General features: G+C 38.8%; 2 protein-coding genes across 3 annotated transcripts; one reads left to right on the top strand and one right to left on the bottom strand.

The window, feature by feature from the left end:
• Positions 1-18,138: 18,138 nt before the first annotated feature.
• On the top strand, positions 18,139-24,164 carry LOC131220709 (peroxisomal membrane protein 13-like). The gene is made up of 5 exons (XM_058215507.1): positions 18,139-18,259; positions 19,227-19,427; positions 19,542-19,774; positions 23,371-23,463; positions 23,547-24,164. Exons 1-5 carry the CDS (start codon positions 18,229-18,231, stop codon positions 23,757-23,759), a joined length of 771 nt encoding a protein of 256 aa, XP_058071490.1. The 5' UTR covers positions 18,139-18,228; the 3' UTR covers positions 23,760-24,164.
• Positions 24,165-27,846: 3,682 nt separating this feature from the next.
• On the bottom strand, positions 27,847-52,742 carry LOC131220708 (ubiquitin carboxyl-terminal hydrolase 25). 2 transcript variants are annotated; one of them, XM_058215505.1, is made up of 10 exons: positions 52,285-52,737; positions 51,701-52,205; positions 42,605-42,680; positions 42,420-42,512; positions 39,336-39,422; positions 38,337-39,193; positions 38,031-38,159; positions 28,687-28,820; positions 28,480-28,581; positions 27,847-28,380 (listed from the first exon to the last, which is right to left on the bottom strand). In XM_058215505.1, exons 1-8 carry the CDS (start codon positions 52,451-52,453, stop codon positions 28,700-28,702), a joined length of 2,037 nt encoding a protein of 678 aa, XP_058071488.1. In that variant the 5' UTR covers positions 52,454-52,737; the 3' UTR covers positions 27,847-28,380; positions 28,480-28,581; positions 28,687-28,699. The 2 variants fall into 2 exon arrangements, with proteins under 2 accessions (XP_058071488.1, XP_058071489.1); XM_058215506.1 differs by lacking the exons at positions 27,847-28,380; positions 28,480-28,581 and adding an exon at positions 35,236-35,386 and having other exon boundaries at positions 52,285-52,742.
• Between the last annotated feature and the right edge of the window lie 19,347 nt (positions 52,743-72,089).

The raw sequence follows: 72,089 nt of genomic DNA, 5'->3' as shown, positions 1-72,089 counted from the left end.
GGTGAATGAGTCACCATCACTGTGTAGTTGATTGTTAGCTATTGCTGTGATCATGTCCAAGCAAATTAGGACGTGATAAACCATCCATGTCGAACATGATTAGTGTAGTTGATCAATCAAGTGGGCCTTTCAAGTCTAGCCATTAAGAGCTCAAGAAGAAAAGACCTTTTCATATCAGCTTCAAAGGTAGCTTTCACTGAGTACACTTATTTTACAAGTTATCCTTACTGGTCCAGCAATTTGGAATTGAGCTAATAACCATGAAAGAACTTTAAAATAAATTTTTAAAAAAAAATGGAATTGAGCTAGCCGGCGACCACGGGATGGTTGTAAGCACCACCCTCGTTGTAGTTGTTGGTCAGGTCGGATGGTGCATGGTAAGTCGTGTTGATGTCCTAGTTATAGGTGGGACACACATGCCCGATCAAAAACCTTAATTTCTCAAATATCTTACCTCACCCATCAGATTTCGACCACTACCAATGTTTATTTATTTATTTACTACCCATTTCGATGGCCATCAATTGAAGGGCCAGGAACACTCATTCAATGTGTTTTTTTGGGCTAAAACTCGTGTTGTGCTCTAACCTTCTCACATAGGCAAGGCAAATTTCTTGCTTAATAAAAATTCATTATCGACGGTGACGGGAACGTTCTTAATTAATGGACCCAAGCTTGGATAGGCTATAGGGTGAAATTTTGGCTGTTGAGCGATTCCCAGAATTTGATGGAGAGTAATTGCTTCTTGGAAAGTCATCCTCAACTAGTTTCTTGTAGGTCCCAATTGGGTTTGGTTCAGATCATCCAATTGGTGCCACTTTTGTTTTGACTTATGACTCATCCATGGTGAGGCCCATTTATTGCGGGTTTCCATTCAATGACCACATGACAAACATAGGGTAGAGATTGAGTGGGCCTTTAACTTTGTCTTCTTTTGAATATTTGGTAGAACATGGATGAAAATTAGCTGTAACATGGCTACCCAAATTTTTTCTTTTTTAAATGCATTTCATAGAACAATGAACACATAAAATATACAATTGACCTTGATTCTTTAAATTGTGTGGCTCTTTGTGGATTTGACATATTTTGGAAAATTACAACCACAAGTGGATAGTGGTGGATATCATCACCATCATCAAAGCTTTATTCTAATTAACTGGGGTCAACTACACAAATCCTTTATAAGGTCCATGACTTCAATTAAACCATAGTTAGCGTCTTTTTTACAACTTCAGTCTATATTGTTTTGGACATATGTCTGATGTGAGGCCCACATAAAATACTTTGAAAGTTACTCGGTTGAATGTACTCGATCAAATCTCATCACCTGTCGGTCAATCAAATCCTGCCAGATCGCCTCCCCATTCCTACTTGTAGAAGCCGGTGATACCTAATCCACATCTGCACAGTTTTGAGCCTGTGTTATACATGATTAGACGATCTAAGCCTGCTTTACTTCATCTTAACATACTTATTGGTGTTACACTTAAATTTATTTATTTTTTATTTTTATTTTTTATATTTTATTTTTACACATGCACACGTACCCCCACACACTCACACCTTAGTGGAATTTCACCACCTATGGGTACTCAAACCCTTGACCAGGTGTTGAAAGTACTCCTAAGAATCTACCACCTGAGCAAGAGTATGGACCCGTTTTGCACCTAAATTCTCTTAAATGCATTCAAGGAAAATTTTATATATATATATATATATATATATATATATATATATATATATATATATATATATATATATATGTATCATAATCCTGATTGAACTCCACCCTCCAAATTATAGGCCCACTGCGGACAGATTTAAATCCAATGGCACAACTAATCCGGTTTGATCCAAATCATTGATATAAGAAGGCCCATCTTGTAAAAGTCTTACATCTTTTTTTACGAACGCTTCAAATGAACTGCCATCCATGATCAACAAAGCAGTAGCTTACACAAGCAGACATGACATGAACGTTGTGGCAAGAAATTAGATGTTTGTGAAACCATGCACGCATGTTCCATACTTGAAATCTCTACAACCCTTCCTTTTTGGTCCCTAAAATCTATAAGAACCCTTGTGGGCCTCAATATTTCACATGAAAAGAAGTGAAGACTGTAGTTGAAAGGAGCAGTTGAAGTGAAAAGGATCTCCACCTTACACGTGTCCACCCTGTTTCCTGAATTGCAAAAGACAAAGTTACAGCTTTTTATTTGGTAGATATGTTTGTCAGAACTGAAACAATTTTCTGATTGGGGGTAGAGGAATCAGAGGGAAGAACTGTCGAAGATATCAAAATCGTCTGCCACGTGGCAAGTACCCATTTTCTGTGCACTCACAGCCAGGAAAATCCATTGTCTTGGGAGCTATCGAAAGATGAAAAATACAAGGACTGGCTATTGAGCCACATGTGTACCATGTAGCCCACGTCAATTGTGCATCTGATCCGCCCCGTCCATCGTGTTCCCCCCCTCATCCTCACCATAGGAACTAAAACTCAGGCTGGTGCAAAACTTAGGTGGACCATAGCTCAGAGAAGTGTGGCCCACTTAGATTTTTGAATGGCCTGATTTTTTGTGTGGCCCTCCATCCTAATGGAGCACGTCTGATGAATGGCTTAGATGGTATGTACAATACACGGTAGGCCCTACATAAAGTTGGGAAGGTTTTATTGGGCGGGTGTCACCTCCCAACCGTTCCTTATGGGTGGCCCAACTTTCACGTTCCTGCTGATTCTTGGGTCAATGGCCAAGATCGAAGGTCCCATTTAACGGACTGGACGGATGAAATGCATAGGTGAGGTGGCCCCCACAGTAATTTGTGGTGGTACTGGTACCATATGAAAGTACGTCCTTAACCCAAGGTTGGTTACTTACGAGGACTACATTGAGAACAAAAGATGCCAGTGATGAATCATACATGCTGTGGACTCTAGCCAATGGCTAGTGGTCGGTGCTCTCTGGGCCCCTACATGATGTATGTGTCTAATCCATGCCGTCCATCCATTTTTCCAGGTAATATTAGGGTAGGACCCGAAACTGAGGTCAAATTCTCAAGTGGACCACACAGTGTTGATTGAACTGTCACCATCAAAACCTTCTTGAGGCTAAAAATTTTTTGGATCAAGCTGATATTTGTTTTTTTTAACCTTCATCCAGGTCTGTATGACCTAATCTACTGGTTGGATGTCAAATAAACATTACAGTGGGCCCTAAGAGGTTTTTAACGGTAGATATTCAATCACTACTGTTTTCCCATGGTGTGGTCCGCCTGAGATTTTGACCTTCCTTATTTATGGGATAAAGTATGAAAATGATGTGTAAAAATGGATGGAGGGTGTGGATAAAACACATAGATCATGGTGGGGCCCACAGAGCAGCGACCACTAGCCACCTGGCTAGTGGCAGCGTCCATGATCGTGACCAACACCATCTGTAGATGAATACAAACAAATTTCTCAACGGCTCCCATTCAACTTAAAGAATCAAAGGTCAGGATCTACGCGCGAGAATACAGAGGGTTCAAATCACAGGACCATCTTGACTATTTGGGGCACATGTGTACCAATGTGACACGTAGAGGAGATCTAGTCCATTACCTAATAACAGACGGCACAAGAGGGTCCACTCATCAAGTGGGCCGACATTTCTAATTAACACATGATGGCCCACCTTACAGGTGTATGTACGGACATACTTTGGGCAAGATTTCGTTCAGAGTGCCCCAACTGATGAACGAATCAAACGTCACACACACATGTCCCATATTCTCACGTACGTGTTGCGAATCACATCTTCAATCTCTTCCAACGAGAACCACCCAACCAGTGTAAGACAAACATGCATAGCTTGATCTGATCTGCTAAGCCCACATGCGTGTGCGTGTTAGCTAAGGTGACACGCCACCACTGCCAAGAGCTGAAATATCAGCCACATATTAGGTGGGCCTCACCGCGTGGATGTTACTTTAAAAAGATAAAAGGTGATCCATTCAGTAGGGTGTGTCATGATCATGTTAAAAGGAAGTTGACAGGTTAGAAGAACTATGGCTGATTTTTTCCATATCTCAAGATTTTTTTGCACTGGCTAGTGTATTGACTTGACTCTTGGAAAGGAAATCTAAATTGTGGTATCTTTGTGATGGATGACTTGGATACTGCATGCAGCTGATTTGTATGTGCACATGGAATCACCCAAAATTATATATATATATATATATATATATATATATATATATATATATATATATATATATATATTTGTGTGTGTGTGTGTAAAGTCATTTGATTCTTTAAATTTTAGTCCGGCATTTTGCACTATTGCTTGGTCCTAGTTGAATGAATGAACAAACGGTTTAATAATATGTCATTTACTGTGACTTCTAAAAGGAGTTGGAATGTTGTTAACATTTGATGAATGAACGGAAACATTGGTAAAACCATACTCACAAAAAGCACTTGGGTGCAAGTAAATTTGTGCTTTTATATGTTCTAGGCATGTCTTCACATGATTTTAGATAATATAGCTCACCTAAATTCCTTATATGGCTGATTTTTAAGATATCCCATGACCTAAAAGAACCCATCAAATGCCTGGTGTTGATGTTTTGAGACACATCATGATAGGGGCCTACACAGCTGGACCTCATGAGAATATATATATATACATATTCCTCTTGTGGGATGAATATAAGGTTATTTGATTCTTCCAATTCAATTGGTCATTTCATTTTCCACCATTGCTGGTTATAGTTGTATGAATGAATGAACAGTTTGATAATATATAAGTCAATTCATGTGACTTGTAAAAGGATTGGGAATGTTGTTAACATTTGATAAATGCATGGGAACATTAGTAAAACCATACACACAAAAAGCAGTTGGGTGCAAGCATATTTGTGTTATCCAAGCTACACACAATGCAACAGCTTTTGCACATTTTTTTCCCCTGCAATTAGTTCACATAGAGCGAGCTACACTCTAGAAACAGAAAATATTGCTCCTGTGTACGTACGATGCAGCGCTGCATACATGTCGTGCCCTCTGAAGAAAAATAATCTTTCTTTCTACTTTTACTTAAGGGGAGCTAGTCATCTTTCCTACCAAAGTGTCACAAACATCAGGGCCATCCACTCATTAGGTGGGCCAAACCTATATATACAATCAAAACATTGGTCATCCATTGATTTTGACTGTGTGGTGTAGCCTGAGCAGATCATCACCCTGATTTTTGTACCAGATGATCTTGATGATTACATGGCTTAGCTGTGCTACACAAGTGATGCCGCAGGAAAAGATTGGACTGCATGCTAAGTTAGCATAATACCGGTTGTAGGCGTACAGCTTGTGTTTAAGAACTCTAATTCAAATTAAATAACAAAAATGGTTAGTAAAGGAGAAAAGTCGTCGATAGTTTCATGGCCAAGATGGAACAGAAAAGGCAATGGCAGAAGTGATCCGGACTGTCGGACTGCGTATCTTGCAATCCAGAATGAGTTATCGGACGTAAAAATATATAATTTTGGGTAGAACGAGCTACTTTAGCCACCTAACCTAGCAACGCAAGGCTGCGCAAGCCAGATTTGTGAAATACCACCAGATCAACAGTAATTTCCTTATTTAAAGGGTTGTGAAGTTGTTTATCTCCATGAGGAATACGGTGCTCAACCTTATGCCACATAAAAAGGAAAACAAAAAGATAAAAAGAAAAAGAAAAAAAATTAAAATAATAATAATAATAATAAAAGATAGAAAAAAGATCTGCAAACCAATAATCACATCCACAACTTTTGTTTAATGGATTATTAAAGCTAATCAAATCATTTAAAGATAACAAAGTTTCCTGGAATATCTTAAACTTTTAGGTGCATTGGAGGACAAGCCACATCCCATATCCCCGGATGAGCTCTTGACCTTTCATCTACTCAGTTGCTCACATACGTGTGCACCAGTGCGAGATCCAAGCCGCTCAGTAGGTGGGCTCCACCGTGTAAATTAGGCACCCAGTGGAATGCACATGCATGCACCGTACGTCCGTCTCAGTTGTATGAGTTAGGCCCGCTTGATGAGCTGACCTGGCTGATTTTTGGACCAAGGCACACGTGTCTACCATGTGGGGTCAGACGGATTAGTGACTTGGGTCTCCTACACGTGTACATTCACACGTGCGGGTGGCATGTCTCGAGAGATTGTATGGTCGCATGAAAGTCAGGTGCTAAACTCGACTTATAAAAATAAAAAATAAAAAGGCAAATTCATTCTTTCATTTTTCCTCATGAAAGTTGGTGCTAATCTCGATAAAAGAACATTCCTTTCATTCCCTTGCTATGGGGTCCACCATACGGACGGTGTAGAGCCTTTAGACACTATACATGTTCTACTCTACTTTCTATAGAATACCAAAACAAGGTATTTCATCCAGTCCTAGTTGCACTGGCACACTTCGACAGTTCAATCCATTGATCCAGACTGTTCATTAGGTTCATCACATACTTCATGGGCCACCAACAAACATAACCCTATTCTGACAAATATTAGCCATTTGATCAATGGACTTTAATATGGATGGTCAAGATTCTTTACAAAAACTAGGTCCAATCAACCATTTGATGCATTTATTTTCTAAGGCCCATCATGGATTTTGTATGATTCCAAAGTATCACTCTTGTTAGGTAATCATAACCGTCCATCCATGTCTCGAAAAAGTGACGGCTACACAAAATAAGGCCAAATCTACGATTATTGAACCATCCAATCAGTGAGATTTTTTTAATGGGCCTCATGAAATGTGTTTCAGACTTAATAGACGGTCAAGATCGATCGATTAGACTTTTTGAAGTGGACAATTGCAATTAGGAGGACTAGAGCGTCTTTTTTTCTCTTTCATATTGCATGGTTTTCATTTCTTTCTCTCATCTGTTGAAGCCTAATCTCTCTGTTAACTCTCTTAATAAACTCTTCCACTCTCCTGTTCAGCTCTTCATCCGACATGGCCGAAAGATCTCTTCCGTTCGATCTCGGCTGGCTTCCATCCCCTGTCTTTGACCGACGAAGGGTCTTCTTGTGATATCTGAAAGCTTTCTCCGACTTGTTGCGACGGTACTTCTCTCCGTTCATTTTCTCCTTCTCTTTAAAATCTTCGCTGAGGCAAGACGTAGAGTCTGGCGACTCTGTGTTGCAATACGTATAAGAATACGTATTTCTGGGGGTGTTGTATTTCAAGTACTCGGTATAGATGTCGGGTTTGGAGGGAGAGGAGGAGTTGGAGTCGGCAGCTACAATGAAGAAGATGATGGAATTGGAGAGGAAGAACCAGAAGGTGGGGTCTTTGAAGGAGAGATAGAGGAGAGAGAAGGAAAGGAAAGAAAAGGAGATGAGGAAGAAGAAGAAAGAAGAAGTGGAGATGGAGATTGAGATTGGGTATCTCATTTTCGTAGGTGGTTTGGTGGTGTTGGAGATGGAAGTGGTTTTGTGCTTGTGTTGAGATAGAGCTTCTGCCATTTGGGAGGAGTGAGAGAGGGGGGGTGGTGTTTAGGTCTCTGTTTTATGTTTTAGAGAGAGAGAGAGAGAGAGAGAGAGAGAGAGTGGCTCAGCTTTGGAGGGAACAGGAAAGAGAGAGGAGCTTTATAGGAGGAGGAATCATAAGATCCTCGGCCCGAAGATTTGCACTGTACACTCGAGTTTCCAGTTCTGACAAGTAGGGCCATGTTTAGTTAATCCGATCCATTCATTTGTTTTTATACCTTCCTTTGATGGACTATTTTTCAATATTATCTTACACGCACGGGTTCATCCACCCATTTTATATTTTATTTTAGTTGAATGTGGACGGCTGTTTTTCTCTTTTTCCAATGTCTATTTGTAGGGGCCCAATTCAAAGGTCATGATCATTCCATCAAGGAATTTTTTAGTAAATAGTACAATCATATATGTTCAAGGACACCAATGGTATAGATCAACGAACCATGGGCCCACTTGTTAAAACTAATAAACCGAGTATACTGTGGACCACTCAAATGGACGGAGTTGAGGAGTAGAGAGGCTAATAATTGAAGCATATGTTACAAAATGATCTTGAATTTTAGTGATATTACTATAACAACCATCACAACCTAACTTTTTTTCACCTCTTCATTGTATGATGATGGGCGGTTCGTCGATTAGTGACCGAGGTCGGTGATCTGATGGCCACACTAATCTAATATCTACCATCATTTTGGTTTAATCATAAATGTGGAGTCTTGCTTTGTTCTATTCTGTCATTTTGCATTGTACCATGGAAAGATTAGGACCGTCTTTTGAAACACGTGTGGAACATGGTCCATCCATTACCAGGCGCATAAGATCAACGGTTCAAATCACCAAAATGTGAACCAGTAAAAGCACAAAAATATTGTAAGATCATTAGCACTGGATTATTTATTGTGGGGCTTGAGTCTATTGAACTGGCTATGGTTTGATGATACGTACGGGTTGTTTCTTTGATGGGCCACATCGTGGATTGACCATGCCACAAAAATCTCCAAAATTGAGAAATCCCAGCCTACTTTTTTCCTTCTCCTTAACATAGTCGGTGCCTCGATAAAGGAAGATAATCACCACCTGTTTTACACGATTAACTCTTAGAATCCAAGTAAAGAGAGTATCTCTAAACCATCAATAAAAGTTTATATTTATTAAAATAAAAAAGTGCTCTTTTCTTTTTTTAATCTTTTTTTTTTGTTAGCTTGTTAGTACACCTCACTGATAGTTCACACATCTCTCTTACCTCTGCTTGGTGGCCTTATATAAGCAAAAGAAGTCCTAAGCTCTTAATTCAACTTAAATTTTAAAAAACTTTACCAAAACACTAAAACTTACTAGAAGTATTTACCAAAACAGTAAAAATTACTAAAAGTATTAAAAGTATATATGCCTAGGCTTATTCAACCTTATAAGTAACTTTTATTAATCAAAACAAACACTCTCAACCATAACAAACTTTAGATAAGCTACTTATAGCATAAGTAGCTTATCTTGATTTCTACTTGTTGGAATATTTGGTTGAATTAAATAGACTATTAAAAATCGAGAACAAAAAAAAAGGAAAATAAATTTTGAGAAAAAAGAACTTATTGAATTGAGTCGAGGCGTGACTGAGTCACTCGGCTTGAAATCGAATTTGCTCCCCTTGGACAGCGTCCCAAGTGCAACAGGTTTCCAGAGCAATCGACCTCCAGGATACAACGACTATGACCCGGTCCCAGCGGTGCACTCACAGTACACGGGCTCGAACCACTTGCAGTTTAATCCGAAAGTGCTGAGTTGACTCAGCGATGAACTTAGTAAAATTTTTAAAATTGTATCAGAGAGAGTTTTATAAGAGAGATAATAATTTCGTATATTAAAACTGGAATCGGTAGTCTTTATATAGACTCTGAAGTGGTGCATAAGCACCCTTTACAAAAGGTTAGGTCCGTTGGGTTTAAACCCAACAGGTGCGACCAACCGAAAGGGACGCATCTCTCTGGTTTAAAACGAAAAAGAGCAAGTACGAGTATACTCCCGCACATACAGTCCTGCGAGTACCCATACACACACCCATGCGAGTACACACACACACCGCACCCGCACCCGCACCCACGCCGGCACCCGCGCCCACGCCCACCCCGTCCCATCCCGTGGCGTCGCGCACGCGCACATGGACACGGACACGGACACGGACTCGGACTCAGCTCGGCTCGGCTTGGCACGGCACGGCATGGCTCGGCTCGGCTCGGGGCGAGCGCGCGTGTGTGATCAATGGCATATATTAGAACTATTGGCATAGCCCCTCCCCCCCAAAGGACCAAATTCACATGCCCCCTGAAAGGGGATCAAGCCCTAGGCAAAAAGACTATCTTATATACAAGATAGTTTACTATGTCAAATTCGATGTGAGATAAAACCCATAACTCAAAAGTACTACAACTTTTCAAAATTAGAGGAAAATTACCGAAAATTTAAAAATTCAATTTTTAATACTATTTTAAAACAAAATATAACAATCCCCCACATGTTTTAAAATAAAATCCTTTCAGATTAAAGCGTAAAAGTTGTGCAATGGTGTCGGTGTCACCATAGACTTGAACCGACATTAGAGTAAGCAAGACAGGTCTACAGGAATCAGGTGACACCATAGTCTTGAACCTAAATCCTTTTAATGTAGATCGCAAGTATATGCCACTCACACAACTCTTCCTCTGCAAGTGATTCTGCGGTTCGGTGCGTTTCGGCTATACATCATTACCTCGATTTCATGAGTGCTCTAGAGAATTCGCCTAGATTCTCATAGGAAGCGGCCTCCACCTCCACACCCATATAAGTGAATTCCATCAAGTGTATGCAGCAACTGTATACACCACCAAAAATATGGCTATGGATTCATTAAGAGTTCTAACAACTCATCCTTCTGCGTTGCTACTCGCACTGTACACCATAGAAGGGGCTCATACAACTCAGTGCAATCGTCTACCTCGTGTCGTGTTATTTACCCATTGAACCTATCTCATGGGATCTCCACTTGTATAGGTTGGGTTGCCGACACTGGCAGCTCATATATTAGGCTCAGCCCCATTCCCTTCGATGTATCATTGACTAACCTTTTAGATAGTCCTTTAGTCAGAGGATCTGCTAGATTCTTTTCTGACCTCACAAAGTCAATAGATATGACTCCATCACGCAACATATGTTTCACTATGTTGTGTCTGAGTCTAATATGTCTGCTCTTTCCATTATATATTTTACTCTTTGCTTTCGCTATAGCTGCTTGACAGTCACAATGAATAGATACGGCTGATACAAGCTTTGGCCACAATGGTATATTAGCTAAGAGATTTCTAAGTCACTCGGCTTCTGTTCCAGTCTTTTCTAAGGCAATAAACTCGGATTCCATAGTAGACCAAGCGATACATGTCTGCTTGGTAGACTTCCAAGAGACTGCTCCTCCACCTAAAGTGAAGACATATCCACTCGTGGATTTTGTCTCATCTGAATCACTAATCCAGTTAGCATCATTGTATCCTTCTAATACAGCAGGAAAATCATTATAATGTAAACTATAGGCCATATTGCCTTTTAAGTATCTCAAAATCCTAGACAAGGTATTCCAATGCTCTTTCCAGGGTTATGTGTATATCTACTTAGCCTTCCTACTGCAAAAGCTATGTCTGGTCTAGTGCTGTTTGTTAGATACATGAGATTACCAATTATTCTGGAATACTCCAATTAAGACACACTATTTTCTGTATTCTTCATGAGAGTCACACTATAATCATAAGGAGTACTGACAGGTAAACAGTCAAAATAGTTAAACTTTCTCAATATCTTCTCAATGTAATGAGATTGAGATAATATAATAACACCATTTTTTCTGGTTACTTCAATACCCAAGATTACACTAGCCTCTCCTAAGTCTTTCATGTCAAACTTAGATGACAAGAATTTCTTAGTTGTATTAACTAATTTAATATTAGTTCCAAAAATAAGCATGTCATCAACATAAAGGCATATAATAACATATTCATTTTCATAAATTTTACTATATACACATCTATCTATATCATTTATATGATAACCACTTGATTTTAAAACACCATCAAATTTTTCATGTTATTGTTTAGGAGCCTGTTTTAAACCATATAATAATTTAATTAGTCTACATACTTTATTTTCTTTTCCTGATATCTTATAACTCCCAGGTTGTTCCATATATATTTCTTCTTCTAAGTATCCATTTAAGAAAGTTGTCTTAACGTCAATCTGGTGTACCACCAGTTTATATATGGAAGTTATCGCTATTAAGACCCTGATAGTTGTAATTCTAGTTATAGGAGAGTATGTATCAAAGTAATCTATTCTTTCTTTTTGTTTAAAGTCTTTTGTTACCAACCTAGCCTTAAAATTATCAATAGTCTCATCTGATTTTAGTTTCTTTCTAAACACCCATTTACAACCTATTGATTTATTTTCAGGTGGTAGGTTTATAATTTTCCAAGTGTTATTAGATATAATAGATTCTAACTCATCATTTATTGCTTCCTTCCAAAAGGTTGCATCTTAAGAGTTAATTGCTTCTATATAGGTTGTAGGATCATCTTCTACTAAGAAAGTGAAAAAACCATCTCCTAGATTAGTTTCTCTTCTAACCCTAGTACTTTTTCTTAGTTGTATTTCTTCTACTACTTTCTCGTAAGCATTTTTACTAGTAGACGCAATATCTAATTCCTTGACTTCCTCTATTTCTATAGATTTAGATTTCATAGGGAATACGTTCTCAAAGAACTCTACATCCCTAGCTTCTATAATTGTATTAGGATCTAGAATATTATCCTTAGTTTTTAAAACTAAAACCTATAGGCCGCACTGTTTTGTGCGTAACGTATAAATACACAGTCAGTCGTTTTAAGACCTAACTTTCTTTTCTTAGTTTCAGGTAATCCTACTTTAGCAAAACACCCCCACACTTTAATATATTTGTAACTAGGAATATGATTCTTCCAAAGTTCATATGGTGTTTGTTCAGAAGATTTAGAAGGAATCATATTTAGAATACTATTTTAATACTATTTTAAAACAAAATATAACACTACTTAATTAGTAGAAAAGTATGTTTGGTAAATAATATATTTATTATTCAAAAAGAAAAAAAAAATCATGTTTAATTTCCAACATCATAAGTACTTATCCCTCGAGTCTGTTTGGTCCTTCTCACTTAAAATATATAAAAAGGTAACTTGCTAAAATTATAATTTGACGATATACTTAAATTTAACCTTTAAAACGATTGAAGTTTTTGAATCCATTGTGAGGTGTACCACTCATTAATAACTTTTCAAGGATTGAATTTTGTGAACTTTCAAACATAATTCATAAAAATAGTAATTTTTTACTTAAATTTTAACATTAACTTTTAAAATGATTGAATTTTACAAAATCATTTAAAGGTATAGAGCTGACCAGTGGTGTATGCACAAAATGAATAAATGATCACAAAGTTATCACCATCAGATGTTACAGTGCATGTTTAGCCATTTTTATCCAATCACAACTCCTCCGGCCTGAATTCATACAATCCTATGCTCCATTTAATCATCCTTTAAATATCCTACATCACTTCCATTTAATGTGGACCGTTGTTTGCATTTTTATCTTCTCAACCATCAACTTCGACTTCCAGTTTTTTTATTGGCATCCCCCGTACGGACACATTGTAACAATCAACCCTAGCTTGTAGTTAATCTAGTGATAAAAGAATGGAGCAAATACGTACGTCCTGGTACAGGTAGATCATGGCCCATCAACCAACTGTTAGATGGCCCACTTGTCAGAATTGAAAGTCCGAAGTATACTATTGAAAGGTCGAGGACATTTTAATTCATTACGTTACGTACACAGATTCACGTATCAGAAGGTGGGTCCCATCTGTGGGCCCATTTCAACAGCCCCATTTGTAAACAGCCACTCCTTTTGCTTAATAATTCAAGGGTTGTGATGGACTTCTCGTTCCTTCCAACCTGAGATATATTCACGCATGCTTCCTTAACTTGTCATTGTTCGCTTTTGAGATATCATTTGAAATTTGTAGAGGTTTTCTATGTTCCACGATACACGCCTCCGTGGAGCCATGCCCGTACTTAAGCAGGAACACGTGCCGTGTTCAAGATCTGAGCTTTCTATCTGGTTGGAAATATTGCTAAGATTTTCTACCATGAAAATGATGCAGTTTCACTCCTCAGGTGAGCCACAATGTAGAAAGTAAACTCATGGTTCAAACAATTCTTCATCGACCGTCTATCTGTTTTGATGCTATGGCTAACCTGGGCTGTTTTTTAAGGCAACAAGGTCTAAACAATGTGGCCCACTTGATGGAAAGATCTGATCCCCTGCAAGTGCTCCACAATGGCGCATGCCCCAGCATGAAGATGGGCAGGGCTCTCACACGCGTGTGGTTATAGCAAACCTAGTTGTTTGAATATTTTTAAGGCAAAGCATAGGAAGAATGTAAAACTTATGTGGCATGAGTGCCTTTGCACACATGCATTTGGTGGCCATTTGGCTCACTAAACTATAACTATCATTGTTTTTGGTTTTTATCAATGTAAAGCTCTAATCCGTGAGTAAGCTTTGGGGTTTCGTGATAAGATCACGATTCTATAGAGATATTATTAGAGTGAGTATTTGTTATGTATGTGCTTTGCCCCTACTCGACTTGTATTTTCTAGGGCTTGATTCACTTCCATCTTAAAGATTTTCTTATCTTATAAAAAAAAAGGTGGGGGAGAATCTCTCCACACTTTGTATCTTCTCAAAACAAAATGGTATTAGAGCAGGGCTCTTCAAACCTTAGGTCTCTCTTGTTGGGTTTCAAAATATATATATATATATATATATATATATATATATATATATATATATATATATATATATATATATATATATATATATATATATATATATATGGGCCGGTGAAAATGGACTCACCAAGAGCGATCAACATGAGAGAGAACACATAGCAAGTAACTTGGCGCCAACAACCGAGCATGACCCGTACAAGCAGCACGACGACCTTACCACTTGCGGAGGGCCTAACTATGGTCGACTTCTTGCTATCAAGACCAATGATCTATAGTAATTAAGGATCGACCCGACGTCGAAGGAAGGCTCAACCACATATATATCCTTTTAGATGTATATTGATTGGTGATGAAAAAAGATTGTAGAGTTCCAGTGTGCTGGCTAATGTGCAACAAATCTAGGTTCATAAGCATTGGGTCCAGTGTAAATCAAAACCGTAGCTTTGATACTATATTAGGATTATAGCCTACATTTGAGAGAAATTATAGTTGTATATCATTGATGATAAGAATCACAAAAATACACGGAAGATGTGTTAGATTTGTAGGCAATCTCAACAATAACGTACAGATTTCGTCAATTCCACATAATGTTGGTGTCACGGATAGATGAAATATGTGTTAAGAATACAGGATATCCTCATGATGTCTGCATCTTATACTCTAACATGTACTTCAAAGTTTAAAAAGGTATACGTGCCAACCTTGCAAGTGTGTGGGATATCTAAACCGTGGATTAGATTAGATTGCCCCACTATACGAATGACTCAGCACACAATAACAGGCACCATGATGATTAGGCAGGCCAGACTTGCATGAAAAGCAATGAACGGGTTAAATGAGACTTGTGTTGGGACCGCCGCTACCACACTCTTATTTTCTTTTCCTTTTTAATGTGTGATCTTGCGTGTCATACTATAATGTTGTTGATGTTGTCCGTCCATTTTATGTAAATACAACCATAGGATTTTGTTACTTATTCAGCCGATGTTCAATCCAGACTCTTGGATTTTAATCCAATTGCATGTTTGTTCCTTCGATTTTCATTGGGGCTGTTTAATTTTACTTCTAATACATTAGATCCAACTGTTGAAAGTTAACAAACAGATTTTAAAAAAAAAAAACAGAGAGAGAGAGAAGAAGAAGTTGCTACATCCATATCCAACGTCCAGGTGTGGACCTGATCAAAGGAACCGTCTCTATCCATGACCTTGTCTGTAGCACGTGTGCTGCGTCTCAACCTGACCACACCACTGGAAACAGTGGGACAATGATGTCCACCGTTGAAACCTTCCTAAAGCCCACGATAATATTAATTTGTCATCTAACCTCTTCCTAAGGTCGCACAAATATACACACGGATCCATAGCTTAGGTGGTAGACGGAGTGAAAGATACCTCGTATCAACACTTTTTTTTTTCTGTTGGCTGGTTAGTACACCCACTACCAGATCACACTTCACTGTTAGCCACCCCCACTAGGGAATCAATGTCAAGACATCGGCGTTGAAACGAGGTATCTTTCACTCAGTCTACCACTTGAGCTATGCATTTGGGTGTGTCCTCGTTTCAACACTTGAGGTCTTGGTATGGATCCCCATCAAGGGTGGCTAACGCTGAAAGGAAAACTGACAGTGGGGTGTACTAACAAGCTAACCGAAGAAAAAAATAAATAAATAGATAAAAGATCACACAAATATAGGAGAAGGGAAATTAAAACGATCAACTTATCTAAAACTTTTATGACCCCAGTAAGCTTTATGTTATGAGATCAAAAATGAGGTATATCCCAATCTCAATCTCAAGTGGACCACACTATAGGAAATAGTGTTGAATAAACATTGGCCATTAAAAACTTTTTGGGGGCCATAAAAGTTTTGGATCAAGCTGATCTTTGTTTTTTCCCTTCATCTGGGTCTGTATGACCTAATCAACAGATTGGATGTCAAATAAACATTACAGTGGGCCTTAGGAGGATTTTAATGATGGATATCCAATCACTATTGTTTTCCTGTGGTGTGGTTAGAGATTTATATCCCTTTCATTTTTGGGATAAAGCCCTAAAATGATATGTAAAAATAGATGAACTGAATGGATGAAACACATACATCATGGTGGGGCCCACAGAGAACCGACCATCAGCCATCGGGCTGGTGGCAAGGGGGTAAGCCAATCCGGCTTCGGTGGATCCCCGGATGCACCGAGGTGGGTGAGATCCCTGACCATGGGGCCCACATTGATGAATATACCTTATATCCATGCCGTCCATCTGTTTTTGAAAATTTATTTTGGGCCATGATCCAAAAAATTAAGCAGATAAAAATCTCAAGTAGACCATAATATAGGAAACAGTGGTAATTGGCCATTAGAAACTTCTCGTAGGCCGCAGAAGTCTTGGATCAAACTGATATTTGTGTGATCTTTTCATCCAGGTCTTTGAGAATTATAAAAAGGTTGGATGGAAAAAACACATTCCGGTAGCGCCCATGAAAATTTTAATGGTGGGGATTTAATCCCAACTGTTTCATATGGTATGGTCAACCTAAGATTTGGATCTGTTTCATTTTTTAGATAATGCCATAAAATGAGAATTCAAAATGGATGGACAGTTTGGATGTAATTCACACTCATCAAGGTGGGCTCCACATTTAAGGATCCACCCGAACGGCGCCCTCCAACTGTCTGCGAACATGAACTGCGTCCTACCCCAGCACGTCTCTGCATCGGAACAGGCTCTGAGGGGCCACCGTTAAGTATGAGTTTTATCCACACTGTCCACCCATTTTTCCCTATAGTTTTAGAATATAATCCCAAAAAATGAGGAAGATATAATTTCAGGGGACCACACAACAGGAAGTAGCAGTGATGGTGACACTAACCGTTGAAACTTTCCTAGGGCACACATTATGTTTATTTTCCATCCAACTTGTTCATAAAGTCACATAGACCTGGATAAAGGGAAAACAAAAATATAAGGTTGATCCAAAACTTACGCAGCTTCCGAGAAGTTTTCAACGGTAAGAGTTTAATCCAAACTGTGTGGACCATTTGAGTCTTATATCTGCCTCATTTTTGGCATTACATCCTAAAAAAAATATGGAAAAATGAATGAACGGTGTGGATAAAACTCATAAATCACGGTGACCCCTCAGATCCCCTGGCCGTTCCTATCTAGAGACGCGCGGGGGTAGGACGCAATCCACGTTCTGCATATGGAGGGAGCAAATTCCATCAGATGGAGGAGTTCGGTCAGGCCGTGGTTGTGGGGCCAATATTGATGCATTATATATAAATCCACGCCATCCATCTGTCTTTTCAGCTAATATTAATGATTCAACCCAAAAAATGAAATAAATCCAAATCTCTGATAGACCACACCACAAGAAATTTGTGTGTAAAAAAGGTTTTGGATAAAGATAATATTTGTATTTTTACTTCATCCAGGTCCTTGTAACCATATCAAAAGGTTGGATTTTAAATAAACATTATGGTGGGCCCTAGGAAGTTTTTAACAGTAGGTGTTCTATCAACACTGTTTCCTTTGGTGTGGTCCACCTTAGAATTTTATGTAACAAATATTAGGAATAACATCATAAAATGATCTCGAAAAACGAATGGACGGCGTGAATAAAACACATGCATTATCGTGGGGTTCACAGAGCTTTTCCAGCACCATCGGCTGTACTTAAAGAGGGATCAGTACCGAAACCGCGCCTCCAAGTTTAAACTTCAAACACCGGCTCGTTCGCTCCAAGAACAGACTCTCTCTCTCTCTCTCTCTCTCTCTCTCTCTCTCTCTCTCTCTCATGGCGAGACAATGTTGATGTGATCTGGTCCGTTTATCTGCGTTTCCATGGCACCTAGACGCCGGCAACAACCACCAGGTTCTCTCTCTCTCTCTCTCTCTCTCTCTCTCTCTCTCTCTCTGATCGAATGTTCTTTAATCTCTTGTTCTTCGATGTGCAATTCAAGAAAAGGATTTATTTAATCTCCTGTTCGATTCATATGTCGAGGTTGATTAATCGATTGATCAATTGGACTCTGGAAAATCGATTCGTTGTCTCTGAGTTCTTTTACGATTGTGGTCTTTGGAGGATAGGGTTTCACCGGTTCATGTAAACGGAATTCTTTTACTTAGAAGGATGGGTTGGTCCTTTTTCAAGGATATTGATTTTTATATCGGGAATTCATTAGCGTGTTGGGTTGATAATCTACGGTTTGGATAGTTTAGTTTAGTGTTATTCTTTCTGAAAAGGGCATTGTCGTCTTTTATTTATCATATGTAGAAATTGTTCATGAGGAAATTGTGGATTTGAATTGGTTCTAATGAGGGTTTTGATATGTTCATCTAAGGGAATCTTTCTGAAATAGTTATATTGTTTTGCTTTTTTATCCTTTTCTTTAAAGACTATCTGTTAATGTATTGAGTTTTAGATCAAGAATTCGGATTGGTTTTTGTCAAGAATCCCCCAGGGGTTCAGATGGGATTCATTGATCAGAATTCTTTCGAATGTGGTATCTTGGTCCCTTTGTAGTCTGTCTGCAGAGACTGGTTGTGAGGATATTGAGTTTCAACTTGGGAATTCATTAGCTGTTTTAGCTTTGGATTGGTTGTATATCGAGAATTCAAGGCTCTCATTGTGTCTTTATTTAATGGAATAATTTTGGAAAATAGGGATTAGGTCTCCCTCTTGATTACTTTTTTCCTGTAGAGATCTGCTGTGAGGAAATTTGAGTTTCTTGTTTTGAAATTCGTTACGAGTGATTTAATTTTATTTTTTTTTAGTCTTACCTCATAGGAAAGCTTGCTACATTTTAGTCCACTTATTTATTTGAATTGGGCTACTGCAGGGAATACCCCGTCTGGTCCTAGTCCTTATAAGCCTCCATCTGCTGATGGTAGCACAAGTAATGTTGTTGAGGCATCGGGGGCTGCAAATCATGGAGAGAGTGTTTCTACTACTCCGAGAAATGGTACTGTAAATAGAAATGCACTTGGCAGGCCTCTACCCACAAGGAATTGGGAGCGGAATTATATAAACAACTATGGGGGTAATTTTTAATCTTAAGGTGTAACATATTTCTTTTCATTTGTCAATTTGTTTTTATTATGATTTAATGCTTTTAAATTTTCTATGCATGGTTCTGCTCCAAAATATAACTCAGGTTATGGTGGATTTCGAGGACCTTATGGAGGCCGTCTCTATGGTAATAACATGTATAGAGGCCCGCCATATACAGGTTATGGGATGTATGGAACTGGAATGTATAACAATGGATATGGGGGCCCGGTGGGTGGTTATCATGGGATGAGCATGGGTGGTCAAAATGGTGATCAAGATCCAAATAATCCGTCTGACCCTCCACCACCAGGCTTTTGGATGTCCTTTCTTGGAGTGGTAAGTCATTTAAATTTTCCTTCCTCTTCTTCTAGCTCCTATGTTATCTTTCAAGGATCCTTCATAAACTAGATATATTTCTTCTCTTTTTCAATCTTCTATAGTAAGTGGTCTGACTCTATGGTGTACATTTGGATGCACGAATGAACTGAATTACCCAAACATTTTGTTCAGTTCAGAAAATGACAAAATTTGATGATGCTTTCTAGAATTCATTATGAAGGGGAAATTTTATAGAATAGCTATAAGATCAACCATGCTTTGTGGGACAAAATGTTGGGCATTTAAGGAACATCATGTTCATAGGATTAGTGCAGCTGAAATGACGATGTTGAGATGGATGAGTGCAAAGACAAGAAGGATGGAATTAGAAATGAATCGTTCAAGTGAACTTAGTAGTAACACCGATAGCTAATAAGGCGAGGGAAAGTCGACTTGGATGGTTTGGTCATGTGCAACGGAAACCAAGAACTACGCCGGTTACAAGGATTGAATTGATGCAACTCGAAGGCTCTAAAAGGGCAAGGAGAAGGCCCAAAAGGATTTTAGTGGAGGTGGTAAGAAAAGACTCAATGAACTATGGTCTAACTCAAGTTATGGCCCTTGATAAAGTGGAATGGCAGAACATGATTCATGTATCCGACCCCAATTAGTTGGGATAAGTTAAGATTATGAAGAAGAATGAGGAAGTAGCCTCCAAGTCGCAATAATAGCTTAAAGAAACATGTTTACAAACATTTTCTTGTATAATGTCTGATGCCAAGTCAAATTAGTTCCGATAGAGATCATATCAAGAACTAATCAATTCCAACCTGGGTGTCTTGGTCTCCTTCACTAGGTGACTCAAACAAACAAATGTTTTGGTTCCTTGACTGCAAGGTGCAGCCCAGACCCTCAACATAAATGCCGAGCAAGGAGCTTTATAGTCTCTATTAGATTCATAATTCCTTTTAAATTTGATAATGCAATTTGAGGCAATTTACATGAATCTATTGAAGGAGCAATTTATAGTATATGTAATAAAATATGCTTATACATGCACTCGAGGAAATTTGTAATCCCACACTTGTGTTGGACAAGGATATGGCACATCCTTTCATTAGGCCAAACAGACAATCAACCAACCAGTGGAAGGGCAAATACTCAAATATGTGGGTCCACTTGTGGGTGCGTTAGCTTCCATCTGTACTTCATATATAGCATGTGTTGGTGCAGTATAAAAAATACTTTTCATATATTGCATTGTGTGTGTGTGTATTATCGCTGCAAAGGGCAGCAAAAAACTATCAAAGACAATAGATAAGAATGACTAATGCAAATAGAAATGAAGGGCACCATCCCTAGCTGGGGAATTGGCAACACCATTGGCCACCCTCGGAATTTGATGAAATCGAACGCCATATTGAAAACACACAATCTTAACCCATTATTGTAAATCAAGGCAAGATTATGTGGAGGCGACATTTCATAGCGCCAAATTTATCACATTGTAGGAATAAACTTCCACAATTAACAAGCCTCCGACATGATTTGTAAAGATCTCCACCGTCATTTCTATAGCTAAAAATGTTATTTTAATTTTAGGAGCCATTGCCTACCGGACTTGAGAAAGAACTTTGGACAGAATCATACGTGTATCCTTGGTGCCCCAAGATTACCCAATGAGCTACCGTTTGTGTTCTGCTTACAAATACTAGGAGGGATGGAACTAACTCTTGGTAACATCAAGAACCAATCTGTTATCTCTAAGAAGATTGGAGGTAGAAGACCCTTTTGAGTTCTTCTAAGATCAATCCTCAATTTGCAAAAGATATTTCAATTTTGGCCACCATTTTGGTGATGTGATGCTTAGGGGTGGCAATGGGCCAGACCAGGCTAGGTCGGGGGACTGACCCAAGGCCCAAGCCTGCATCAGCCTAGCATAGCAGGCCCAAGCCTGACCTCAAAAAAGAATTTGTTGGGCTGGGCCCAACCTGATCCGACCAACCCAGGCCGAAAATTGATAAAATCCCTTATTACCTATCAAATTTTCCTAATCTATCCATTTATCAAGTGGGCCACACATGCAAAAAAATAAATAGAGGAATGGATCCAATGGTCAGTATTCAAGGCAGAGAGTTGCCTAACTAAAGCTTAGAATAGCTAGGAGAAAGTAGACTTGGTTTGGTCATGTGCAACTGAGACCAATAACTGTACCAGTTAGGAGTGAGTTGGTACAAGTTGAAGGCTCTAAAAGGGCAAGGAAGGTCCAAAAGGATGTGGATGGAGTTGATAACCTGTGGTCTGATTGAAGGTATGGCCCTTGATAGAGTGTAATAGTCTGACAGGATTCATGTAGCCAACCCCAATTATTGGGATAAAGCTTAGATGATGATGGTGATTATAAATTATGAATGATATATGTAGAGTTTCTGGGTCATGCAGGCTGAGTATTGTGCGGGTGGTTTTGACTCATTTGAACCAGTGACGATTCAGTCTGATGGGGGAATGTTAGCATATGGGAGTGTGTTTCCTATCACCCTTTACTGAAATCAGTACACAATTGGGTATGCATACCAGTTTCAGCTGGTACTTTAAACCTTTTTTTGAAGCCCCAATCCCTACACTGGCACTATATCCAAAATTGATATGAAGAGGATTTCGAAGCGTCTAAATATGGATTTGATAGTAGCAATTTGGACACCAGAGGCTTCACAAGGATAATTGTATTATCCAAAAATTGAAGGATGGGAGATTGGGATAACTGGATTGCCAACAGAAAACATTTATTAATGCCAGGCTAGAAGTTTCTTCCAACAATTTCCCAAAACCTTTGATGACAATAAAGAAAAGGGGCCAGGTCACCATGATGAAGACCTTCAGAACTCCAGAATGTCTTTTAGGGAGCTATTAATCAGAACGGAGGAGTAAGCCATAGAGATGCATGATGCTGTCCATATTACAAGTTTTTATCCAAACTCTATACTTGCCACAAATAAAAAATAAATGGCCAATCAACCTTCTTCTAAGCCTTTTCCATGTCAACTGAATACCTGAATCTTCTCCTCTTTTTTCTAATCGAGGCATTCATCGACAATAAGCCCCCTATCCTTTAATGGAAAAATCCCAATGCGAAGCTGTCTGGCCCTGTAGCATTCTCCGCCCTCCATGCCCATAACCAGGTATTCAACCTCTCTGTCATCAAACTCTCTCCTGCCAGGCCACATTCTTGTAAGGAATATAATCAAAGACAACAACATCTAACAAGCCTCCCTTTAGCATAGAGGCCTTGGAATAACCTGACTACCCCAACTCCAATCTCAACCAGATCTTCAATAAATCAATCTCCCACCCATTACTTTGAAATATAATTCCTCCTCACATTTGCAAATGGGTGCAATATATTTTTGCATCTTCAGATGTTTTAATTGATCAAGTTTTGTCAGATTCACTGAGCCAACTTGTCCATGGGACCAGCTCCATGATATTTGAGCCCGTAGGCCTGCTTCAGTTTCACGTGAGGGTCGCCGTTGCTTTCTGACTATATTGTACAACTTGCATATTTTTCTTTGCCATTGCTCACTTTAAATGAAGGTATTCCTTAATATTAATGGCAGGTGCGAGGTGCTGTCATGTTCCTCGGTCGGATTTCAATCCTCATTGATCAGAACACCCAGGCCTTCCATATGCTCATGTCAGCTCTCCTTCAGGTAGTAATAATAGTGGCTTTTGTACAATCATGCTTATGCCCCTGTTCCAGACTGTTCTCACTCTTGGTTATCATTCACTGCAGGTCTTTGATACTTCTGGAATATTATATGGTGAGCTTGCAAGCTTTGTATTCAGACTGCTAGGGATCATGCCAATGGTCAATAAAGCCCGACAACTGCAACCTGGTGCACCTTCTGGTACCAATTTGCGGAATCAAAACAACATCAAGTGGCCAAAGACTGCCAGCAACCCATGGGACAATATTTGGGGGGACGGTTGCAGTAGAGAGAAGTGATCATTGTCTATAATAGATTTGAAAGGAACATCCAGGGATGCATGTACAGAGGTATGAACATAGCTGATTTCATATGTGTTAGGCCTGCATAGAGTTTGAAACCGTGAGAAGGAAAGATTGGTGCGAAGGAATGATCTAGATTTCTTTCCAGTGATGCCAGCTTCTAGAGGTTACGTGTTTTCTACACCTTTTCAATTGTTTGATTGTTAGACAGGAGATACATGTTTTTTACACTTTTCAATTGTTTGATTGTTAGACAGGAGATTCATTTCTTCCCTATACTTGGAATAAAAGCTGATTCTTTGATTCTTCAGCTGCTTCTATGCTCTGATGCTGCTACCCATATCAGTAATGTCTGAGAAGTGTTATTACAATATTATAATGTCAGGTCGGAATTTAGTACCATCCATCTTCTGATTCTCTATCCATTGTAAATTAGATAAGGGTTTGTTTGGGTGTTTCTGCTTTTGATTTTTGATTTCCAAGCCCCACATGAATGCATAATACTGGGTTGGTCTGTTCCTGAAAGAATGGAATCAATCCTGATATGCAGGTAAGTCCAAACGGACTCTAATATCTGAAGCTGTGGTTTAGTCTGTTAATTCAGGTTTATCCACATTTCTCATGGAAACTTTGCCACGCATCATAGTCCGGCATTGTTAGAATGATACAATTTTTTGTATATTAAATGCATCACATGCCTAGTTTTAACTTTTGCAACATTTTGCATTATCTGTTTGTAGACGCAGTGTAACATATATTTTATTTTATGGAGTCGGTTATGTACTTAACATGATATGGTGTTTTGTGTTTATAGATTTCTTGGGTGAATTTAGGCTTATGGTTTAAGTTGCCATTGTGGATAATTGATTTCTTCCACACAAGATGGTGGTACCATTTTTTTGTCCAAACGTGCTTTGTTTGACAGAAACGCAGTGTCAAGCTCAATGTGAAACATTCTTACTGAGGTTTTACCTTAATCTCTAAATGGAGTCTTCTCCAAAAATATTTCTACCTTAATCTGAGGTCATCATCCACAAGGTTTGATTGATTGATCTTAGATTCTGATTAACAGGAGTTGATTGGTAGATCATTTCTGCTGTCTACTAATCACGATCTACAATACATACTATTTAACTCATACCTTTAGATGTCTACGAAACAGGAGTACCTAAAGGTACACCAAATTGCTGGTTAGAAAATCTAATCAAATGCATATTTCACTTAATTATTCATCTGCATTCCAACCCATGGGTTTGGATGGTTTAATTTTCGTCATGTAAGTTAAGATACAAGGCACCATTCTCGGTGCATAGTTCTCGATGCATGCGGTCCCTACCATTGATGGGCCGGGCCATATACAGGTAACCATTAGCAGATGATCTCAGCTACTGACGGGATGAAATTTGGCGATTGAATGGGGGGAGCATTCCTGCTTGTCCATTTCTTATTGGGGCTGCAAATGGGGCTGAAGAATGTCCGAAATGCAATTCAGCCAAGTAGCTTGGTCTATAGGGTGAGTTTCATTCATAATCATCCATATGCTCAGTAGACAAATATTTTTAATAATCAAGCCCCATGGGTCTCTAAGCTCAAGCCCAATCCAAACTACTGGATTAGAGAGGTTAAGTCCAAACACTGACCAAAAGTGGCCCAGCCCAGGTATGATCCATCCATCATCTGGTGAATATGGAGATGGCGGGGTGCTTATTTAATTAACTTGGATATTATTAGATTTTAGAGAGCTCCATGTAAGCGTGTAAAGTCAGGATTAGTCCGCACCTCATTGTTATATTAAAACGTGGACTGCTGACGAGACTTTACAGGCCGATTTGCTTTGATCTCCTGCAAACTGTTAAGGCCTTTCCCACGATACGAGTGCTGCTTCGGTAGATCCCCGAACCCCACCGAGGTAGGTGGATCCCTGACTGGGGCACATCGTGATGTATGTGCCTGCAACCCATGCCATCCAGCCGTTTTGATAGGTCATTTTAGGGCATGAGCCCAAAAATGAAACATATCCATATCTCAAGTGGACCACATTACAGGAAACAGCGGTGATTGACCATTAAAAACTCAGTGGACAACAAAAGTTTTGGGTCAAGCTGATATTTGTATGGTTCCTTCAGCCAGGTCCTTGTTACCTTATCAACAGGTTGGTTGGCAAATAAGCATTCCCGTGGCCCCCCAAGAAGTTTTTAATGGTTAATATTCAATCACCACTGTTTCCTGTTGTATGGTCCACCTAACATTTGGATTTGCTTCATTTTTTTGGGATTATGCCCTGAAAGGAGCTGTCAAAATGGATGGCCGGTGTGGATGTAAGGTACATACATCACAGTGGGCCCCACAGACAGGGATCCACTGACCCAGGAGGATCCGCCTACGCCACGCCCAAAAGATAAATATAGGAAATGGAGTTGCCCTCCAATCTCCTGTTGTTTGGGAAAATAAATAAATAAAGGGATGTGAAACATGTAGAGGATGGAAATTGAAATCAGAGCATCATCGGAGTGGGTTGTATAGGTAATGGCCAGCTTCACCCTTTTGTTTTGTAGTTGATTTGTGTTCTCAATTTAGCACATTACCAGTGGCAGTACTGTAGATGCCAACCCAAACCTTCCTAACCTGGTTTTGCTTGCAGTTGTCTCACAACAGGTTTAAATGATTAAAAAAAAAACAGAGACAAGAAGATGAGAAATATCCAGTGTTAGTGAACCTCATAAACCATCTGATCTTATACAGCTGAAATGAAGGTGACTGTAACCTCACTTTGTTGTGTGGACTCTCCACGAACAAAGTGGAAAAACATGAAATCACCGCTTTATTAAATGGAATCAAATACTGACAGATAACAACTGAGGCGAGTCTTATTTCTCAGGGTATATGAATAAAATAGAACAGCTTGTTAAAGCACATTCGCAATGTATTTTGCTTGGATTTGCTCAGCTTCATGTCCAACTTTAATGCTGCGACAACATTGTAGAAATGCAAATTCCAGACAAATCATAAAGCAAAACTCACAGCTTCAAAAATAACATATGGAGCTTATGGGACAGAGACAGTTGGAGGGGAGCATGAATATCTTATCCCAGTTTTTTTTTTTAAATGAATACAACAAGCTATATTAAGGGACAATATGGGCAACGGCACCTCGCCATGATGCGTGCATGACTTCTCACATTGAAAGACGCTCATAAGGCAGGGCACACCATGAATGTATCCAGACAAAAAATAGTCATGTCACCTCATCAAGTGGGTCACATGCACGTTGAATGTGGATCATTGATTTCTTTTTTCAGCCATCCATTTTTTCAACACTTGACCCACCCAATGTGCAGGCTTTGCCCCCACTTGTCTTGTGTGCCACATGACATGTGAGGCATGATTAGATTGTGTGAGTACACCCATTTCAGGTTTATAAGCCATTGCTGGAGTACTATATATAAATGAAGATGGCGTATGTCCAGCATTTAGACTAAAGATCCACAGGAAAAAACAAAGATCATTGACAAGTGGGGAAGCATTAATAAGAACACAATCAAACTAGCCGAAAGAATCTGTAGGTGGCAATTGCTTGCCTCTAAGCAAATCAGCCAGAAATATGAGCACTGGTCATTTTCTCATCAGAAGTTTATTGTTGCAATTAGTTACTGCTTTCCCCATACCTCAAGCAACGGAATATTATAATAATAATAATAACAACAACAACAACAACAATAATAACAAGACCATAATGGTTAGGTTGTAGTTCTATGTGAAGAGACTATGTTCATGCACATCTACACCTTTAACATGAGTGCAAAGAAAAACAAGAGCAACAAATTGAAAAATGGTGGGGTATTGTTAAAATTATAAATTTGCAGAATACAGCAGAACTGCTTATAGTGATAATTCGACAGACCCTTGAGATAGGGATACCAGGATTAAGAAAAAAAAAAAAAACAAGTTGGGCGACTTTTCGAAAGATGACAAACAGAGAATGAAGCAACAATTTCATTAGCCAAAAACACAAAAGGTTAGAACTTTTACCTGATGAATAGCTGCAAACCAATGATGAGATGAGCAGAAATTTGCAGCTGTGTGATTCAGCATGATAACTATGAGTGTTAAAATCCGCCCAAGGAAAATAAACTACAATTCAATGTCCCCTACAAATACTGGGTTCGCCTGTATTCAAAACGTCATTTTGACAAATAAAAAAAGATTGCATATCATGAACCTGAAAGCACAAAGTGATCTCACCCCCATTCAAAACCACAACCGTGAAGAACCACAGGTCAACATGAACAACAATTTCTAGAGCAAGTACGACGTATTTCAGGAAAGTAAAACCTCGCCGGTCATCTAATTAAGGAACTCAATAATTGGGTAAGTCCTAATGATACCATATCTTGCCACATTTGATGGAAAATTGAAAGCCCTCAAGAACTGAGGTTCGCACTTTGAAGACATTGTCAAAAAGGATATCATACACAAGAATGTTACTCATTCCCTGCCCAGAGCAGGCTGCAGCATCATGGCTGGGAAAACAACTTTGCCGAGGTGTTGGATCCACTAGAAGAAGTGGTCACAAATACCGCTTAGTCTGTCCTTATGGAACTCGAATTCTCCCATGCACCTATGAATTATGATTTCCAAATAAAAGGGCATAAGAATTTTCTGCTGCCTCCAAAATCCAAATGCAAAGCAGATCAGAAATTGAACTCTTACTACGTACCCATCGTTATCATTTCCTGGAAGAAAAAACGGTCGCTGAAATGTTGCATACATGAGTAATACAGATTATACACCAGCTCGGGTAGCCAAACACGCCAAGAGACTGCAAAACCCAGTACATATATTTGCAGGTCAGCATAATTTATTTTATCCCAATATATTAGTTGAAAGTCTGGACTACAAGCATAAGGTTGTTTGCTTCACAAACCATCATCAGTTGTTTACACATCCAGTAACTGTTTTCTGCCGCTAACTGATCTGAGGCGTCGAATAAGATTCTCCTTTAATGATTCTGGAACTTGGGAGATGAACTGCTGCTTAGCATCCACAATCAGCAGCTTCCTGCATTATAGCAAAAGAGAGGGAACAAATTTATAATAGTGCAATCAAAAGATTCATTTAATCTCCATACCCTATTAAAAAACCAGACTACAGAAACTAGAACCAGAAAAGGATAAGTTACAATAAGTAGACAATCACAGCTCAAGATGATCAACCTCAGCAAAAGGAAAAAGAATCACCTAGGGAGGAGATTCTCTAACAAATCAAGAACCATGAAATCCCTTTGTTAGATGATCAATCATATCAACCCATAAGAGATTCAGTATATTTATGAGCACAGTGAAAGTATGGGAAACATGTTATACTAGATGCTCACTTAGAAAATATATAAGCAAAGCACAATAATGAAAAACAAATCCAAAATAAGAGAATGAGTGGTTTCATCCAATGTTCGAAATATCGGTATCGAGTTACATATCACATCCTTGGGAGATACATATCAGTTATCGCATGGGATATATCATTTGTATCGGGTAATTTATCGCACTTTTTGGGAAACATGGGGAAACATTGGGAAAATGATTGAATTTTCCAATGAAACTTCGGGAATTGTTAAAAAAAAAAAGACCTTAATACACACTTTTAAATCATGACATCTTAAGAAAGGAGTGCACATAATAGGTTTCCTTTGCATAAGGTCCTAGGCTATGCGTTATTTGTCTGAACTAATGCGACTATATTCAAATTGAATGCATGACATTTAGAGTGCATGTGATGATCATTTCATCAAACACTCCTAAATACTTAGAAATTAGTCTCACTTGATAGTTGGTTGAAGGAAATTTTTGAAAAAAGATTAATATTTTAAAAAAAAAAATTATTATTTTTAATTAAATATGTTTTAATTTTTCAAAAATTGATAAGAAATTGACAAATCAGTAGATCAGCCCTCATACATGCTCGAGTTAATGTTTGGAGTGCAACATTGCAAGCAATTTGGGAGAAAATGGGGAATTCTCCATTTTTTTTCCCAAATCAGACCACCAACGCTCAAATTTCAAAATTAGAACGTATGTTATGATCGTTTCATCAACTACTCCTACATACACTTCAAAATTAGTCTCAATTGATACCTGGCTAAATCAAATTAGTCTCAATTGATACCTGGTTGAAGGAAAATTTTTAAAATAAAAAAAAAAAAAAAAAAAAACATAGAGAACATGAAGAACCAATGGATATCAAAATTAAAGCCCCAACTCCATAAATTTTCATGCAAAACATGAAGAACCAATGGATTTATAACCATTTTACGCTTATTTAACATAATTTTAATTTATTTTTATTTTTTTTTTTAAAGGATCAGAAATTGAAAATGCTCACTGGATTGAACACGTGGGATATATTAGCATTACCTGTGCGTTTCGCATTGCACAAGTGGGATACAAGATATATCGTGGGATATGTCGGTTGATATCATCAATATTTAAAACATTGGTTTCATCATTGTCATTGTCACATAGCCTTGTTCAGCTATTTGTGATGATTCTTGTTTCACCATAACTTCCTAAGGCCCTACCTTTGGTAAGTGTAAAAAAATTCATATCCTTTACCTTATCCAAGTCCTTTTAGTCCATCCCATCCTCTTCCTTTCGAGCCCATCGGCCAGTGTTTTAATACCTGAACTAAACCAGCCAATCGGGTGGGTTTGGACCAAAATGAACCAGGTCGCTATAAACCCCGGCCAGCTAAGGGGCTAGCTCTGTTTTGTTTGAGAGAGAGAGAGAGAGAAATTGGCAGGCAAAAAACAAAAAATAAAATAAAATAATAAAAACAACTGCATCTCTCAAAACATGAACTGATGACCACCGATTTGAAAATCAAAAATGCTCCAGCCACTAGGTTAACAGCAGATTAGGGGGTGCTTTCGTGCCACTGAGAATGAGTTTTAATGCTTTTTCCTCCCTGCTAAGCAAAGGAAACAATAACTGGATTTGAACTTAAGATTGTAGCCCACTCATGTGTCCAATGGGCCCAAAATTTCAGCTTTCCACGATGACAAGCTTGATGATTGGTTCAGATTTCTGAATACATCACATACGAACATGTGTGACAGAGGAGGTCAGTCACGGTGACAACTGAGAATGAGTTTTAATGCTTTTTCCTCCCTGGCAAAGGAAACAATAGTCGCATTTGAGCTTAAGATTGGTGCCCACTCATGTGTCCAATGGGCCCGAAATTTCAGTTTTCCATGATACCAAGCTTGATCACATATGAACGTGTGTGACAGAGGAGGTCAGTCCCAGCGACAGGCTGTGTTTCAGCATTTAGGTCTCAGGTTTGAGCCCAGCTCACCTATCAGGGAGGTGTGACAACATCATTCCTATAAAACTGTAGAAGCCTGTGTTTTGATATTGAGGTTTCAGATTCAATCCCAGCTTACCCATCCAAAAAGAAAAAGAAAAAGAAAAAAAAAAAAAAAGACAGCTTTCCTGCAAAAACATTGCTCTCACAGATTTAATGAGAAATGAAAAATGGGTGGCATCCAAACACACCGTACTTGTAAATTCCTAATATTTATATTACTTTAAATCAAGAATACGTCTGGACCAAAACACACCAAAGAGGGTCTGACCAATTGGACCAAATGCGCCATTGGAAAGGGTCAAAGTTGGTCAATGGTCAGGGTTTTAAAATATTGCCTTCAACCCAAATCAAAGTTCCCTCCCTAACAGGGGTCCGTCTCCAGTTTTCTTGGCACATGGAACTCCTAGGTTGTTTCAAGTCACCTCACCCTTGAGTCGATCATTCCTAATCTAACTAAGCCATTTCAACATCCTCACCTCTGGACCGCTCATCCTCTGCCTCATGTTGAATCTTAATAGCCCAGCGCCCAGGCCCATGTAGCATAATCAGTCGAATAGCATCTTACAAAATTTTTCTTCAAGTTTAATTAGCACATGGCTATCATGCGACACGAGGAATCTCTTGGGTATGAATTTTAAATAATCCACCACATCTAGGTTATTCCTGGCTCTGTTGTTAACGAAGTTTGGGGTCATTTCTTGGCATTGTTTTAGTATTAGTTGGAGATGCCTGGAACTATTGTGGACATGTTCTTCGCTTGGCACAGGGAAGGCGCCGATCAGAAAGGGAGGAAACTGTGGAAGCTAACCCTCCTGGCCATCCTTTGGGCAAAAAGGAATGATAGCTTCTTCCTAAAAAAAAAAAAAAAAAAAAAAAAAAAAAAAAAAAGATGAATGATAACTTTCGGAATCGGTGCAAGCCGCCAGAAGTGGTATTTAGGAAGGCTAAGTTGGATGTCATGTATTGGGATGCCTCCACTAGATCACTTTATAGTTGTGCTTTAGCCTCGTCAGTTGGTTGGCTTTGATTGTTTTTGTTTGGTTTTTTTTGTTTGGTTTGTTTGGTTTTTTGTGTTTTTCTACTGTAGATTCCTCATCTATGCCTTATCAATAAATAAAAAATTAAAAAGATGTCACCTTTCAAAGAAAAAATCCAAGGTTATTCCTGCTAAAGTCATGTTTCAAATCCTTTCCTTGGTTCTGTTGGTATTAATTTTCCTAGGCCTTCCTCAATTTGTGTTCTTCATTTCCCAAATTATTTTCAAATAGAAAGTTGTCTTCCTTTTCATACTTTCAAACTATAGGCCAAAGATCAACAAAGGATATTTTGTGCTCAGTTCAAAGGGCACCTATTTGATAACCAAAAATCTAAGTCCTCTGCCTCTAGACCAAGCTACAGCTGTACGCTATTAAAAGATGCCATACATTATTTACTCAAATTATTTCAAGATTTCCCCGAGGAAAATAAAAATAAAAAATAATTTTATTTAAAAAAAAAAAAAAAAAAAAAAAAAAAAAAAGACACTGAAAAGGAAAAGATGTAGAAACAAACAATGGAAGACCATTACTTCATAAGGACGTGTCAAGAAGTAGAAAACAAAATGACAGACTGCTTGTGCACATAGTAGACAGAGTGGTGGCCCTTTCAAGTGCAAAGGTAGAGTATAGGGCAATGGCCCATGCTTTGTGTGAGCTTGTTTAGCTAAAGACACTGATGAGTGAGTTGGGGTCTGTAGCTGATGGTCCTATGAAGATGTATTGTGATAATCAAGCTGCCTTTCATATTGCCAATAATTTGGTTTCTCATAAGAGAACCAAGAAAATCAAAGTTATTCAATCCATCAAAGAAAAAGTTGCAAGGAAATTTGCATGTTCTTCGCGAGTCTCAGGATCAATTGTCAAATATTGTTCACTGAGGCTCTTGTTCGCTCTCATTTAGATACTCACTTCGTCAAGCTGGGTATTCATGATGTATATGCTCCAACTTGAGGAGTGTTGATGGACCCTGATGGATGGTGATGATCACACGTGTTGCCCACTTCATCCGGATATTATGGTTTCTACTATTTCATCTTACTATTCCTTTTCTTTCGTCCATAAGCTGATGTGTTTAGAATTTAAGCATATGGCCTTTGGTTATGGAATAACATGAGGATAGGGGGTATTTTTGTACTTTCACATAGCCCTATTGTTAATAAGAAGAGAGGCTAGGGGCACCACCACCTTCTAAGCCTTCTCTTTCTTTTCTCTTGCTTCTCATATTCTCTCCCTTTCTCCTTCTCAATCAAACTCAAGGAACAAGGGATATGCATTGGTGGGATGAATCCCATGGTTCCACGGATTGCACGAATTTCTAGACATTCAAGTACACCCAAATCAATCTGACACTATTTGTAAGTTTTTTTTTTCTTGTTTTTGAGGGAAATGGTGTATAACGATTAAGGATATGCATAAATGGAATGAATCCCATCAATTGCATGAATTTCAAGTGTACCTCGAATGAAACAGACACTATTCATCCAATTTTATTTTTAATTTATTTCCTCAAACTTCTTGAGGGAAATGGTGTATAATGATTAGGGATATGCATAAGTGGAATGAATTGCACTTATTTAAAAATATTAAATATAGGAGTTTTAGAGTCAGTCAAACAAATAGAACTCCGGCAACCCGAGACAACATTCTTACCAAAGAATGGCCCGTTAAGCCATTATACACATGTTCAAAACTAGAAACAATACGCATTTGGGATCCTCCCATTATTCTGAAATTTTCCTTTTTTATGTTTTTCTTTAAAAATTTGACCGTGACAAGGCCGTAACAGCCGTTACAGCCTGTACCATTATGGCCATAAGGTTGACCATTATAGTAACTTTTCGTTATCAAATATCTTGGCAAAGAGTGCCCCTTTATGAGCATCAAATAATAAATTCTGCCTTTCCAGGCAGAGCCGTTCTCTTTCAACCCTTTTTGGTCACTGGCTACCAGAAGCTCTTCATTCTTGCCACACTCAATGGAAGGGATACATCAGATGGATTGAAACCTACTTTGCGCCCCAAATCCATTCCAGATCCACCGCTCTTTTGTCGACCCCAACATTTCGCTTTTTCGGAGGCCCAATATTGATGGGGTCTATTCCCCAAATCAGAGTGTTACGCAGAGCACCAATAGCTAATAAGATGAAGAAAAGTAGACTTGGATAGTTTCCTCATGTGCACAGAGACCAAGAACCTCGCTGATTATGAGTGAGTTGATACAAGTTGAAGGCTCTAAAAAGATAAGGAGAAGGCCAAAAGGATGTCGACGGAGGTATTAAGAAAAGACTTGATGACCTATGGTCTAATTGAGCGAATGGCCCTTGATAGAGTGAAATGGCAGAACAAGATTCATGTAGCCAACCCCAATTAATTGGGATAAGGCCTACACAATGATGACGAAGATGATGATAAATTGCAGAATTCCAGCAGCTTCTCAGTCTCCAAGCAGTGCTTTTGACGCCAAATGAGGGAGATGCTAGAAAGATGCTAGAAAATGCAGACTTAGATGAAGGAAAGAAGACTTAAGAGGGTTTGTTCATGTGCAATGGAGACCAAGAACCCCGCCGATTATGAGTTTATGAGTGAGTTGGTACAAGTTGAAGGCTCTAACAAGGCAAGGGGAAGGACCAAAAGGATGTGGATGGAGGTAGAAAAAACTTGATGGCCTATGGTCTAATTGAAGGTATGGGCCTTGATACAGTGGAATGGCGGAACAGGATTCATGGAGCCGACCCCAATTAATTGGTATAAGGCTTAGACAATGACAAGATGATGATAAATTGCAGAGTTCCAGCAGCTTCCATCTCCAAACAGTGCTTCTGATGCCAAACAAGGGAGATACTAGAAAATGCAGATGGTTTTGTTTGGGAAGTATTCAGCTGTCTTTTTCGATCCGAATAAGAAGCTTCATTCCCATCCTTTATGTGGCAAAGAGAATATCCTCCTACGGTGGCGTTGTTTGTTTGGGAAGCAGTTCAAGACAAGATTCTAACAGTAGATCATTTTTGGCATGGAGGCTCCCAAGGGCTGAACAGATTTGTCATGTGCAAATGCAACGAGGAATCTGTCCATTACCTATTTCTTCATTGTCCAGCAGCCCAGCTCTCTTTAGAGCCACTTTTCTCGTTATTTGCTGTCGAATGGGTGCCAAGGGACAGCTTGCAGTAGTTTTCAAGCTGGAAGCTGGAGCAGTGGTCCCTTGCCGAAGAATAAGGTGCTGTGACTGCTGCTTCATGGTTTGAATATCAGTATCAGGGGGCCTATTGGCCCAGCCGAAAAACAATACAGTATGGGCATCGCATATCGGCATCAGCCCATAGGGACCATATTGGCTCACATTGGTTTAACTTTTTTCAGAGCAAAAGAATCAAGGGGGAAAATGAGATATTCAAGAATCTATCACTTTTGCATTTTGAACAAATATAATGGTATATCAGACCATTGTTTGATAAGAATGTTGTCTATTGGTTTGACATATTGCAAGTCAACCAAATGGGCCCAAATTGAACACAAATCAATCATGATTTGGTGAATTAGAGCCCATTACATTGAAACACAACAAAATGAAGATTAACAACGAAAAAGAAAGTGAAGTTTTACCCTTCTTTCCTACTTTTCTCATAAAGATCCATTCGCTTCGATTCGTCGAATCGCACTCAAATCTTTTATTTTGATCATAAAATGGTCTAAATCTAATCTAAAATGATTTTCTAAGTTTCCTCCATGGTCTAAATGGAAGACAAGTAAATGAGTAAAAAAAAAAATTTTTTAAAAATAAAAAATAAAATTCAAAGTTGGGTCTCATGGGTGTATCGTCCCGTATCAGCCGTATTGGTGCCGATATGCCCTGTATTGGTTGATAGAACTGATACGGGCTACCTTTTTAAGGGTGTGTCACATATTTTAGCATGCCAATATGGATACAATATGGGCATATCGGCCAATACGATACCAATATTCAAAACCATGGGCTAATTCTTCTCACTATGTGGTGGGAACTATGGAAAGAGAAGGAACAAGCATACTTTTTTTAGGGTATGAAAAGTTCAATTAACAGCCTGTTTGATCGTATCAATATATAGAGTGATTGAGTGGGCCCTTCTTTCCCCAGTATGCTCCAATAATTCAGCAGATGAACTGCATTCTGATTGAAGTTTTGAGGAGGGGGGCTCAGTTATTGTTTTGTCGTGGATGAAGTTCTAGAGACCTTGGTTGTTTTGTTTTCGCGCCAGATTTTGGCTCTTGCTTCTTGATTATACATTTAGTTAAATTTGTTGCAGAAGGTTGAGCGCCGTGGCCAGCATCTTGTAGTGTCATTGTTGGTTTTTTGTTTTTGCTGTTGTATTATTGCTCATTTGTTCCTCCAGACTCTTTCCCTTGTTGTTCTTGATAAATTTGTTGTTGCTTGCTAAAAAACAACAACATAAAAAGAAAAAGAAAGAAAGAAAAAAGCATGTATGCGAATGTATGACTTTTTAGTTGAACAGAGTTCTGCTTCACAATTTCACAGTTCCCTGAATAAAAATGAAAAAAACAACATTAGTGGAGTATACAAACTCCTTGTAAAGAAGCTCCATTCCAATGTTGTCAAAATCCTATGATTTAGGATTTTACAATTTACAATTTGAGTCGAATCTTAAGCAAAATGATTTGAATCCCACCTTGAATCCCTTTTAAGATGAATCCTATGATTCTATTATCTGAATCCAAAGATTTACAATTCAAATTATACTCGCTCTCTTCTATTTTAAGCTATAGTTGGCTTTCGTTTTATGTTTTTAAATTGGTGGGGGTAGAATCTTATACAAGAGGTCAATTACTTTATTCTATTCTTTATAAGAGATTACATGATGGATATTCTCTTCAGCTTTAAAACATTTTTGCATTTTTGTGTGATTTCTTACTTAATCAATCAAAACACCAAACTGATACAAGTATTCAATAACGGTAATGGTGGTCATAACGGCGGCCAGCCTTATGGCCATTATGATACAAGCCATAACTGTCGTTATGGCCTTGTAATGATCATATTTTTTTTAAAGGGAAAAAATGTATTGGCCCCATATCGGTCCGTTGTGGACCTATATTGGCCCTTTACAGGCCCCTTTTTTTTTGAATCGGGCATTATGATCCCACATTGTGTAACGGTCACCACCATTACCATTACATAACATCTGCTACAGTCATAACGTAACTGTCGTAATGTAACTGTTTTTTAACACCATTTACATGACTTGTCTGGAATGTGTTTTTTATAGATGGCTACGATCATGCTGACCTCTGCATTGTGGTAATGATGGTTAGAAATCAAAATGTCTTTTTTTGCCAGTCTACAGAATCAAATGCCACTTTCCCAACATGATTCTACACTTAAGAAAGGTAAACAAAACACTAATTATTAAAGGATTTTTGGATGGTTTTTAGGGTAAATTTCTTGAACGACAAAAAATAACGGAAAGATGAGAATCCTCTAACACTATCATGGTATGGTGGTATTATTTGGTGCATATTGATGGGAAATGGATGATTGATGAGTTTCTATTTTTTTTCTGATTTATTTATAATTAGCAAGTTATTTTCAATTTTTAGGAAAATCATTAAAAAATAATAATAATAAATAAAATTTATAATTAAAATTATATATATATATATATATATATATATATATAAAACCTTATGATTTGTCTTGTTCCGATTTGCAATGCAATAACGATTTTGACCACATTGCTCCCATCACAGGTTTCATTGTAAGATCTCACTCTATGTTGGCAGGTGAGTTGCTAAACAAAGTATTGCCTCAATAGATTTATATTAAGAAACCCTAAAAGATGTGTATGCAGCTGAAAAGAAAGTAAAAGGACTTGACTCACTTTAACTCAGTGTTACTGGGAGTGCCTCCTGCTGATTGTGCACACAACCTCTTCTTTCCACGCATGTAACTGTGCACTTTATCAACCCACCCACATGAATGTAAATCTGAAATTGCTTCCTTAGCAAGCCTGAAAAAATAAAAAAATTTACAAAGATAGAAAGTAATAATGGATAAGAACAGCTTTCACAAAAATGGTTTCAAAGATTATTATTGACTTCACTAAACTTATAGTACAGATTCAGAAAAAATGAGCATATCAAGTAACAACCATAACAATACCGACTTCTTATAAATCATGACTTACAGTTCTTTAAACTCCTCAAGTTTTTCCCCGGAATAGGCAGCTTGTTCGGGCAAATTGCTCGACTCAATAGCAAGGGGAGTCTCCACTTTTTCAATGTCTGGAGATTTTCTCTTAAATCTTTGGATATCAGAGGGGTACTTATCCTTCTCATTTGAGACAGGGCCAGGACCCGATTCTCTGCTTACTGCAACCACATTTCTAGTAACAGTGTCCTCACGAACTTCTGCTTTTTCTGAATCAACACCAACGCTCTGAATTTCCCCTTTCCCATTTGGTACTGAAAATGTTTGCTTGCTTTCAGAATCCGCACCATCAGAAAAGTTTTTACCCTCAGCATGCTTATCATTAGGTATAGATGGCATCTCTAGCTTTTGTACAACAGTTGATTCTTCAGCGGAGTTAGACGCCAATGATATCCTAATCTTTTCGGGACCTAATGATTCTTCATGGTGACCGTGCTTTCCTGTGAATCCATTGTTGTGAACCTTTGAGTTACCATTCCCATTTGCATCAATTCTTTTGGATCCTGGGGATTTAAGGTTAAACTTTATCTGTGGGCTTGAAGGTGCTTTACCAATCTTTGATGTGGTTGGAATATCCTTCTCAGAATGATGTGCACCATGCGGTCTTGTGGGTGGGAGTTTCGATGAGACAGTTGCCTTCTGGTTAACTGATACATTATTCCTACTGCAATCAGGAGACTTCTTTCCATTGGCGAAACCACCACCTTTGGCTGGCCTCGGCCTTTGATTGCTACGAGAGAAAAATAGAATATAAACCTTCTCTGACAAAACTTCCTGCAGGGTTGAGAGAGAAACTTGATGATCATTGCAACAATACCAGCGGCCTGTGGCATCCTGTGGGCACATGGAGGAGTTAAAATAATATGAGAAATCAACTACTATATGCAGCTGTTGTTATAGGCAACAGTAGAAACTCATCTGAAGCACATTAACTGAGAAAAATGAGAAAAATGAACAGATAAGTATGAGTAGAAACCTTGATGTATGCATAATAATGTCCAGAATCTACTGAGTAGCCTGAGTGCACAATGCTGCCGAAAAGGTTATACTCTGGCTGTGTATCCTGCATATAAGTCGAGCAAAAAAGCGGAAAAGCTTAATTCATTGTCCTACCAGAATAATGTTTAAAATCCTAAATGCAGCATCAAATGTATAAAAAAAAAAAAAAAACCTGGTACTTTGTTTGAATTATCTCCATGTAGATATGAACAACTGTAAATGGGGATGCACTATCAAGGTTCAAGATCCATACATGGCCAATTTTAATCATCATTCATTTTGTTTTGGAGAGAAAACATTTTAACTTCATTTCCACTGAGCTCTCCAGTTTCCATACTGTTTCTCAACTACTTTCTCACCCCATGCTTCTTTTTTTTTTTTTTGAGAGCACAAATTTCATTGACAAAGAAACTAAAGATGTATCATGAAAGAAGGGAATTTTTCCAAATCCATGAAAGAGGGCCTACTAACACCCTCTCTCGCTAATGTAAGGAAACAGGATGCTTAGACTAGATGAGAGAAGACAGATTTCCCATAAAATAGAAACTAGCTTCCACGCCTCATTAAAGCCTCTTCTCACACAGTTAATGACATTTACCCGAGTTTCCTTCAATGATAACTAGCCCAGAGCACCTATTGGCAAAAATTCATAATCCTTCTCTAAGCACCTACGCCTCCATCCTTGTTGAGTCCCCTCACCAATAGGAGACCGGAGAAACAAAGGCGAATCTCTCCTTCCTCGTTTCTCAACATACCCCTCATCTTACTAGGACAGGGATCAACCTGTGATGACCCATCAAATCTAAGCTTCCACCACCCACCTGGCGAAAATCTCCAACTCGGACAATTCTATATCAAGACACTTTCACTTGCCAAGGACTTTTTGTTTCATTCACCACCAAGGAGTAGTCATAAAGAAAGCCAGATGTCATCATAGGGCTCCGCAAGGGTTCTTCCTGGACTAGCCATTTTTCAATAACATCATCAATGGTTAGCCAAGGAGTTCAAAGATCTTTCAGATTCAGAACAGGTAGAATCTCAAAGAATTTTCTGGATATCTTGAATCTCGGAGGATTTTTTGGAGATCTTATCCAACTGTCTCCCTATTTTGTAACACACCTTCCATCCTTAACATGATCCAATATCCGACGTTGATCCAATCATCATTACCAAAAAAAAAACAGAGGATCCTAGCTCTGGCATGGTAGCTCATTCGTCCAGGCCGGCAGACTTTGATCCGTGTGGCATGGCACAATAAATTAAAGAAAGTTGTCCCAGAGTCGTTCACGTCGACCTATATCCACCACACCTATATAAAGATGGGCATTTGGAAGAACCGATCAATACACAAATTACTGAGAGAGGACTGTCCAGGGAACCAAGCTTATGGCATATCCAGCTCATCCATCTCCACTCTTCTACTCAGCTTTTGTTAGTTTTGGTTAGTGGCATGCTTGGTTCAGCTCATGCTGCAATCAGTGGTTTTTTGTCCTTTCTTTTCCTTTTCTGAGCTCAACAAAGCAAGTGTCCATCCTTCGGGCCAACTAGGTTTAGCTTGGACGGCAGAAAAGTTGGTCCCACTGCTTGTAAGGAAACCTAGCTACTCACAATGGTGTTTTCTCCATTTTATCAACAGCCAATCTTTTTGTTCATTTTATGCTCCCTCGACCATGGTTTTAACTGAAGGATCATACCCGAGCACTCAGTACCTATCATCCCTACTTAGCCGCACAGAACAGGTCTTTAAACAGCTGATTGTAACTTGAACTAATCTCATGACAATTTTATTTTATCTGAAATCATGAAGGAGCCACTCCAATTCTAATTCAAATGCAAGATTTTCAACTCCAAGTTTCAACCTCAAGTAGAAAAAAGCCAATATGATGTGTGATGCCTAATATGTATAAAATAAATTTTCAGTAGGATTTTTTCATACTTGAATTTCATACCACACACGCTGGAATAGTTTCCCCCTCTTCTCCTCAACAAAACCACTCAATGATACCATCGATTATCATCTTGAATAACAACACTAAGGGCCTGTCTGGATGCATGCAAAATTCTAGGCCACAACATACCCTGTTTGACAAGTACTTAAGACATGGAGTGGTGGGAAATATGGGGAGCTTAAGATGGTTGGTAACACAGGTAACTTTATGATCCATGTGCACATTGATTAACACATGGCACATGTGAGACGCTTGAAGATTGATGGTGGCACGTGTGACAAATGTCGGTACTTAAACATTGGATGGTCATACATTGACAACATTTGGCAGGTGATGCATGTGCATGGAACATTATATTCCTATATGCACCATATAGGACTTTTAGCATGTATAGTCCATCTGACACTTTGAGCAAGGACAGACTATCCTTGAGTAACAGACATATTAGCTATACATATTATCCTCATTTTCCTCTTTTTGTTTGCAAAATGGTGCTTGACCGGTGCTTGAGAAACTGCATACATGTTGTCAATGCAAGCGTGTACCGTACACGACTTTGTGTGCATCCAAATTCCAAACAGCCCCTAAGTTTTGATCATTTAATCAATAATCAGTAATGTTCTCTTGAAGGTTAAAACTAAATATGGATCTATATGGTAGAAGGATGCGATGAAATGTAGTGAGCACAAGCCGCACAATTGCTGCAAAGTCAAGAAGTAGTAATGCCTCTTGAAGGTTAAACTAGTTATGGGTCTATTTGCTAGAAGGATACAATATAATGGAGTGGGCACAACTACAGCAAAGGTGCAATCATCACAACTTTTCCTTCATTTCTTGTCTTTTAGCAATCAAACCATGGGATTAAAAATTTTTAAAATTTGTGGAATTTTCATCATCAACATTTTCACCATTCTCAACACTAAAGGATAAATGAATTGAGACTACAACTTTGCAGCAAATGTTAATCCTACCACAATATACTGTTCTACTAGGCTCACAACTAAATGGACCATGATGCATCACTAAATACCATGTAGGAAAATAATGCACCAATAAATAGAGAAAGAGAGAGAGCTAAAAGGACAAAGTGCTCATTTCAGATATGTACACACCTGGCTTGCTTTGCACATGTAACTTGAAAGCGTTAAAACCTCCTCAAAGGCAATGGCCCGATCAATCTTCACACCAGGGATGACCTCAAATCTCTGAAAGACCAAAGCACAAACATAAGATGAATCTTAATGGCAGCAAAGGAATTGAAACAAATACAAGAAGGCAATAGCAAAAACCAATGTACCTTTAGCTGGATGACAAGGATGTTAGGTGCTCGAAGAATGGACATTTGCTTCTTAGCTGCTGACAACTTCTTACACCTGAATTCACAAAAACGACACAATATTGAATGCCTTTCCTTTTATGTATGGTGATCAATGAAATTAGAGTGAGAATGAGAGGTCTATCAAGGCAAAGGATAAGATTCATTGAAGAGAAAGTTGAGGCAAGATACTCCTTTTGACAAGGTATCTGCCACCTCAGCTAGTCCCTACAAACATGATAAGGAAACTGCTAAAACAAGCATAGCTACGTAGTTTCTTTCACAAGAAGGCTCTGTTTAGATTTGCTCAAACGTAAATTAAGGAAACAATTTTATCCATGTAAACGGCATTTCCATTGTTTTTTTTTTTTTTTTTTGTAAATATCTTCGAAATGCCATTTCTATTTCCCTCCCATTTCATGAAAGATGCCTCCTTTCCATTTCCATGCCCATACTTGAGAATGGCATTTCCAAAAAAAAAAATTTTGAGGTAAAGGAGGAAACAACCCCTCCATAAAATGCCCCACATGATAGTCACGTGACACTGCACATCTTCGAGTGCCCCACATGTGAAACAATCAATCTTCAAGTGCCCCACATGTGCCAATGTGCCACGTGTACAACATATACCACTGCCCATCTTCTAATGCCCCACATATCAATATGCCATATGTCACAATGTGATACACATGCAACATGCACCATCCCTGTCATCGCTGCCTAGTAGCTTCTTTTATCAAAAAAGAGTGACTGATGGTGGATCGATACAGGAGTGTCCACTCATGTTAGTTTTGATAGAAGCTTGTTCAAGACCTATGAACCTTTTTTACTTTTTCTTTTTTCTTTTTTACGATAAGACATACGGACCTGTTGTGAGCAAATAAATGTTCGTTATGGGAACGAACAAAACCACTAATTGCATATGTCATTCATGGAGGAAAAGTTGAGCTTGAATTTACTTTAGGGAAGACCATCATACTCTGTAGGGTACCCCATGCACCAGAAATGAGAAAAGACTTGGTCTCTGGTTACCTCCCGAGTAAAATGGGGCTTTAACTCGTGACGGAATCCAATCAGTTTGTTATTTCCAAGAAAAATGTACTTGTTGGAAAAGGCCATGCTTGTGATAGGATGTTTAAATTTAGTATTATCAATAAGAATGTAGCTTCCAGTTCTAATGCTTATATTGTTGAGTCATTGGATGTGTGGCATGGACGCTTAGGACGAATTAACTTTAGAATGTTGAAAAGCATGGGTAAAAATATACTTGGTCTTATCCCTAGAATGAGAAATGAAATTCACAAAGCTTGTGAAGTGTGTGCCTAAGATAACTAGAAAATCTTTTCACAATGTTGAAAAAGATACTAATGTTCTAGATCCGGTCAATGTTGTCATGTGCGATCACATAAGCGATTATGCGATCGCATAATCGCATACCATGGCTCAGATCGCTTATGCCATGGTCGCATATGCCATGCAGAAAGTATGTCATGATTATGCGATGGCATAATCGCATAATCCATGGCATACTTTAGTATGCCATGGCATAATGGCCAACAGTCAAGTTTCTTGTAGATTGTAATAAGTTGTAAGTTGTAACCTATATTGTATGCATTAACTCATCAAGATTCAAGTTATCAATACAATTTCTTTTCTTTCTTTTTGAAAAGTTACGAAACTTGTATTAGAAAACAGAGAAAGAGAATAGAGATAGCATGGCCGCGGAGAAAGCGGACCAGAACTAAGCTCCTAGGAAATCTAAATTACATCCCTTGAGTTTGTCAATGTTAACAGCCCATTCAATGATTAACTGTTTAACTCTACAGACAATAGTCTCCACCAAATTGGAGGTATCGTTGAAACATCTTCCATTCCTTTCATTCCACACCGACCACCACACCGCGAGGAGAGCCAATCTCCATAGCACTGTTCTGTATCAACCCATTCTCACCCCATGCCACGCCTTTAGAAGTTGACCTGCCGATTCTGAGTGACACCACCTAATATCGAATGATTTCAAAATGTCTGACCAGATTTGATTGATAAAAGAGCAATGGATGAACAAATGATCCACCAATTCTTCATTTGACATGCAAAATAGGCAAACATTTGAAATGATCATCCCCTTTTTCCTAAGGTTATCGACCGTAAGGACTTTGTTTTTTCCCACCAGCCATCCAAATGCAACAATCTTAGGCACGGCTGGGTATCTCCAAACTTGAGCAGTCAAAGGTTCTTCTTTGGGATTAAGATTGCTGGCCATGTTGCTGTAAGGTGACTTCACCGAGAATTTGCTGGATTTGTGGAGAGTCCATATTAATTTGTCTTCGCTTGACTGATCTGGCATGCTCTTGTAAATGCGATCCAAAAGTGATGTATATTCATCGATCTCCCAGTCTTTGAGGTTTCTTCTGCATGTTGGATTCCATTCGACTTTGTTTCCGATTATGGTGTAGCACTTATCCACGGTAATATCCCGATTTGGGGCAAGGCGAAAGATGTTTGGGAACTCCACTTTCAAAGCTGAATGACCCACCCAGGTATCTCCCCAAAACTGAATGTTAGTTCCCTTCCCCAACTCAAAGCCAATGCCTTTTAAAACTTCCTTTTTAATTGATAAAATATCTCTCCAAAGCGCCGATGCCCTGTAGATCGAGGAGTCTTTGGTCCACCAAACTCCGTCCAATCTGCCATATTTACCCTTGACAATCGTATTCCAAAATTCCCATTTTCCGTCCCTAGCCTCCACGTTCACTTCCCTAAAAGAGCCCGGTTCATGTTCTTAAGGTCTTTCACGCTTGCTCCACCATCTTGAAAGTGCTTACAAACCTCCTTCCATTCGACCAAATGGAATTTCTTCTTATCTTCCTTTCCATGCCATAAGAAATCAAGTCTTAATTTCTCCAATTTTGCCACAATCAAAGTTGGGCATTTGCACAAGGACATGAAGTATAGCGGAAGGTTTGATAGGGCTGCCTTAATGAGAGTTAAGTGACTGCCCAACGATAAAAATTTGCATTTCCATCTAGCAAGGTGCGACTCGAATCTGTTTATAACTTTGTCCCATAGTGATTTTGGGGGTTTCCCAATACACAGTGGGAGACCCACGAATGAAGTTGGGAGGCGGCCTAGAGAGCAATCAAAAAAATCAGCAAATGTCCTTGTTTCTTCAATCTCCATGTTCACGCCAAACATTTTCGCCCGACACTGCTTCAAAACACCGAACCGTTGTCCGCAAGTTGCTCACCATATTCTAATCAGCTACACTGAACAACAGAGTATCATCCGCATACTGGATGTGGGAAATCGGTTGATCCATTCCTTCCACTCTGATTCCTTTTATAATCCCTTCCTCTTGACCTTTCTGTAATATTCTGGAGAGAGCCTCAGTAACTATTAGAAAAAGGAATGGGGACAAGGGATCACCCTAACGCAATCCCCTTGAGCTTTTGAAGAAGCCAAGGGAACCATTGAGAAGGATAGAGAAGTGGGCCGATCCCACACATTCTCTCATCCATTCTCTCCATTTTTCTCCAAAGCCCATCCGAAGAAGCATATATTGAAGGAAGTCCCAATCAACATGATCATAGGCCTTTTCTAAGTCTAACTTGCATAAAAGGCTCTTTGAGGTGGATCTGTGACTGGAATCCAGACATTCATACGCAATGAGGGCACTGTTGATGATTTTGTCTCCCTGGGATGGTGAACTAAAAATCTAAATCCGGATATTCTATATTTGTAGTTTTCAATAATTAATTCTTTCTTAGTGTAACTTGTTGATTATTTAAATTTGTTTTGTTATATATAATATAAAATAACTCAACATATAGATGACTTAATAGTCACACTATAATGAAATAGGTAAATAAACCCAATCCAATCACTTGTAGTAATTATACATAGTTTTTTCTTAATTTTTTAGGATTTTTTCTATTTTTTACCATTTTTTATTTTTTTAATTTCAAAAAAATAAAAATAAAAAAAAAAAAGCCATCAGCCTAACTGCCTAAGCGATCACTTATGCGATTATGCGATGGCATAAGCGATCAGCCCAGGCTAATGGCTTATGCGATTTGACAACATTGGATCAAGTACACTCACACATGTGCCTTAAAAATCATGATGACTGAATGTGGTAAAGTCATACTTTATCACTTTTATGGATGATTGTTCAAATTTTACCCATGTATTTCTGTTACATATTAAAGAAGAAGAAACTTTAGAAAAGTTTAAGGTATATAAATCAGAAGTTGAAAAAGAAAATAGCCAAAATATTAAAATTCTCACAAGCGATAGAGGTGGAGAATATGCCAATGCTTGGAGGAGCTTTCTTCCTTAGGCCGCATTGATGGAATGGAAGTAAGGGGCAGGCTAAAAAAAATTGTAGAATTTTGTGAAACTAATGGAATTAAGAAACAAGTCTCTGCTCCATATATCGCTCAACGAAAATGGAGTAGCTAAATGAAAAAACAGAGCCTTAGTAGTGATGGTGAATGTAATTTTAATTAGTTCTGACCTACCTAAAAATCTATCGCTTTAGATTTTTAGTTCTGACCTACCTCTATCGCTTTAGAAAAGTTTAAGGTATATAAATCAGAAGTTGAAAAAGAAAATAGCCAAAATATTAAAATTCTCATAAGCGATAGAGGTGGAGAATATGCCAATGCTTGGAGGAGCTTTCTTCCTCAGGCCACATTAATGGAATGGAAGTAAGGGGCAGGCTAGAAAAAAAAAAATTTGTAGAATTTTGTGAAACTAATGGAATTAAGAAACAAGTCTCTGCTCCATACATCTCTCAACAAAATGGAGTAACTAAATGAAAAAACAGAGCCTTAGTAGTGATGGTGAATGTAATTTTAATTAGTTCTGACCTACCTAAAAATCTATGGGAAGAATCTCTCTTGTCAATATGTTGCTTTCTTAACAGAGTCCCATATTCTAAGAATAATAAGACACCCTATAAGATTTTGAGTTGCATTGCCTAATCTTAGACACCTCAGAGTGTGGGGTTGTCTAGCTTATGTTACGATGATAGATCCTAAGAGACCCAAACTAGGACCTAAAACCTAGAATTTATGCATTCATAAGATATGCTCATAATAGTCTTCTTATTGATTCTTAAATATAGGTACGAGCCAGGTCATAGAATCAGTATATGCTAACTTTTCTGAAGATACCATCCCACATCATTCCAGATCTAAGATAAGATTATATAGAAACTCAATCACAAACTGGTTTTAGTGTTCTTAAGAGGATTAGTGAAACACCTCTCGAAAACCTAGATTATGAACCTAAGAGAAGTAAGAGACTAAAGACAGCCACTAGTTTTGGATCTGATTTTGAGACTTACGTGATAAAAGACAACCCTGCAACTTTCTAAGATGCAATGACTTCCTAGGATGCTCCCTTTTAGAAGGAAGCAGTAAAAGATGAAATAGATTCTATTCTTTCTAATGAAACATGGATCTTAATTGATCTACCTCCAAATGCAGAAACCTTAGAATCAAAAGGAATCTTTAAGAAGAAACGTGGGACGGATGATTCTGTAGAAAAATACAAAGCCAGACTGGTTGTTAAAGGATATAAACAAAAAGAATGAATAGATTTTTATTTTTTTTTACACATTCAAGTTTTACTAAAATAGCATCTATTATAATCCTTATAGTGTTGCTTGCCATCCATAAGCTATTAATACTTCAAATGGATGAAAAACTGCATTCATGAATGACGATTTAGAGGAGGAAATCAATATGAGTCGACTTGAATTTGTGGTACTAGGAGAGGAAAATAAAGGATATAAGCTAGTTAAATCTTTATATGATTTAAAACAAGCACCTAAACAATGACACGAAAAGTTTAACCAAATAATCTTTTCACATGGGTTTTGAATAAATGAAGCAGACAAATGTATATACTAGAAAACCACTGATGGGTATCCGGTTATTATATGTTCGTATGTAAACAACATGTTTATTTTCTATACCATTTTAGGTGCCATCATAAAAATAGAAGCCTTTTTATCATCGATATTCAAAATGAAGGATTTAAGTGAAGCAAACATAATATTTGAAACGAAACTTATGAAGAATAAAAATGAAATTACTTTGTCACAATCTCACTATATTGAGAATATTTTTATAAAACATAATAGTTTTGATTGTAAACCAATGAGCACACCATTATGAAGAATTCTACATGGGTCAACTTGAAGGGTTTGTCGTACTAGGAGAGGAAAATGAAGGATGTAAGCTAGTTACATCTTTATATGGTTTAAAACAAGCACCTAAACAATGACACGAGAAGTTTAACCAGGTAATCTTATCACATGGGTTTAGAATAAATGAAGCAAACAAATGTATATACCGAAAAACCACTGATGGGTATACAGTTATTATATGATCGTATGTAAACAACATGTTGATTTTCTATACTACTTTAGATGCCATCATAAAAACAGAAGCCTTTTTATCTTCAATATTCAAAATGAAGGATTTAAGTAAGCAAACATGATATTTGAAATAAAAATCATGAAGAATGAAAATGGAATTACTTTGTCACAACCTCACTATATTGAGGATATTTTATAAAACATAATAGCTTTGATTGTAAACCAATGAGCATAGCATTCAATCCTAACATTAAATTAACTAGAAATAAAGGTCATGAGATTTCTAAACGTGAATATAAAAGTATGATTGGTAAGTATGATTGGTAGCTTCATATATGCTATGAACTACACGAGGCTTACTATCGCCTATGCAGTTAGTAAACTGAGTACATACTCACATAACCTTGGTAGAAGTCATTGTAATTTGTATATATATAAATATATATATATATATATATATATAACTCAAAATCATGCCCTTCAATTTTCTAATTATCTTGTTGTTTTAGAAGGATTCAGCGATGAAGATTGGAACTCTGACATTTATGAGTCTAAATTCCCAAGTGACTATATCTTCACCTTGGGTAGAGGTATGATCTCTTGGAAGTTGAAGAAACAGACGGTTATATCTCATTCAACCATGGAATCTATGATCATAGCCCTAACAATAACTAGGAAAGAAACTAAGTAAATTAAAACTTTATTGAATAATTTGCTTTTAGGGTGAAACCTATTCCTCCTATTGTAATACTTTGTGATAGTAATACCACTATCAATAGAGCTCAAAATAGAATACACAACAGGAAACCCAGAAAGTGCTACTAAAGCACAACTATAGAAGACAATTGTTAGAGTATAAAGTAATAACTGTTGACTTTGTTAGATCATGCGAGCATTTGGTTGATCGTACAAGAATATTGGTGAAAAATGTTGTTTCGGAGTGGGCCACAAATGTAAAGGCAACGATGTCTACTGATTTTGTTTCTTGGTTTCTTTCCTAGTTTTGGGTTATATTCTTTCCCCGCCTTGTTAGGATCTGTGGAGCTTGATCATCAGGTGTACTGCTCATCTAGCCATCATTTTCGCAGGTCAAGCTCTGTGCTGAGCTCGTTAGGGGTCAAAGGGGGGGCAGTGCCCCCTCACTTAGTGTCTAGGGGAGTAGCCCACAGCCCAGAGGGAAATTTTGTAATTTCATATGGAATTTTATGCAAACCCTAGTTTGTTTGAGATAATATATATTCTGTCGTGAGAGAGAGAGAGAGAGAGTTGTCGTTGTATTGAGAGCTGCTACTTTGTTTTTGCATTTGAGCATAGTGGATCAATGTGAATCCGTGGACGTACCAAAAGGGAACCGTGTAAATCTTTGTGTTGTGGTTTGCCTCTTTTTTCTGCTTTTTTTTTTCCAATATTTCTATGTGTGTGGTCAAGAAGGGATCTTTCTCCCAACACGCCTTTGGCAGGCTTTTCTAATAAATTTCAAGTTTTTTTTTTTTTTTTTAACACACCACCACACACTCACGCCGTAGTGGAATTTCACCACCCATGGGTACTTGAACCCTCAACCAGGTGTTGAAACTCTTGAGAGTCTACCACCGGAGTAAGAGTAAGGACCCAATAAATTTCAAGTTACCTCTCAAAAAGAATATATATATATATATATATATATATATATATATATATATATGGTTGATCCTCTAACAAAAGGCTGTGCAAGGGAAAAGATATAAGGACACATCGAGGAGGATGGGACTGCAAGACCTAAAATAAATTCGATCTCAATAACTAAGAAAGTGAATGGAGATCCCAGAAAATCTAGGTTCAACGGGTAATTGAGATTGAAAGTTCAATTACAAAGCACCAACGTCAATGAGAATTGACATTCTCAATGCCCCATTCCTAAGGTGTGAAATGATGCTACTATAACATGAGATAGATTGGATTAAATTCCTTAAGAAGTCTGTAGCTATTATATTGAAATATTGGTTACAGGATGTCCTTGATAGTCGCCTATATGAGAATGGAAGTGGTGCCGCTTCTTATGAGATTTGGGACTTAATCTGTCAAGCACTCATCAAACAGGATTTTCCACATGGCGATAATGTGAAGGCTGGTTGTGAACATCTAGTGGCTGAAAAATATGAGTGAATTAACTCCAGTCTTGTAATAAAAGAATATCAGTTCAAGATTGGATTAACTAATATTCTTATACGAATCAGGTTAAGTCATGGATATAGGTTCAAATCTCAGATACTTATATTTATTCATATTTTTCCTGGTTGCACAAAGTTTTATAAAAAGAAAAACATTTAGCTTGTTTTAAAACGGGGGGAGATTGTTGTGTTTCAAAACATAAATGGAAATTTTTTTAGCTCATGTTTTGTCCACATTAGATATGGAAGAGCTCAAAATCATCTTTATACAAAAATGTGTTTCCTTAGGGGCTTGAGCCCCTTCTAGAGACTATGCATCAAGGAGCATAAGGGTGGATGTGCCCTGTGAAATTTATCGATGCTCTATAAAAACAAGAGCAGAGAATGATCCAAGGCACCAAAAACGTATTTCCTTAATTTACATCAAATGTAGGTTTCCGGGCAATGTAGCACTAAATTTCTAGCAATTGAAATCCGCAATAACACGAAATACATAGAAGGGGAAAGAACGAAAATTAATCAAGTTTGAGAACCACGTACTTGCCACATTTGTATTTGTTGTTGCCATCCAAGGTCTCTGGTTGGAAGAACCGGCGCAGAACTTCTCTCAAGGAGTTATATTGGAACAAATCAAGGCTGATATCCATGATTTCATCTGTCTTGCTGGACTCAGCACCGCACGACAGGCATTTCACGACGCTCTGCAGCGCACCACCAAAGATCTCCTTCATGACAGTGTCGTGGCGGTGCAGAAGCGGGTCGGCTCCGTTGGCCGGCCCGCCGCCGCCATTGCGGTGGTGCTGGTGCAGCAGCTGCTTCTTGCTCTTGAGGAGTTTAAGGCAGGTGTTGTGGCAGGCGTCAATGACGTAGCGGAGGAACTCGTGGGCGTCCTCCTGCTGGCCGTAGCGGAAGTGCTCGGCGAAGATCCTGAGGGAGTTGCTGATCTTGGAGGGGGCGTCTTGGGCAACGTCGATGCTGAGGGACCGCACGATCCGGCGCTCCAGGATGCAGAAGGGGCAATCAGCTGTGCCCGACGAAGATCCACCTACAGAATTTCCAAAAATTAAGATCCGAATTGTGAAATCAAAGACAGACAGACAGACAGAGAGGAAGAGAGAGATTACAGAGGGAGGAGTGTTGGTTCTTGAGGCAGAAATTGGCGAGAGGAGGCGTGTAGGTTAAGCACTGGAGGACGCTGTTGAGGTAACAGGTGTTGCCGAGGTTCTTCAAGCCGAGAGGTGGGCCCGATTTGCGACGGTGGAGATTTGGCTGCCACGTCATTTGCAGGGCCATCAACGGCTGGGATCGGAGGGAGAAGAGTAAGGAGAAGATCGCATGGTTTCTCTTCTTCGTCGCCTGTGAACGGTTATTCCTGATGGGAAGCGGGTTTTGCCCGATCCAATCAAAGGTTTTTGCTCTTTGTTTTGAATGAATGTATAGATGGCTGAGATTTTTGGGGGAGGGACTCTCCCTCCCTCTCTCCCTCTCTTAGGGCAGGAATACCTACAGAACAGAGAGAGAGAGAGAGAGAGAGAGAGAGAGAGGTGGGGTAGGTGAATGGGCCTTACAAAAACAGTCTTGGGATACTAGTCATGGAGTAGGTCGTTACAAATGGAATTTTTGGGGGAGAGATTGAAGAGCCAACCGCCGGCCACGTGTTCAACATCCTCATCATTCATCAACTCACTCATCAGGTGCCCTCTGTTTGCTTGAGAAATTTGGACGGTTGGATAAAGAAGCTACGAATGATGTTTGATCAATGGACCAGTTGGGTTTTGGGACGGAGGGTATGCTCATGTGTGAATTGCTTAGATTGCGTATTTGCTCCCCCACCGGTTCCCCCTTCCGGTAAGCGAATTGATTACTACCTGGCCATTCCGACCTCGGCATAGGCTGGGGTATCTGAGGGCCACCGTTATGTACGGATTTCATCCATACCGTCTATCCATTTTTAAATATCATTTTATGGCATAATTTCAAAATAGAGGTAGATCAAATGTTCAAGTGTACCACAACACATGAAGCAGAAATTATGATGATGGTCACCATTGAAACTTTTCTATGGCCCACCATGATGTTTATTAGCCATCCTAACCTGTTTATAAGGTAAGATGGACTTGGATGAAGGTAAATCACTAATATCAGCTTGATCCAAAACTTTTGTGCCTCTTGAAAAGTTTTCAACGGTATCTATTAAATCTCTACTGCGTGGTCCACTTGAGCTTTGGATATATCTTATTTTTGGGATTTTATCGTAAAATAATATGAAAAAATGAATGGCCGGTGTGGATAAAAACATTACATCACGGTGGCCCTTTGGAGACCTAACTTGTGCCGAGTGTATTTACCAAATTCGCGCTCCGACCTGCTCGGTTCCTCCTCGCTTAATCGCTCGAGCGTTTCCGAGTTGTAACTGAAGTATCGAAAGGCGAGTAACAGACTTTTAAGAGATTGAAAGGGGCACATGAACGTAGAATCCAGGTACAAACATAAGCTGGGGGCTATCATGAGTGGACAATGGCCAGAATATTCAAAGTGAAGGCATGCAGCCCACCTGAGGATCAGCCCGGAGTTTGCTCATGTGATAGGTTGTTGATGTTTTGGCTGGGTATGTCCTCCAAATGCAGCTTGATCCAAAACTTATTGTAGCCCCAAAAAGCTTTCTGAGGAGTTCCTATTGTCTGGTACACTTGAGATTTGGACCTGCTTTGTTTTTTATACAATGCATTAAAATATGGATGGCTTGGATATGCAACACACACACACACACACATATATATATATCAAGGTGGGCCCCACAGGAAAACTCCCACTAACACCTAATCCACTCTCCCGTACATATGAAATCGGATTGAGTACAAAGTAACTCACTTAGCTTTTATGGTACCCAATAAACTTTGTTGGGCCCACTGCGAATGTATGTGGTTCATCCATGTTGTTCATCTGGTTTTTCGGCTTATTTTAGGGGTTGAGCCCAAAATTGAAATATATCCAAAGCTTAACTGCACCACACTGTAGAAAGAAGTGGGAATATTGAAACGTTCCTAAGGCCTACGGTGATGTTTATCTGTCATCCAACCCGTTGATAAGATCACACAACACATAGATGAAAGGTAAATAAAAATATCAACTTGATTTAAAACTATCATGGCCCTTAAGAAATTTTCACTGGTAGACATTCAATTCACATTGTTAATGTGGGGTGATCGCTGCATAGAGTTTAGGTAAGATGCGACTGCTTGGTCCATAGGATTAAATGATATGGAATTGTATTAAATGTGATTAACACCATTATTGCACCATAATTATTTGTTCAGAAATACCATGATATTTTGGTCATCCAATTCCATACTTGGATAAATTTCTTGCTACGGAAAAAGCACGGTATTAAGCAAAACCATGTTTGGTGGACTATAAAATTCTAATCAATGGACTAAATTCATAATGGAGAACACAAGTCACCATACATATATAACATAGAACGTCCTGTGTAAAAGGTATATATGAATGAACATTACGGATAAAACACATGCATCAATGTGGGGCTAAATGCGTAATGGATTTTAAATCAGAGATCAAATGCAATTCCATTCCACCTAATCCCAAATATTTTCATCTTCGTCGAACGTATGATAAAATTTGCATGGTACCAAATGCAATTCAGTTGCGCGGAATCCAATCTTATACCATGTGCCGAACGCCCCTTATGAGACTTACTCAAGACGCAATCTGCTTCGCATACAAATCTCCACTTCAATCCCTAGTATCCCTCCCAACCAGGGCACAGTGGGGACCCGAGATATGGACCCCACATGTAACGAGTCACGCGTGTTTATCAGAACAACGGTGGGGATCCCACGGATCGTCTAAGGAGGCGGCTTGCTTGTAGGTCATGCGACAGGTACTGCACAGGGCAGTTATTTGATACTCAGGCTGCGTACGATGCTTCGTTCGCTGGCACTCAGAAATCACACATTATAGGTTAAATAAACCAATAAAACTGCAGAGCTCGGTTTCTCCAAGTCGCGATCCAAAAATTAAAATGGTCTAACAAATCAAACCTCTGACTCCAATCCACTAGCTTGTTAAAATAGGACCATTAGTTATCTTTCATTTCTAACTGTCCAGTTATTGCCGACAGATCCTGCTATTCGGATAACCAAACAGTGCAAGTTTTAGCTTGTGATACATCAAATCTGGGGCCCGTTATTTGGACTACTCAATTTGAAAGGCGTCTATTCTAAATATGCAATTCTTTATAAGTGGCGCCCCCGTATCATCCATCACACCTTATTAGAGTAACAAAGTTTTTATCTACAGAGAAAGGAGATAATTATTTAGTATAGACCTGACTTACTACTCTCTGTTTTTTTTTATTCGACTGGAACAAAAACTACCTTATCAAAGTAAACCTCTGCATCTATGAATAAACCAATCAAGATGAAAATATCTCTACTTTTTCCGGCTGTTGTGTTTTTGTCCAAGACTCTTTTTCCATTCCAAAAAATCTACTTTGATAAGATAAGTTTTCAGGCGTCGGAAAAAAAAAAAAAAAAAAAGGCATAAGAGGGAAGAGCCTACCATGCTAATTTTTTCCTAAGAAAGTGATCTTCTTAATGCTGCTTTTTCTAAAATATAGATCAAGCTGTCTATCAAAAGGGCTCAACCACATCTTGGATTGATCACATGGATCATTTGAGAGATTTCATTTCAATCCATCCATTGCAGGGGGCCATTTTCTTTTTACTCCTTAAAAAACGTCCTTCCACATAGATGACTGATCAATGACCCCTGGATTTTGCCATGTTGTATACATGGTTTGAAACTCATAGACAAGGAAATTTGATTTTTATTTTTATTTATTTTTATGGAACTCAATTTCCACCAAAGTAGTCTGAGTTAGTTCTTGGTAAAAACTGCCACCGTTCAATTAAGGTGGGGCAGCAGCTCATTTGACTGGAGGACCACTTGCCATCACCATCATGCCATGATCAAAACTCAAAAATTGGCCAACTTAAGTTTGCTCGAGTTGGACCCTTAAGTTGATAATCCATCAAGGCAGGAGTTATGTGGGCCCACCATGATGTATGGATTTTATACACACCATCCATCCATTTTTGTATATCATTTCAGGGTATGTGCCAAAAACAAGGAGGTAGATCCAAAACCCAAGTGGACCCCACCACATGAAAGTTGCGGTGATGATGACACCCTCCATTGAAACCTTTTTTCATGACATTTATTTGTCATCCAACCGTTGATAAGGTCATGTAGACATGAATGAATGGAAAACATTAATATCAACTAGATTAAACTTATGTAGCTCCCAAGAAGCTTTTTAACGGTAGATGTTCGATCACGTGGTCTACTTGTGTGGATGAAACCCATACATCACGGTGGGCCTGCAAGGGCAGGACATAATCTGCTTGGCAATCCCCACTTGACGTAGGATCCTTACTCTTGCTCCGGTGGTAGACTCTCAGGAGTTTCAACACCCAGTCAAGGGTTCGAGTATCCATAGGTGGTGAAATCCCACTACGACATAAGTGTGTGGGGGAGGGGGAGGGGGAGGGGGGGCGATCAAGGGTTCGAGTATCCATAGGTGGTGAAATCCCACCACGGCATGAGTGTGTGTGTGTAGAAGAAGAAAAAAAATCCCCACTTGACATACACGGTCCCAGAAAGAAAAAAAAAACCTTCACTCAAGCCTATATCATGGGCTCCACTTTTAAACCTAAGGGCCCGTTTGACCGGGTGGATTGAAAGAGATTGAATGGTATTAGGGTGGGTGGCATGGATTTCAAGGTAATGATGGTGTTGTCAGTGGATTGTCTTAAGATCCATGGGATTGCTATATCGAGTCTGTTTGGCACGCCCAGCCAATCCCGGGATTAAACCTTCCCATCCCTTCCAATCCCTCAAATCAAACACGTCCCAAACAAATTTGAACGGATTAGGGTGGATTGGATGAGATTTAAAGGTAATGATGGTGTTGTTAGTGGATTGTCTTAAGATCCATGGGATTGCTATATCCTAGGATCAGATCACCCGGTCTGTTTGGCATGCCCAGCCAATCCCGGGATTTAACTTCCAATCCCTTCCAATACACCTGGCCAAACGGGCCCTAAAAGCACAACATCTTGATTGCCATAGGTGGTGAAATCTCACCATGGTATACCTATGTGGAAGAAAAAAAAAAAAAGATTAAGATAATGACATTTAAAAAGATGGTTAAGATCGAAATAAACTAAGTTAGAAATTTTATTCAAAGATTTTAACATGCATCATAGTTTCTAGTTGTTATAATTTTATGAACAATTATTCATTTCATGCATATAATATATTATTGAAAAATTATTGACAAGTTTTAAAAGCTATCTAATGTCGCAAGCTATTGACTCTTAAATGGCCTTTCAATAATAAAATTATTTTATGAGTTTAATATTTCAATCAAAATTTACTATTTTTAATAACCTACAATTTTTAATATTGTTAGAGCATTTAATATTTTGAGAGTATAGGAGTAACTTAAAATCCTATTTGTGTAATGGAGAATAATTTAAATTTATTCACAATTCAACATGCAACAATTGTTGCTTGCTTGCTTTAAAGCTTATTACTAAAATACAATGGACTAGCACTCCTGAATTTATAGTCATTTTTCACCCCAGCACATTCATTGAGTCAAAAGCCAAAGTGGGTCCTTCTTGCCACCAAAATAATAGCAACTTGATGCGGATAGGAGCAAGTTGTGCCCTATTATATAAGGAAAGCCCCTCTTAATAATTTTATTACTTAAAAAAAGTTATGAAATTTAAAATTTAAAATTTACATTAGTCATTAGTAACTAATTTATAAAATTCTTTTTCCATTATTCTCAATAAATATTTAAGTTTTTAAGTTTTCTCTCACATTTTTTTTTTTTTTTGACTTTATAAATTCAAGGCTCCTCAATATGTAAAGATTATTTTAAAAGAAATAGATATTAATCTCTATTTATTGCGCGTGGAAATGTGGATCATCATAAGGTGGACCACATGTATACTTAAAGAGTGTGGATCATTGCCATTTCACTATATGCATGGTTGCTCCACTAAGACACGAACCATACTGGGTGGGGCCCACTGGATGAATGATCAGGATGTCAAGCTCGTATTGTGTGATCTTTATGGTGGGCCCCACCTTTTTTCACGGCTCAGATGCCCTGCTCAGGACACATGCGTGGAAAGCATAAGGCTGCATGCTTACTTAGCAAAGAGTGGGCCGTACCTGTACCTGATGCCATCTTTCCTAGAAAACTTTAAAATATATTTTATTTTTCTTTTTAATTTCAAAATAAGACCATGTTCTCTATCTCAGCCGCACATACGAAAGACACGTGAACAGAGATGGTGAGATTATATCATGCTTGCTTGACAGAAACAAGCCCTTATCTTCTACCCAGGCCCACCACTAAAAAACCATGGCCGTTGATGTGGTAGGCCATATCTTACTGTCTTTTATTTCCTTCCAATGATTCTAGCCATCCAATGAGAGTGGGCAGCTACAACCGATGGCCCAAATTTAAATGGAACCAAATCAAATGGTTATGATCGTTGCATATGTGAGATTTTGGAGTGCAAGTAGGCCCACCATATATGTACGATTCGGACAAACTGAGTTTTCCACCGTTTAGAGTGCAAGTAGGCGCACTTGAGGATCATACATTTCTCCAAACAAGATGTCTCATCCCATGTCTCGGCTACAGTGCCCTTTGGATCCTGACCATCCATCTTGTGGGCTCTTCTCCTGAAATCACCGAGAGTACAAAAACCACATTGATTCCACGAATCCTTCCCTTGCAAGTAATGGACTTTTTCTTTTCAATATCTACTACTGAACCTTTTACATGTTTAGCATGAGTTTTCCACCATTTTGTTATCCACAGTACAGTTCAGTCACAGCATAGGATCCAGACTCACCAGCAGTACAACTAATCCATCTGATCTTGCTACCAACTTAAAGAACTATGATTTAACTAAGAATATAATCCTTGATAGAGTGAAATGTCATGATTGGATTTATATGGCCCACTCTAATTAGTTGGTGATGATGATATGGTATGACCATTTTGCTTAATCCAGTAAACCAACCTTGCAAGTCAAGTAAGAGATCAATTTGAAGATGAGAACCACTAGTCAAAGGAACTTTGATACTCTGAAAGAACGTGATGCTTCATACTCGTGCACTTAAAAATTGTTCATGAGGCAAGAACGTTAGTTAAATGAAACCATCGACATTCATGGCCCCACTTTCAATGGTTCAATTAGTGAAAAGTTGCACTGAATTGATATTCGAACTAATCCATTTTTGTTGATATCTAATGATGGATAACTTTTAAGTAGTTATAGGTTTGATTTGGGAGAAAATGATTTTCTCAATCAATCTGATTCTGGATTATCACCTACTACAATGGAGTGCTTTTCCGATTTTTAGTGAGGTCACATGAGCCATCACTAAGCTTCGGTTGATGTAATTAGGAAAATTTGAGAGTCATAATCATGCAGTTGGGTGAGCAATGATCCAAAGCAAATTATTTTTGCCTTTTGAGGTCGTGGTGGATCCTATAACAACCAACAAAATACAAACTGACCACATGATGATATTGGTACTTGCTAAACAGCCTTGATCACTCAATCTTAGGGTCATGAGTGTTCTACAGTGCAACCATTCTATTTATCAATATATATTTATCATGATGGAAAATTAGAATTGTGGAATAATAGATCATCTACCTAATAAAGTCTTATACATAAGCCGCCTCAATTGAATCCCACTTTGAATTATGAATTTACATAAAATGAGTTAAGAAAAATTTATGGGGGGATGCGAAAAAGGAACCTTAAGTTAGAATTAAATAATAAGAGATTAAATAAATTAAGCACATAGAGAACACAAGGTTTTACGTGGGAAAACCCCGTGAGAAACTACGGCACAAGGCGACAATGAATCTACCATAATAAACAATATCACAAGAGATGGAAGAACTTACTGATATGAAAATAAATCCCGAAAAATCATACAAAAATCCTAGCTTTGATCTCCATTTGCTCACAAAATTCCTAAACACATTTTTCAATGCCATAATATCTTATTATAAAACCTTTAATAGAGTTAAAACCAAATTAGAAAACAAAACCCACAATTCCGCAAAACTGCGCAAGTCAGTCAATAGGAACTTTGATTAGATCGAGTGTCATTGATGACCCATTGATGAGATTGAAGCCATTTTCAATCAGATCGATTTGGACCCCAAAACTGTCCAATGAGCAAAGGCCAAAAAAACAAGATTTTCTCGATGGGATTGAGTAGGTTGTCAATGGGATCACCAACTTCTCGATGGGATCGAGTGGTATGTCGATGCCATCGATACACCCAATCATAGACAAATTGAAGACATCTGACAACAAAATTGACATTTGATCGTCTCTTTATTTGTGATTATATTTCTATTCTATCATTTTGGGGGGACTGTGCCACTCATGGAAAAGGTTTTTAACCCTACATACACCTTCTTCATATGTTGGCAAGGGCGTGCAACATGTCACCATGTGATCCAACAAAAATTAGCCCCATCCACTCATCACAAGTGGGCTGACACAATACAAAGGGAATAGATGATTTATGAAACTTGTTAATGCACATTCATCATTTGCCAACAGTCCAGTTCTTAGTAAATATATTGTTGGTGGATGAAGGCCCATGTTTCAATTATCTAAATGGTTGGTCCAATGAGTCCCATTATATATCCATGGGGCATGCCTAAAATTTTCAGAATTGCATGATGCTAGCCATTTGATCAATGACTTACTAAGGTGATACTCTATAACGGTCCAAGTTCAACATAAAATACCATGACAATCAAAGGATTTAGTTTTGTTTTTTCAATCATGGAGACTTTTAAGTATTCTTATCCTTTGCAAAGTTTATCTTATCAACGGTTGGATCATTTATTTGCTTGAACATTTTGGTCTTATATTGGATCCCAACTTCCTTGCCAAAAAATCAAACAGCTCTCCACATGCGAGGGCAAGAACTTGCTCCTTCCACTTTGGGTACAAAAGGGATTTGCACCATATTTTCCTATGCCTTAACGGTCAATTGTGGCTAAAGGATAGGGATACAACTTGGGCCCAAAGTCAATTAACTTAACCATTTGAGTTAGGTTGTCAAGTTCCTTAGGTTAGGTTTGAGCTAGAAAATGCCGACTCGATTTGAATTCAAGTTGGGTTTTGATGTAGGAAAGGGTGTGATGAAGATTATCACTGTCTACCTTAAATGTGCAAAACCTTTGATCAACTATGTTATTCTTGAATCCACAAAAAAAAATGAAATTAGGAAATTTTATTAATCAATAATGTGTAATTTGTTTGATTTCTCAATTACACTGCTAATAAAATAAAAAATAAAAACATTAAGTTGTAATAACCAAAAATAACAAAATTCTAATCCTAGTAGAAGTTTTAATTCTAATAAAATTCTTTTAAAATCTAATTTTCAAAATTATAAAGTCCAAATAAATCTTACTAGAAGAGTCTTAGCATGATTACAAGTAATTTCTAAAAGTCATGGTCAATTTATGATTTACACTTCAAATGATGGTTTCTTCGCGTTCGAATTAAACTAATTTGAACTGGATGCGCCTAGCCCCAACTACGTCATGTACTACGTAGGAATGGGCCCAGATTTGATGGATTACTTTTACTTCCATTAGGCCTTCTTTAATCCAGCCATGTAAGGAATATACCTGTGTCACGTCCTACATTAGTCCCCTCCACCTGGAAAGAACTCGTCCTCGAGTCATTTAACAAACTTAGCTCATGATGTTCATAAGAGTGTCACAATGAAATTCCATGATATCTCCATGTCCTTGTGGGGATTGATAACATAAGCGCCGATCTTCTTATTCCTCGGCTTGTTATACATTATAGTCGGAAATCTCTTCTTGCGCAGGTGATCTAGTACATTATTATTCACTTCAAACACATTCTAACAATGATGTTTATTAACATCTTTCTTATACTTTATGTTATATTCTTGTAACTTTTTTGGGACATCGGCATACATTGTCGTGATTAGATTTGTCATATTTTTTGCGACAATATTCATACCTAGTAACTTGGGCAAATGGACTAGGTTGAGTGTATGTTTGGGAACTTGGCTGTACATAACCTTAAATGTGGACTTATCGATGGATCAAATATGCATGTTGTTAAAGATAAACTCCGCTTAAGCAAGAGCAATATCATGTATGGGGGACATCTCGTTGGCAATTTATTTAGCATAATGCTCTTAAAATCTTACAATACTAGTTTCAACTTCTCTAGGATGTTCATGGGTTGTATTTTCTTTTCATTTTCAATTAATGTATTGATTTTTTCCATCTTCTCCAATTCTTTAATAAAATCTCATATTATTATGGGAGACTGTCCCTCCACTTTAAAAGTCTTGAGTTGGTTCTCCATTCTCATAAGGGTGAGGATAATATTTTTACCATCTTTAACAAAAATAAATATATTATCTCAGCCTCTATGTATGGTATTGCCATGGTCGACCAAACATGTAACAAGTTTCCATATCGACCATGTCACACATTACTTCATCCTTATAAAATTACCAAGGAAGAAGGTAATATAATATGGTTCATTTTCGTTGACTTCCTTGATTCATCCAATCGTGTATGGAAATGAGTACTTTTTCATCTTTAATTGCAACTTATCCATAATAGTTAGTCTTCGACACAATATTCTCACTACTCCTGTCATCTATGTTCAAATCTGTAACACACCCGACCCAACTAGAACAGTGTCTTGAGGCGTCCACATGGGAACTACTGCAGGACCGCTCGATTAGACTACTCGTGTGAGGGATACCATCAACAAATTAAACTGGGTTATCCCATTAATGTGGTCAAGTTTGATTATGATTGGATCGAGTGCGGGTCGTAAAGGCGGTTCGCCTAATTGTACTTGGCAACTGTCTGTGCGGGCCGTGCAACGATCAAGAAATGTCAAAAAAATCTAAAACTTGGGAGGGGGGACAGTGGACCTCGCTGGGCTTGTGGTCCGACACGAATTACGGACCCAGAGGGGGCCCGAAAATGAAATATCCGTACTACTTAGTCAGCACTTGTCAAGTGCGACTCACCCCAGCCTTGGCCCAATGATTAAAATTTTAAATCAATGTCCATCTTGTTTAAAATAGAGAAATGAGGTATTTCAGCCATCGGATCTCTTCTAAATTTACATCAAAGGTCAAAAATATTTTTCTACACCCATCCACAAAATCTAAACCTCGATCGTGGAACGGTGACTGTTGATCGCAAATCGGGCCCTTGCGGTAAAACCTCGCATCTGTTGCCTTCAAACTTTGTACGACCCTTCATCGGATTATGGGGCACCTATCCTATAAATTTGATGGCCAGTAGGGCATTAGGGTAGCCCCAACAGCCAAAAATGGACCCCACAGTGCCATTTGAGGGTCGAACCCGTACGATAAAACCTCGCATCCATTTGCCTTCAAACTTTACACGACCCTTCATCGAGCCATGGGGCACCTATCCTATAAATTTCATGGGCAGGGGGGCATCAGGGCAGCCCCAGCAGCCGAAAAGGGGTCCCACAGGGCCATTGAAGGAAAATAATAGAACTTAAGGCCATTTAACCCAAAAAATTAGGATATAAGATCTTAAACTTCCTCTCTTACTTATTTTCACAGCAAGTTCCAATAGCTGAGAGAGAGAATGAAGAGAGAAAAGAGAGAGGAGAGAAAAAGGAGAAAGAGAAGAGTGAAAGAAGGGAGAGAAGGGAGCTTTAATTGAAGGTGGGACCCAAGAGAGGTATAACCTTGCAACTCCTCCCCCTTTTCCTCAAGGAGATCCCTTATCCACAACTACAAAGATAATTCTCAGTTGATTGGGGAGGTAACCACTCTTCTTCTCTAGAAACTCATTGTGTTAAGCTAGATCTTGCATGTATCCTAACATGCAAATGCATTTGACTCAGGACCTCAGCAAACCGACCCACAAATTCGGCGCCCCTAAGACAATTCCGCAAGATCTCAGTGACCCATAAGTGCGGACCATTATCCTTAGGTGGCCAAGTACCAATTTTAGGATAAATTATATGATTGTGGATGTTAGATTGATGTGCATAAGCAATTTAGGAAAAATCTAGTTAGGAACCTACATGATAAGTCCACCCAACATGCATGCGTTGATAAATTTTTGTTTAATTGGTCTTCAATTTGTTTGGGTATGGAATTGGTGCTGCATGTTCATCCTTGCATCTGATCTTTGCATGTTCTTCCTTGTAGCATGCACAATTGTATTTTTACTGCCGTATTTTATTTTTTTTTGCATTATGGATGTTGTATTATCTCTTATCTCCTAGGTAATCTGGCACCACATGCACATATGTCTAACTTATGCTGTTAAGAGTAGATGCATTCATTGTAATATCCTGAATTTTATACTGGATGCATTGTACGCATAATTCCATCTGTACTAAGATGAACTCTTAACTGAAATGTTATTGAATACAACCCATTTTCCTGGTTGGTCAGCAAACTGAGATTTTTGAGGGTGGTCCCGTTGGTTGGACCATCCTGTGACTAGGCTGATTGATTTGGGCGGAAGCGAATGGGCGACAGTAGTGGGATTACATGGGTTGCTTGCACCCGATGTCGTGCGTTACGTGCTCGCCTGAACTTGGGCTGCATAGTCCACCGATTGACCAACCATGCTTGTTAACCATGTTTGCTCATGCCTGTTTGGAACCTGGAACACCCCTTGCCGACTGACGCCCACTGACAATAGCTAGAAATTGATTCATAGTCTCGTGAGCCAGGCATGATGGAATGAGACACTATATTTGAGTTGTTGGCCTACGCTGGGGTGACAAACCTCCCCGTAGTGATCCGCGAGCGATCCCACTTTCCAACACTCTTCACGTGCTTGCAATCGGAGGTGAGGAACCCGATGGGATCAATGATCGCGGGGCCCTGGCCTCGCACGTTGAGGGGTCATGGCCTCGCAAATCGATGAGGGCATTGATATCGTCGGGGTGTACCAGTTTCCCCAACCTGCTGGATGAACGGACTTAACTAAAAACTCTGCTAACATGTTCATGATCGCTTTGCATTAGTTAGGTTGATGACTTGGCAATTGAGGTCGCAATGAGGGAGTGTTGGTCATGCGCGATTGTTAGACGAAGTCGCTTGAAGGAGTGTTGTTGTGAGGTCATGCATCAACCAGACTCTTCAGTAGATGCAGGTAATGTAGAGTTCGACGAGCCGAGCAGGGTGAGTATAAACGAGGAAGAGGAGTTTTCCTACTTCCAGCTTATGGGCGGGTTACCGTAAACTGAGCGGGCTGACTATGGGCTGTTGAGCAGGGGATTTAGCACACTACTCTTTTGGACATTTTATATATGTATTTTGTCGGGCGACACCTTGTGCGACCCCTTTGATATTTTTTGTAGACTCGTATATCTTAGCTGCCTTCATTTCAGTATATTAGTTGTGGTTGTGATTTATATTCCAGTCGATTCCATTTCTGCTCATTTAAATTGGACTATATGCAAATCACTAAAATTAGGTTATAAGTGATACCTGGGAACTTGGAGGTCGAGTGTTTGCACGACCCCCAAATTTCAGGGCGTTACAATATCATAAACCCTTTTGGTTCATAATGTACATCGTTTAAAAGATATCATGCCATTGTAAATCTATCTCCTCCTTTAGCGTGTACAACTTCATTATCAGAGTGGTGACCTGTGATTGACTATTATAGGATGGTGGCTTGCGATTCATCATCAATGTCTCACCATGAACATGATGACCGCGAGCTCCATCGTCAATCTCATGTTGCTCATTATTACGAACATGGGTCCGTTTAAAGGCTTTCGTCATGCGATCAATTGTTGCCTACAATCCTTGTATGGTTCGCAAAATTTTCCATTGCGCGGCCCCAAATGCCACCATTGTTAATGGATAATCCCTTGAAGCACCATCTATGGGATTGTTACTCAAATTTTGGTTAGATGCCACTGGGCTAAGGAAAAGCCTCACTTTGATACCTGACGCAGGGAAAGGTGTGATGAAGAAGATCACTATCTACATTCAAGTGTGCAAGACCTTAAGTCCATATGGTTATTCTTGAATCCATAAGAAAAAAAGGAAATTCGAAAATTTTATTAATCAATAATGTGTAATCTATCTGATTTCTCAATTATACAGCTAATAAAGAAAAATTAAAACCTTAATTCATAATTACCAAAAATAATAAAGTTCTAACCCTTGCAAAAGTCCTAATTCTAATAAAATTCTTATAAAGCATAAATAAAATTCTGAATAAACCTTACCAGAAGAGTCTTAGCATGATTACAAGTAATTTCTAAAGAATGATGGGAATCTAAAACTCTAAAAATAAAAAATATATGAAAAAAATTGGAATGACTAAAAATACTAAATTTTTATAAAATCGATATTACTAAAAATAGTAATTTTTTTTTAAAAAAATCCCATTTTTGAATTAAAATGAAGCATTTTCTCGCAAAATGGATTGACAAGACCTTGATGGCCCATTACGGTAACGATTTCTAGGTCGTGTGTCTTGTAATGATACCCCGATCAAAAGTTATAGTCGATTTACAATTTACACTTCAAACGATAAAATCTTCCTATCCAAATTGAATTTCTTCTGGCGAAACACGCCCGAGCCCAATTATGTCATGCCCTAAGTAAGATTGGGCTTAGATATGAGAGATTACTTCCGCTTCTATTTAGCCTTTTTTTGGTCTAGCCATGTTAGTAACGGAATTGTGTCTCGTCCTACATTAGGTTTGGGTTAGCAAATTTGGGTACAAGTTTGATCGTTAGGAATGGCGAGGGGAGAGAGAGAGTTGACCCTAACCACCTTTTTCCTTTGGTACAGCCCACTTGAGTTTTGGATACTGCTCACATTTTGTCTAGTTTCCTAAAATGAGCTCACAAAACGGATGGAGGGAGTGGATTCCTCACAAACATCACGGTGGGCCCACCTTTGGTTTCCGGCGCAGGAACTTCTTGCGAAAGGCTTTTCGCATTAAATCCGCGTCCGGTGCGATTTGTCGGATGGACAGACGGTCCAAAAATTAGTCAACGGACACGTGTACGATCCATGTTGACTGTTGCCAAATTCTTCAAAGCTGCTCCTTATACTTTTCATATCGAGCTGGTCATCCGGGTTTCTTCTGTGACCACCTCATGCACGGCTGCGTGTAAATATACGTGCGAGCCTAGAGAACCTCCTCGCAAAATAAAAATTACAAGTGGACTGGACGCCCTGAGTAATTCAGTGCACACGTGAGCCGTTTTGTCTCTACCATCCATCCATCCCCCCCGCGCGAATACGTCGGCGATTCCACAAACGAGATATTGAGGATGTAAATCGCAGAGTATTTGATAACATGGCACGCATGTAAGAGATCTGGTCCATTCATTAGGATGGGCCGACCGTTTACATATTACGGTTAATGAATCTGGGCAATGCATGTGAGGAAAATGGACGGATAGAAATAAAATCACCCGTGTACAATTGTGGCCCATTTAATTAGTGAACAGATGACTCATTCACGTGGATCGGATCTCCCGAGATTCACTTCTTCAAGCTCACCCGCGCGAATTGCTTTAGTAGGAGACGTGATACGGTAGATGCGTATGACCGGAAGAATTAGAATATATAGCCAGCTCTTCGCTGTACACGTGGCATGATGATTATCATCGTACCATCTATCTCTAGGGTTCTAGAATGGATGGATAATTTTCAAATATTACACATAATAGCCAAACTCATTCATCAATTTTCTTCGCATGTCTAACTGAATCCATGACCGTTAATTATCTCTGTTTATCACCGTTACTTTGATGTCCATAAATCAGATGAATAAGATTCTATAATGTTCTGATTATCGACATATAATCCATCTATGATATTTTATATTAAATGGATGGACCTGATTGATGCATCCTTTTGGAGATTATAATAGTGAGTGATGGATGTACCGTAGCCGCATATCCTACTTCCTACCGTATCATCTCGGTTCCTCACGAGCCAGAAATTGAGAAGTTAAATTCCCGAGGACCTTGCCGAGGAATCAGACCCGCTGCCGAAACTGACTTTTCTATATTAGAAAAACCTTGGTACTCTGATAGAGTGTGATGGATGATACGCAGGCACTTAGAAATGCATACAGTATATACAAGTAGTCAAATTCAAATGTTTATATTTTTAAGGTTATTTGATTATCTGACTATCAGGTTAGTGAAATATTTATTATAAGGTTAAAAATGAAAAATATCCAACGATCCTCATTCCACAAATTACTGTCCATAAATCAGAAATTGGGATTGTTAAACCAATCTGATCTTAGTATTTTGATTTGAATACAGTGTGATGCACAAATTAGTCGGTTTGATTTGAGAAAATATGTTGCACGGTTATAATTTCATAGTGCCTGCGTATTAAGCGTCGTACGTAGCCCGAGTATCATAGGACTCCTCTTCTAGATTACCGAAATAGTAACGCGGACTCAACTCGGTCAGAATGAAACGGTGATGGGCGAGCTGAATCAGTCACTCGAGAGAAATCTTACTATGCAAGTTGCTGCATACAGGTCTAATTATCTCTCTTCTTTTGGTACACGTGGAAGAAATTTATGGAAAATCAGGACTGTTGATCTGATGTCCTACCCTGTGGATAGGTCACATCTCGCTAATCAGGTGTTGGACTTTGTTGGACATCCGAATCGATCGGCTCCACATTAAACTATGAAAAAGTAGAAATTGGATCTTCAGATTCATCTAATCATCCGCACTGTGATCCACCTGATCAACGGTTCCAATCACTAGAAATCATTTTCATCGTGCACCGTAACTGTGGGAAGTTGATAGAATTTCCATGCAGCAACTTGCATAATACTAATTTAGTATTACGCGAATATTAATTAGGGTAAAGGAGAATTATGTTCGCTCGCATAAGATGGTTGAGGTGCTTTGCGTAGTATTTACCAACAGTTCATATATATAAGAGATCAGGACCATTAATACAGTATAGAGTGCTGTGAGAATAATTATATCAATGAATACGATTTCTCAATTGTACATCGAGCTAACATGAATGGAAAAAAAAATGAACGGTTATAAATAAATAATTGTACTCCACATTGTCCATAATACTTGTGGTCAACCTGATGAGCGGACGAACCTGAATGTAGGTCTGGGCCATGCTCACAGTCCTATAGCTGATGAATGGCCCTCATGTAGCACACGTGTGGCACGAAGTCCTCAGTCCATCTCCTGGTGGCGAATGGTTGAGGCATTTGCACTGAGCTGTGATACACCGCAACAGACGCGGATTTCCTGCGAAAGGCTTTCGCAGGAAGTTCCTGTCCAAGGATTCTGGGTGGGGCCTACTGCGATGTTTGTGAGAAATCAAACCCGTCCATCCGTTTTTCGACCTCATTTTAAGACATGCTACGAAAAATGAGGAGGATCCAACTCAAGTGGGAGATAAAACAGTGGGGAAAGGAATGCCTACCGTTGAAACCTTCCTAGGCTCCACCTTGCTGTTTACATGTCATCTAAACCGTTTATAAGGTCATTTTCCCTCAGAGAAAGTGAAAACAACAAAAAAAAATTAGACCGTTACAAAACTTTTATGGCTATCTGATCAAACAGTGGGGCCCACTCTTCATGGGTATCTGATCAATGATCAAAATCCACAGAATGGAGTGTCCAATAAAATGCTTAGTGAAGGTGCTGTGTATCCATCATCTGATAGGTGAGGTATTAGGCCCATCCAACATGTTTCATCGCCGAGTAGGTGGGCCCCACTAAATCGATACTGTGATTCTGATTGAGCTGTGGAGAATAGAACGTGTACGATGGTTGTTGGTTTACATGTCAGTATCCGCCTTATCTTTGGAAGCGGATTGCGTAGTAACTCACTACGCTCAGCGCATTGAGTAAACTCCGTGAGGTCTACCATGATTTATGTATTTTATTCACTCCGGGCTTGAACCCAAGTATAAAATATTTAAAATTTTCAAATGGATCACACCATAGGAAACAATTGATTCTACCGTTGAAAATTTCATGAGGACCACAGACTTTTTAGATGAAACTTATATTCGTGTTTTCCATTCATCTATGTTTGTATGATCTTATGAACAAGTTGGATAATAAATAAATATCACTATAGGGCCTAGCAAGGTTTAAATGGTGAAAATCATTATCCCCACTGTTTCTTACGGTATGATCCACTTGATCTTTGGATATTCTTAAATTTTGGGTTCAACCCTTGAATTAGATGAAAAGTCGATACACCATATGCATTTAAGGTGTCCCAACTGAGTTTACTCAGTTAAGTAAGGGCCTACTGAGTAACTCAGTACGCAATCCGATTTCCTTATCTTTCTTTTCAAAATCCACCTCTCTCGCCCCTAAAACTAAATCCCCACCTTGCTACCGGAGGAAAGCAGAGGACCCACTTGAAAGAATGTCTATTGCAGACGCGGATTAACAAGTGTGACAGTAGCCTGTAGGTGCTGGACCGTGCTCTATGGGTCCACCATGATGCACATCCAGGCTGTTTATTTATTTATTTTAGTTATTTCAGGACACGAGTCAAAAATAGGCAGATCCAAATCTTACGTGGACCATGCCTACTAGTAAATTTCATAGGGCCACAAAAGTTCCGAATTAGTTGGATATTTGTGTTTTCGTCTGCGGGACCTAATCAACGGGTTAGGTGGCAAATAAATAATTTAGAGGGCCCTATGAATTTTTTAACGGTGGGCGTCCAATCACCACTGATTTCTTTTGGTTCAGATCATTTGCGACTTGGGTCTGTCTCATCTTTAAACTAATGTCCTGAATTGATATGGAAAGATAGATGGACGGATGGAAAAAATTATATATATCATGATGGGACCACAGAGCACTGTCCAGTAGCTACCTGGCTCCTGGCAGCGTCAGCAGGCAGTTCTTGTCCGCCGACTGCGTCTTGGCACGGACCAGGACCGTCCAGGTCCGGGGTAGGATGTAATCAGAATTCAAAAAAGGTGGGCCACTCTATCGGTCTTCCACGTCTTTGTTTTGATCCAAGTTCAGCCGCTAATGACATGCGCTTTGATAGTCACATGAGGCAAATGTGCATATTATGATCACGGCCGTTGATCTTCTTGGCCACCATGTGGACGGTTGGTGGTCCATATTTACAACGATTAGACAATTCTGATGACCCACTGCTATGAGTTCCACCGTTGGGTGTGGACCATTGCTCATCTCCTATTTAACTGTCTGTCTCAACTCTTGAGACCGCTGATCAATTGGCTATCACAGCATTATCAAATTACCTTTTGATCATGGCCCATCCAGTAACGGAAAAATTAATTAATGGTCCTGATTACCTTAAAAAAAAACCCACACATGAGAAAAGATACATGCCGGTGCACACTTCATTGTACCGCAGCAACTGGGCCGCCTTACTCATCGCCTCTGTGTACGATGGTAGGCAAAACCGGAATATGGTAGAGCCGTCTCTCTGCATTATCCCTGGAGGGGTTATATATCAATCTGAACCGTCCAACTAGTGGGATTAATCATGGATGGTTGATTTTTATATTTATCTGGATATCATATCCATTACTTATCTTTACCCTCCATCATTTATCTTCACTTATCGATTTTAAGGCCACTGTTTGGATGGCTAGGATCGCCTGATCTTTGCTCATCTACAATCAATTTCCACCCAAAGTGGGTCCCACTAGTTGCAGAATATGATGTGGTTGTTCTAGCTCTACGTTATCATCTCCCTGAGGCATCTCCACCGCGATATATGTGGAAGGAT

This window comes from Magnolia sinica, chromosome 12 (assembly GCF_029962835.1).
Source record: "Magnolia sinica isolate HGM2019 chromosome 12, MsV1, whole genome shotgun sequence".
In the NCBI taxonomy this organism is placed as follows: Eukaryota; Viridiplantae; Streptophyta; class Magnoliopsida; order Magnoliales; family Magnoliaceae; genus Magnolia; species Magnolia sinica.
This window is presented reverse-complemented; position numbering and strand designations above follow the sequence as displayed.

Coding starts and splice junctions, on each gene's coding strand:
- LOC131220709 (XM_058215507.1), top strand. CDS start 18,229: ATGGCACCTAGACGCCGGCAACAACCACCAG. Junction 18,260..19,226: donor ACGCCGGCAACAACCACCAG/GTTCTCTCTCTC, acceptor GGGCTACTGCAG/GGAATACCCCGTCTGGTCCT. Junction 19,775..23,370: donor GGATGTCCTTTCTTGGAGTG/GTAAGTCATTTA, acceptor TATTAATGGCAG/GTGCGAGGTGCTGTCATGTT.
- LOC131220708 (XM_058215505.1), bottom strand. CDS start 52,453: ATGGCCCTGCAAATGACGTGGCAGCCAAATCTCCACCGTCGCAAATCG. Junction 42,513..42,604: donor TCCTTGTCATCCAGCTAAAG/GTACATTGGTTT, acceptor TTGGTCTTTCAG/AGATTTGAGGTCATCCCTGG. Junction 39,194..39,335: donor ATTATTATGCATACATCAAG/GTTTCTACTCAT, acceptor ATGTGCCCACAG/GATGCCACAGGCCGCTGGTA.